The sequence below is a fragment of the Apodemus sylvaticus genome, chromosome 2 (genome assembly GCF_947179515.1).
Source record: "Apodemus sylvaticus chromosome 2, mApoSyl1.1, whole genome shotgun sequence".
Lineage (NCBI taxonomy): Eukaryota > Metazoa > Chordata > Mammalia > Rodentia > Muridae > Apodemus > Apodemus sylvaticus.
The window spans coordinates 120,269,021-120,341,109 of NC_067473.1; the positions used below are offsets into that span (position 1 = coordinate 120,269,021).

At 40.1% G+C, this 72,089-nt stretch overlaps 1 protein-coding gene and 2 pseudogenes across 2 annotated transcripts; 2 read left to right on the top strand and 1 right to left on the bottom strand.

The window, feature by feature from the left end:
• The first annotated feature begins 16,120 nt into the window (after positions 1 to 16,120).
• On the top strand, positions 16,121 to 16,996 carry LOC127677537 (vomeronasal type-1 receptor 41-like; annotated as a pseudogene).
• A 9,233-nt stretch (positions 16,997 to 26,229) lies between these two features.
• On the bottom strand, positions 26,230 to 33,714 carry LOC127677536 (vomeronasal type-1 receptor 45-like). Of its 2 annotated transcripts, XM_052172603.1 has the most exons (2): position 33,714; positions 26,230 to 27,194 (listed from the first exon to the last, which is right to left on the bottom strand). In XM_052172603.1, coding segments are annotated over exons 1-2 (966 nt in total). The 2 variants fall into 2 exon arrangements, with proteins under 2 accessions (XP_052028563.1, XP_052028564.1); XM_052172604.1 differs by lacking the exon at position 33,714 and having other exon boundaries at positions 26,230 to 27,217.
• Positions 33,715 to 47,742: 14,028 nt separating this feature from the next.
• Positions 47,743 to 48,399, top strand: LOC127678049 (PRELI domain containing protein 3B-like; annotated as a pseudogene).
• The last annotated feature ends 23,690 nt before the right edge of the window (positions 48,400 to 72,089 follow it).

Sequence of the window (72,089 nt, forward strand, 5' to 3'; positions counted from 1 at the left end):
GGCTGTTATGACATCTGACCAGGATCTTCTGGCTTTTATAGACTCTGGCAAGAAATCTGGTGTAATTTTGATAGGTCTGCTTTTATATGTTATTGAACTTTTGTTCTTACTGCTTTTAGTATTCTTTCTTTGTTTAGTGCATTTGGTGTTTTGATTATTATGTGATGGGAAGAATTTCTTTTCTGGTCCAATCTATTTGGAGTTCTGTAGGCTTCTTGTATGTTCATGGGCACCTCTTTAGGTTAGGAAGGTTTTCTTCTATAATTTTGTTTACTGGCCATTTAAGCTGGAAATCTTCACTCTCTTTTATACCTATAATCCTTAGGTGTGGTCTTTTCATTGTGTCCTATATTTCGGGAATGTTTTGGGTTAGGAGCCTTTTGCATTTTGCGTTTTCTTTGACTTTTGTGTCAATGTTTTCTATGCTGTCTTCTGCATCTGAGATTCTTTATTCTATCTCTTCTATTAAATTGGTGATGCTTGTGTCTATGACTTCTGATCTCTTTTCTAGGTTTTCTATCTCCATGGTTTTCTCCCTTTGTGATTTCTTTATTGATTTTAGTTCCAGTTTTATATCCTGGATGGTTTTGTTCAATTTCTTCACCTGTTTGCTTTGTTTTTCTGTAATTTTTAAAGGGATTTTTGTGTTTGCTTTTTAAGGGCTTCTACCTGGTTACCTGTGTTTGCCTGTATTTCCTTAAGGGAGTTATATATGTCCTTCTTGAAGTCCTTTATCAGCACCATGAGATATGATTTAAATCTAAATCATGCTTTTCCCATGTGTTTGGGTATTCAGGACTTACTGTAGTGGCAGAACTGAGTTTGGATGATGCCATGTCACTTTGATTTCTTTTAGTAATGTTCTTGCATTTGCCTTTCGCCATCTGGTTATCTCTGGTGTTAGTTGGTACTGCTTTCTCTTGCTGGAGCTTGTCCCTACTATGGGCCTGCAAGTCTGTCTCAGCACCCCTGGGAAACCAGCTCTCCCCCGGTTCAGAGGGCTGTAGAACAAACCATCTCCTTTGTGCAGATGGTGACCAGAAGGACACTGTCCCAGCTGCTCTTCCACTCTTGTGTCCCATGTACTCCTGACTGAACCCACCTTGGACCGTCTCTAGAGAAAAAATTGGCAATGGGCTCCTTTATTGCCTTTATCCTTTATTGGTGATACTTAGAAGTAGCTCTCATTACAAAACTACATTTAGATGATTTAAAAGTAGACAAAATATGTGATAAATAAAAATATTCATAACAATAAAAATTACAGTTGTGAAGTAGCAACAAAATAATTTTATGAAAATAATTTATGGGTCTGGGTACCAAAACTTGAGGAAGTATATTAAAGAATTGCATTGTTAAGAGGGTGAGGATTACTGCTCTAGAACATCTTGCTGTTTCACCTCTTTTTAAGCATCCAATCCTAAAATATCCTGGTATTTCACTTTCAATCTATGACTAAGGAAATTTCCATCCAACCGGGAAGACTCGGGAGGAAACTGCTACATAACACGTATAACAATAGATTTTCAGCATCCCATTTCCTAGTTGTTTGAGTTGTCCAAGTTGTTCAAACTGCTCTAGTTTAGTCATCAGTAAAATGTGTCTTATAATAGAGCTTAATTCAATATGAATAAGGATCAAATGAATAAATATGGGTAAAGCAGAGGTGATTGTAACTGACTGTAATTAATTCACTGATAAGTGGATATTAGCCTAGAAGCTTGGAATACCCAAGACACAATTCACATATCAAATGATGCCCAAGAGGTATAGATCCTTGTGTCCTTTGTAGAAAGGGAAAAATACCCACAGAAGGAGATACAAAGACAAAAGTTTGTGCAGAGTCTGAGGGAAAAACCATCCAGAGACTATCCCACCCAGGAATGCATCCTATATACAGTTACAAAACCCAGACACTTTTGTGGATGCCTACAAGTGCTGGCTGACCAGAGTGGGATATAGTTATTACCTAGGAAGCTCTCCTAGTGCATGACAAATACAGAGGAGGACACTCTCAGCCAGCCATTGAAGTGAGCACAGGGTCCCCAATGGGGAAACTCGAGAAAGGATCCAAGGAGCTGAAGGGGTTTGCAGCACCACAGGAGGAACAACAGTATGAGTCACCCAGTACTTCCAGAGCTCCCAGGAACAAAACCATCGTCAAAGAGTACACATGGAGTTACCAATGGCTCCAGAAACATCAGCAGCAGAGGATGGTCTTATTAGACACCAAAAGGAGGAGAGGCCCTTGGTCCTGGAAAGACTTGATGCTGTAGTGTAGAGGAATACCAGGACAGAGAAGCTGGGGAGGGGAAAAACAGGAAAGGGGACAACATTTGAAATGTAAATAAAAATGTACCTAATTAAAAGAAAGAAAAAAAGGAAAAAAATCTTAAAGTAGACGCAAGCATGAATCTTAACTCTTTTCTCATTGTTCTCAGTAAAACCTTTATCTAATATCATTAACGAAACTTCTATATGTAGATTTAGTACATTTATAGTATCTTCTGAGTAAAAATATCTAAGTTCTAAGACTGTGGTTTAAAAAAGAATGAGGCTCATGCATAACTCAGATTTTGAGGATCAAGGACCTATATTGTTGTTGAAAGCATCATAGTACATTGACACTCATCAGAAATAGTCACAGAATGTTGCATGATGGGATTGAAGGGGAGGCAACAAGTTTGCTCTGTGAAACAAGTCAGCACTGAGACCTTACTTGGATTTCACTAGAAATGAATCAGTTTTCTGAGCTCAGCACCTTCAACTCATCACTGTACTTTGGGCATCAACATAACTTCTCCTGCAATCTCCATGAAGACCAATCTTTGACAATAGCATTTCTGTATAGAAGTCAAATCATGATTTTTGTCAAGATCCTTTTCCAGCTTCTGATGCAAATTTTTCATGCTTTCATGTTAACCCTCAATGTCCTGCTTCAACTAAAAGTCTAATTTCAGCCTCCAGAGAAATTTCATTCTGATAAGGGCTCCTCTTAATGAGAACTCCCATCTTGAACCCATACATAGAGCACAGAGTAAACAGGGGGTGGTAGTGGGATTTTAGGTTAAATTGCCCTAAGCTGCTTTCATGTGCCCATGGCTGCCTCACCAAAGGCCTCTAGATATGCTTCTCTCCCTCTGCAGATTCCTAGCATTTCTTTTTAAATTTACTTGTCAATGTCACTCAGAGCTGAAATCTTGAAGCTGAGCATATGGAAAGTAAGGCACATAGAACCAATACTACATAGAATCCAGATAACCCACATGAGGACTGACTAAGCAAAAGGTCTATTAACACTGGAGGACAAAAGCTCAGTGGGAAGTCATGGGAGGCCTAGGAGTTTCTTATCCCAGAGCAGACACATCTCAAAGTATAAAATTGTTTGGGACCGCGTATACCTGAGGTTCAAAATGAGCAAAGTTAAAGTTTTCTAGTTGATGTAAACTTTCTGATCCCTCCCGCAGGTGTTGTAACATAACTCAGATAAAGTTTGTGCCCAGCCCTCCCCAGATGGCTGTTATCCAGATCACAGGGAGTCAGATCAAAGGTGGGAAGATGCTCCAGTGGAATGCCAGGTGTCCCTGCTCTCCAGTGGGAACACATCACCTTCTACAGACACTAAAATTACAAATTGCTGATATGCATTAAAAACTCCTTTAATTCTCAGCTTCTCCTGCACTATGCCTGCCTGCATGCTGCTATGTTCCCACCTTGATGATCATGAACTGAACCTCTGAACCATAAGCTAGTGCCAATTAAGTGTTGTTCTTATAAGAGTTGCTCTGCTCATAGTGTCTCTCACATTAGTAAAACCATAACTAAGACAGAAGTTGGTACCAGGGACTGGGGTAGTGCTGTGATATGCCTTACCATGCTTTTGTTTGGAAGAATGAACTCTGAGACTTTGCACTTAGAGTGCAGTGGGATGCTGTTTTAAGTGGCGATTAGTTGGGCATTCTAATAGGCATATGAAAGACTTTGTTGCTGGGGGTGATTTGAAATTTGGAAGTCTAGATCTAGAGGTTTCAAAGTAGAAGGATATTAATATATGACCCAAGCCTTGGAGGAGCCTAGAATATCAAGTGAGGATCCCGGAACTGGAACAAGAATCTGTAATGTTGAAGTTGCCTTGGGGACCCCAAGATGTTCGAGCTGCCAGGGCTGTGGTGTATCTGCTGAGGAAAGCTGCTAAAGGGGGGTGGAAGTCACCCAGGAAAAGGATTTTGTTGCAGTCAACAAAGAAAAAGGAGTTGGAGACATGAAAACCACTTTGATATCAGACATGGAGATGCCGTTTGAATATTGCCCAGCTGGTTTCTTTTCTTTTTTGGAAATTGCAGTTAAGTGATTGGGCTTGAACTTGGGATCCTTTACATGTTTCATACTGCTATAGAATATTAGGAGAATAGAAATTGGCCTAAATGTATTTTTTATTATACAATATCTAGGTGTGGCCCACATAGACTCATGTGTTTTTACAAACTTATGGGGGCCATAAGTAGTCGTTTGAATATGGTTGGCCCAGGGAGTAGCACTATTAGGAGGTGTGGCCTTATTGGAGTAGGTGTTTCCATTTTTTGAAAAAGTGGGTCACTTTCAGTGGGAGCTTTGAGACCTTCCTACTAGCTTCCTAGAAGATAGTCTTCACCTGTTTGTCTTTGGAACATGATGTAGAACTCTTACCTCCTCCAGCACTATGCCTGCCAGCATGCCTCCATTCTCCCACCTTGATGATAATGGACTGAATCTCTGAGTCTTTTGCCCGCCCCAATTAAAGAGTTGCCCTCAAAGAGTTGCCTTGTTCATGGTGTCTGTCCACAGCAGTAAAACCTTAAGTAAGCAGAAGAAGCTTTCCAAGGAAATGAAGCTGCAGGTTGGAAGCTGCACAGTGAACATCCTCTCAGTGTACTGCTTCTCACTCCTAGTTCATCTAGAGCTACGAGGTCTGAGGCTATCTTTAACATGGGCTCTGACTCATGGGATGTCTCAGCTAAGGAACATGATTGCCAGTCATGAAATATCAAGTCTAGGGTAAACTTACTGGTGGTTTTCCCAGGTCCTTGGAAGAGGAGTTTATGACTCTTGTTTCTTTGGAGAAACAATTGCATTGCACTCAAATAATGGAAATGCCTGGATTTTGTTCTTTTCTCTGAGTCTGGTCTCTCTTACTAGCTCTGACAATTTCCCAAACTGTATCTTCTCATAGGGTTGGAACAGATAAGTAGAATTTATCACCCTTTTTGTTACAAAGAGACCATCAAAACTCCTGGGAAGGAGGCCTGTAATCCCTTGTTCCCTCATGGGATCCATCACATCTCATGTGCTGTAAGAAGTTTCTTCTGAAGAATGGTTGAGTCTCTGTACTTTGAGCAAGAATATGTGACAAACTCCTTTTGGGTGTGTGAACAAGGCTTCTGCGGGACTTTTAGTCCTTTCACCAAAAGAGCACACTGTCTTCTCTGGAGTTTCTGAAGATGTATTTTCAAATACTGCAACAGTCTTTCTGCAACAGTGAGCCTGGAGGACAATACAGGGTTTCAGTCACTTCTTAGCCAAAGTACTCTTCATGGTTTCCCTGATCACACGCCTGCAGTCCCTTTTCATCATTTCCTCTCTGGACACAGTGCTGACATCTGCTTACTGATTCTTTCCTTGTATGAGGCAGCAGTGGTCTCTTCCCCATTGTCTTCCAAGTAGTTGTTCAAGTAAAATTGTTAGATAAATCTGCCTGTTGCAATTCCATTCTAAATAGAACCTACTTTCATGAAGCTGAGCCAGGCCCACCTTCCCAAGCCTTCGTTCACTGTTTAGGGAGGCCCAGCAGGGATGAGAGCGATGTTAGCATGGAAAGGTTGAGCTGTGGGACAAGGGAAAACATACTGTTTCATAAACACAAGGATAAACAGGTATTGCCCAGACCTACCTTCAAGCATTCTCTAAATAGCCTCTCAGCACCAAGGTGCAGGTAGGCTTCATCCATGTTATAGAGGAGGACACACACACTCTGCCTTTCTCCTCTCTGGATGTAGTGCATCCACAGGGCCATAAGCATCCAGCATGCAGTGGCTTCTGCAGACAGGTTTCCCTCTTCTATTCTGCTCTCTATTTCTCCCAAGGTGACCAGGTCATGTCATCGTTGTGATAAAAACTGGTCACTTGTTTGAGGCCTATTGATGATGCCATGGATCTCAGGGTATCTAAGATTTCTGTCACTGAAAGATGCCACAGTTTGTACAGTCATGGGTTCTTGCTCCATGCAGAACATGGGGCTATCTCTGTTTTCCTGATCATTTGAAACCTTTATAGTTGCTCTATCAAAGAATACTCTGGATTCTACTGGACATTTCCAGCTCCAGGTTCATTTTGTTCTCCTATTCTGCCCTGTAAGCCTTTCCTTTTTTTCTCCCCAAACAATTTTACAAAGCCAAATTATTAAATATTTTCACCAACTATCCACCTCTGAAAATTCTTACCCAGTGTTGATGAATTCTTTTTTTTTCTTTTTTTATGGTTCTTTTATTTTTATTCGATATATTTTTTATTTACATTTCAAATGATTTCCCCTTTTCTAGCCCCAACTCCCCAAAAGTCCCGCAAGCCCCCTTCTCTCCCCATGTCCTCCCACCCACCCCTTCCCACTTCCCCGTTCAGGTTTTGCTGAATACTGCTTCACTGAGTCTTTCCAGAACAGGGGGCCACTCTTCCTATCTTCTTGTACCTCATTTGATGTGTGGATTATGTACTGGGTATTTCAGTTTTCTAGCTTAATATCCACTTATTAGTGAGTGCATACCATGATTCACCTTTTGAGTCAGGGTTACCTCACTTAGTATGATGTTCTCTAGCTCCATCCATTTGCCTAAGAATTTTATGAATCCATTGTTTCTAATGGCTGAATAGTACTCCATTGTGTAGATATACCACATTTTTTGCATCTACTCTTCTGTTGAGGGATACCTGGGTTCTTTCCAGCATCTGGCAATTATAAATAGGGCTGCTATGAACATAGTAGAGCATGTATCCTTATTACATGGTGGAGAATCCTCTGGGTATATGCCCAGGAGTGGTATAGCAGGATCTTCTGGAAGTGAGGTGCCCAGTTTTCGGAGGAACCACCAGATTGATTTCTAGAGTGGTTGTACCAATTTGCAACCCCACCAGCAGTGGAGGAGTGTTCCTCTTTCTCCACACTCTCTCCAACACCTGCTGTCTCCTGAATTTTTAATCTTAGCCATTCTGACTGGTGTAAGGTGAAATCTCAGGGTTGTTTTGATTTGCATTTCCCTAATGACTAATGAAGTTGAGCATTTTTAAGATGCTTCTCCGCCACCCAAAGTTCTTCAGTTGAGAATTCTTTGTTTAACTCTGCACCCCATTTTTAATAGGGTTGTTTGGTTTTCTGGAGTCTAACTTCTTGAGTTCTTTATATATATTGGATATTAGCCCTCTATCTGATGTAGGATTGGTGAAGATCCTTTCCCAATTTGTTGGTTGCTGATTTGTCCTCTTGATGGTGTCCTTTGCCTTACAGAAACTTTGTAATTTTATGAGGTCCCATTTGTCAATTCTTGATCTTAGAGCATATGCTATTGGTGTTCGGTTCAGAAACTTTCTCCCTGTACCGATGTCCTCAAGGGTCTTCCCCAGTTTCTTTTCTATTAGCTTCAGAGTGTCTGGCTTTATGTGGAGGCCCTTGATCCATTTGGATTTGAGCTTAGTACAAGGAGACAAGGATGGATCAATTCGCATAGGTGTGTGGGTTCATTTCTGGATCTTCAATCCTGTTCCATTGATCCTCCTGCCTGTCACTGTACCAATACCATGCAGTTTTTAACACTATTACTCTGTAGTATTGCTTGAGTTCAGGGATACTGATTCCCCCAGAACTTCTTTTGTTGCTGAGAATAGTTTTAGCTATCCTGGGTTTTTTGTTATTCCAGATGAATTTGATAATTGATCTTTCTAACCCTGTGAAGAATTGAGTTGGGATTTTGATGGGTATTGCATTGAATCTGTATATTGCTTCTGGCAAAATGGCCATTTTAGGTATATTGATTCTGCCGATCCATGAGCATGGGAGGTTTTCCCATTTTTTGAGGTCTTCTTCCATTTCCTTCTTCAGAGTCTTGAAGTTCTTGTCATAAAGATCTTTCACCTGTTTGGTAAGAGTCACCCTAAGATACTTTATACTGTTTGTGGCTATTGTGAAGGGGCTCATTTCCCTAATTTCTTTCTCAGCCTGCTTATCCTTTGAGTATTGGAAGGACACTGATTTGCTTGAGTTGATTTTATAACCTGCCACTTTGCTGAAGTTGTTTATCAGCTGTAGGAGTTCTCTAGTGGAGATTTTTTGGTCACTTAGGTAAACTATCATGTCTTCTGCAAATAATGATAGTTTGACTTCTTCTTTTCCAATTTATATCCCTTTGACCTCCTTATGTTGTCCAATTCCCCGAGCTAGTACCTCAAGTACAATATTGAAAAGATAAGGAGAAAGGGGGCAGCCCTGTCTAGTCCCTGATTTTAGTGGGATTGCTTCAAGTTTCTCTTCATTTAGCTTGATGCTGGCTACCGGTTTGCTGTATATTGCTTTTACTATGTTTAGGTATGGGCCTTGAATTCCTGTTCTTTCCAAGACTTTAGGAATGAAAGGATGCTGAATTTTGTCAAATGCTTTTTCAGCATCCAATGAAATGACCATGTGGTTTTTTTTTTCTTTGAGTTGGTTTATGTAGTGTATTGCATTGATGGATTTCCGTATATTGAACCAACCATGCATTCCCAGGATAAAGCCTACTTGATCATGGTGGATGATCGTTTTGATGTGTTCTTGGATTTGGTTGGCAAGAATTTTATTGAGTATTTTTGCATCGATGTTCATAAGGGTAATTGGTCTGAAGTTCTCTTTCTTTGTTGGATTTTTGTGTGGTTTTGGTATCAGCATAATTGTGGCTTAATAGAAGGAATTGGGTAGGGTTCCTTCTGTTTCTGTTTTGTGGAATAGTTTGAAGAGTATTGGTGTTAACTCTTCTTTGAAGGTCTGATAGAATTCTGCACTGAAACCATCTGGCCCTGTGCTTTTTTTGGTTGGAAGACTTTCTATGACTCCTTCTATTTCTTTAGGCATTATGGGACTGTTTAGATGATTGATTTGGTCCTGATTTAATTTTGGTATTTGGTATCTGTCAAGGAAATTATCCATTTCCTCATGATTCTCCAGTTGTGTTGAGTACAGGCTCTTGTAGTAGGATCTGATGATTTTTTGGATTTCCTCAGTTTCCGTTGTTATATCTCCCTTTTCATTTCTAAGTTTGTTAATTTGGATACTTTCTCTGTGCCCTTTGGTCAGTCTGGCTAAGGGTTTATCTATCTTGTTGATTTTCTCAAAGAACCAGCTCCTGGTTTTGTTGATTTTTTTGTATGGTTCTCTTTGTTTCTACTTGATTGATTTCGGCCCTGAGTTTGATGATTTCCTGCCTTCTACTCCTCCTGGGTGAAATAACTTCTTTTTGTTCCAGGGCTTTCAGGTGTGTCATTAAGCTGGTAATGTATGCTCTCTCCATTTTCTTTTTGGAGGCACTCAGAGCTATGAATTTTCCTCTTAGCACTGCTTTCATTGTGTCCCATAGATTTGGGTATGTTGTGTCTTCATTTTCATTGTGTTCTATAAAATCTTTAATTTCTTTCTTTATTTCTTCCTTGACCAAGGTATCATTGAGTAGAATATTGTTCAGTTTCCACGTGTATGTGGGTTTTCTGTTGTTTTTGTTGCTATTGAAGACCACTTTTACTCCATAGTGATCTGATAGGAGGCATGGTATTAGTTTGATCTTCTTATATTTGTTGAGGTCTGTCTTGTGACCAATTATATGGTCAATTTTGGAGAAGGTACCATGAGGTGCTGAGAAAAAGGTATATTCTTTTGCTTTAGGATAGAATGTTCTTTATATATATATCTGTTAAATCTAATTGGTCCAAAGCTTCAATTAGTTTCATTGTGTCCCTGTTTAGTTTCTGTTTTCCTGATCGGTCCATTGAGGAAAGTGCAGTGTTGAAGTCACCCACAATTATTATTTTAGGTGCAATGTGTGCTTTGAGCTTTAATAAAGTTTCTTTTACAAAAGAGGGTGCCCTTGCATTTGGAGCATAGATGTTCAGGATTGAGATTTATTCTTGTTGTGTTTTTCCTTTGCCCAGCAAGAAGTGTCCCTCAGAGTGTCTTTTGATGACTTTGGGTTGAAAGTCAATTTTATCTGATATTAAAATGGCTACTCCAGCTTGTTTCCTGAGACCATTGCTTGTAAAATTGTCTTCCAGCCTTTTACTCTAAGGTAGTGTTTGTCTTTGACCCTTAGGTGTGTTTCCTGTAAGCAGCAAAATGTAGGGTCCTGTTTACGTATCCAGTCAGTTAGTCTATGTCTTTTTATTGGGGCATTGAGTCCATTGATGTTAAGAGATATTAAGGAATAGTGATTGTTACTTCCTGTCCTTTTTGACGTTATTTTTTAAATTTGATTGGTTAACTTCTTTGGGTTTGATGAAAGGTTACTATCTTGCTTTTTCCAGAGTGAAGTTTCCCTCCTTGTATTTGTGTTTTCCTCCTATTTCCTTTGTAGGGCTGGGTTTGTGGATAGATATTGGGTAAACTTGGTTTTGTCATGGAATATCTTAGTTTCTCCATCTACGGTGATTGAGAGTTTTGCTGGATATAGTAGTTTTGGCTGGCATTTGTGTTCTCTTAAATCTGCCCAGGATCTTCTAGCCTTCATAGTCTCAGGTGAAAAGTCTGCTGTGATTCTGATAGGTCTTCCTATATATGTTACTTGGCCTTTTTCTCTTACTGCCTTTAATATTCTTTCTTTGTTTAGTACATTTGGTGTTTTGATTATTATGTGACGGGAAGTATTTCTGTTCTGGTCCAGTCTGTTTGGAGTTCTGTAGGCTTCTTGTATATTCATGGGCATCTCTCTCTTTAGGTTAGGGAAGTTTTCTTCCATAATTTTATTGAAGATATTTGCTGGCCCTTTAATTTGTAAATCTTCACTCTCATCTATGCCTATAATCCTTAGGTTTGGTCTTCTCATTGTGTCCTGGATTTCCTGGATATTTTGGATTACAAGCTTTTTGCATTTTGCAATTTCTTTAACTGTTGAGTCCATGGTTTCTATGGTATCTTCAGCATCTGAGATTCTTTCTTCTATCTCTTGTATTCTGTTGTTGATATTTGCATCTATGTCCCCTGATTTCTTCCCAAGGCCTTCTATCTCCAAGTTTGTCTCCCATTGAGTTTTCCTAGTTGTTTCTACTTCTGATTTTAGATCCTGGATGGTTTTCCTTCGCTCCTTCACTTGATTGTTTGTGCTTTCCTGTAATTCTTTAAGAGATTTTTGTGTTTCCTCTTTCATGACCTCAGCCTGTTGACCAAAGTTCTCCTGTATTTCTTTAAGTGTTTTTTGTGTTTCCTCATTATTGGCTTTTGTATTCTCCTGGATTTCTTTCAATGATTTTTGTGTTTCCCTTGCAAGGGCTTCTAACTTTTGATCCATTTTCTCCTGAATTTCTTTAAGTATGTCCTTCATGTGTTCCTGTACCAGCATCATGACCAGTGATTTTCAATCCAAATCTTGTTTTACTCGTGTGATGGGGTATCCAGGACATGCTGGTAAAGGAGAATTGGGTTCAGATGTTGCCATATTGCCTTGATTTCTGTTAGTGAAGTTCCTGCGTTTGCCTTTTGCCATCTAGTTCTCACTGGTGTTAGTTGGTCTTGTCAATGCTGGACTCACCAGTGCAAGCTGCCCCTTCCCAGTTGGCCTCTGGTGCACAGCTTACCTCCTGCACTGCCTGGAGACAGGGTGCTGTTGCCCAGGCTGTTCAGATCCCGAAGCGGGCACCTGAAGGCTCCTGCTGGGGTCCGCTGGATTCACCGGAGCACACCGACTTCTCCCCGCTGGCCGCCCAGAAGCCCCTCTTGCCTCTTGCAGGACCTGGAGATGTGGTGTTGCCGCCCAGGCTGATCTGGATCCAGAAGTGGAAAGGTCTGAGGTCTACTGCCAGAAGCCTCTGGACCGGAGCCTATGCTCTGTGCCACAGAAGCAAGCTGTGCTGTGAGCTCCCAGACTGCCTCTGGGTGCACACCAGGTCTCCCGCACTTCCTGGAGACAGAGTGCTGTGGCCCAGGCTGTTCAGATCCCAAAGCAGGCACCTGGAGGCTCCTTCTGGGGCCTTCTGGACTCACTGGAGCACACCAACTTCTCCCCGCTGGCCGCCTGGAAGCCGTGTTGATGAATTCTAACATTTCCCCTATTGCTTCATTTAATAATTCAATTTTTTATGAAATATAGTAGAATTACATGATTTATCCGTTCCCCTATCTCCCTTAAGGCACTTCCAAATAATCCCCTTGCTGTCCTTATCTTTCATGGCCTTTCTTGATTACATAATCCATATTCTTAAATACATAGTCTGTGTAATTTTACCTGTATGTGCGTTTTCCATGCTGACATTTGGTTTTGACACCTAATTGGTGTGCTCTCCCCTGGAGAAGATGATTCCTCCTGTTCTTAGCTTTCCTTAGTTGTCTGTAGTTCTTTGTGTATGCTGAATAGTGGGCTTTACTGTGCCTTGGCATGTCTAATGTTGTCCTTGGTTAGCTCATGTTTAGGCAGCCACATCTCAACATGACCAGGACACACAAGCTCACAGAAAATTTCCTGCTCACCCAGCTCTTCAATCTTTCCACGCATCTTCTTCTGTGTTCTCTGAACCTTGGCTGCAGGAGTCCTTGGTGTGTGGATCCACTGAGACTGGAATCCACAACTCTGCACACTGATTGATTGTGGTTTTCTGTGGTACAGTGGCCCATGTCAGGAAGCTTGGTAAGGTAGAGAAGTTCTGACACCCTGGAAATTAAGTGTTTTCACTAGAGACAGTATATACCTTGCTGCTCTCTTACTGAATCCTGGCCTGGAATATGTGCTAAACTCTTCATGCCGATCATATAGTCAAAAAAAGTTTGCCATGCTGATGAAATACTTTGAGGCCCTGAGGGTTTAGCCAATAAGCTTCCTTTCACAGACATTCCTTCCCAGAAAAGCATTTAATCTCTGGACCACCATAAGAAGAAGGTACACATCTATTTTTCTTGATGAACAACAAATAAACTTGTCAGAAGTAAGGACTGTCTCTTTCATCTACCACCACCATGGGGGAGCATGGAGATGGTCTTCGCCTACAGAGCCTTGCTGACTAAGTCTCCTATAGAAGGCCTGTTTGTGGTCTTCCAGACAAATATTGCCACCTTCCCAGTTTAGCTAAGCCAGAGCTCCCATCCCATGCCTGGACCTAGATGTTGTCCACAGCCTGTGGGGCCCCAAAGGTTCTGGTCTTGTCTAGGTCCAGTGGCTGCCCAACATTTCATTCCTGACATCTCTGTATGGTTTTCTAGCAGTGACTAGATGTTTGTCATTCAGGAATTATCAGCTTCCACCTGCCCATATCTTAGATTGCATTTTCCTGTGCCCAGAGCAGTGTCTTAGAGCTTTATCTAAGCCCAAGAAGCACAGAACCAAGAGTGGTGGCATTGGGGAAACACTATCAAACTCCTTGCATTGTCAGTTAGAAATCAGACCCACAGATATCTGTACTGGTCTTCTGTTGCAAAGAGAAGTTTTCTTGATAAGTATTAGAATACTTTAAACAAATTTGCTTCTTGCTTATATACTATATTGAAGTACAACATGAACTAAAGAACTATGAAATTACCCTTGATTTTCAGTTGAGAATCCTTTACTATGTATCTGGGAAGTTTTTTCTTTTTTACAACAGTATAGGACACATATGTAATAAAGTAAATGATGAGTTCTGCATTAAATACCCATTTCATTTCTCATGTCCTTTAGGATGGCTTCACTGAAGTCTGGAGAAGCCTCCTACACCTAAATGGAGATGGAAGACTCCTGTGGAGCCTATCCTTCAATATGTGTAGATACTTTTCATTTAATCATGACCTTAGAATGGGATGGCCCTAAGTCTATTATAACTTTAGTTTATTTACCACCCTGATTTTACATGCCAAAAGAGGGAACAGTAAGAGTATGTTCACACTGATATTTGATTTTCAGGGTCTTTTCACAGAAACATAATGGCAGAAGTTTAAAGCCATTGGTTGGAAGCAGAGTCATTACAAATTTAAAGAAAGACCACAATTATAATCTACTTGGAAATGAGCATGGCTCCCTCATTCTACTGTTTTGGTCATGTTTGTCTTCTATTTCATTCAGGGAAAGAGGTGATGAGTCATTAACACCACTGAATTGACACTCCCAGGCCACATGACAAGGCACTGCATGAGAAAATATGCATGTCATGTCTATAGAGGTCATTCTGTGCCAAAACAGTTCTATACTTTGTGGGTATGTACACAGCATGTTCTTTCACACTTTGGGTCCTCTAACACAGGTACAGGACTAACTGTCCATATGTTCTAGAGGAGGTGACTGGATCTCTGAGTGCTTAAGGTCACACTCTGAGGGAATGGCAGGATGCAGAGTTTGATTCAGAGTTCATTTGTTCTGGAGATTTTTTTAAAGAATATTAGGCCTTGCCATGCAGTGTTGGTACATGTCTTTAATCCAACCTCTTGGGAGGTAGAGACTGGAAGATCTCTGTGTCAGAGGCCAGCCTGGTCTATAGAATGAGCTCTAGGAGAGCCAGGGCTACAAAGAGAAATGTTGTTTGAAAAACAGAGAGCAAGGAGAGGGAAGAGAGGAGAGGGAAGAGGAAAAATGGAGTATGTATGGGGAGGGGAACACACACACAGGGAGAGAGGGGGGGAATGGAGAATGAATATTTGGCCCATTGGTAAAGGAGCAGAATAAAGCAGATACTGAAATAAAATATTTCTGTGCACTGGAACACAAGGCACACAATCCTCTAGGAGAGCATAGTTCTAATTATATGCTTCTTCATCATTCAAATTTATCAGGTAAGTAAAGCTATTGTGTGTCTTACAATCAGGTGAAAGACAGCTCTTGCCCCAGAATAAACCAAACCATGAGCCATGAGAGGGAATAATTCTTAGAACCCCTGGATTTGTTTAATGTACATGAAAGTTTATACTCAGAGGTAGCCCCACAATAGTATATATAATTAGTCCTTGATTGGAAAGCATTAGGAGAGTGGGGACCATAGGAATGGCTTTGAGGTGGTGTGAGCTGGAGCTGAGTTTGGTGACACTGAATCAGGATGAGGCAACCTCTTATTGCCAGCTTGGTGTTGGTTGACATTTCTGAAAAAGGCCATTTGTCATAATGAAGAGTTTTCTCTTTTCTTGTCAGGTTTTTCTTTTTTTTTTTAAATTCGATATATTTTTTATTTACATTTCAAATGATTTCCCCTTTTCTAGACCCCCACTCCATGAAAGTCCCATCAGCCCCCTTCCCTCCCCCTGTTTTCCACCTAACCCTTCCCACTTTCCTGTTCTGGTTTTGCCCTATACTGCTACACTGAGTCTTTCCAGAACAAGGGGCCACTCCTCCTAGTGGAAACAAAGAGAACCATACAAAGAATCAATGAATCCAGGAGCTGGTTCTTTGAGAAAATCAACAAGATAGATAAACCCTTAGCCAGACTGACCAAAGGGCACAGAAAAAGTATCCAAATTAACAAAATTAGAAATGAAAAGGGGGATATAACAACAGAAACTGAGGAAATCCAAAAAATCATCAGATCCTACTACAAAAGCCTATACTTAACACAACTGGAGAATCTGGAGGAAAAGGACAATTTCCTTGACAGGTACCAAATACCCAAATTAAATCAGGACCAAATAGATCATCTAAACAGTCCCATAACCCCTAAAGAAATAGATGGGGTCATAGAAAGTCTTCCAACCAAAAAAAGCACAGGACCAGATGGTTTCAGTGCAGAATTCTATCAGACCTACAAAGAAGACCTAACACCAATACTCTTTAAACTATTCCACAAAATAGAAACAGAAGGAACACTACCCAATTCCTTCTATGAAACCACAATTATGCTGATACCAAAACCACACAAAGATCTAACGAAGAAAGAGAACTTCAGGTTTTTTTTATTTGGTTCCTACACACATATAATGAATAAAGCCAACTTAATCTGCACTGACACAAATGTGAAAATCATCTTGTTCTCTGAAGTGAGTGTTGGGATCTCAGCTAACAGTATCCTTTTTTCTGTTCACATATGCATGCTCCTTGGTGGGAATAGGCCTAAACCCATTGATCTCTACATTTCTTTCTTGTCCCTAACCTAATTAATGCTGCTAATAATTATGGGACTCATAGTCACGGACATGTTTTTATCTGGGGGGAGATGGGATTCTATCACTTATCTATTTGCACAGGCTTCTGAGGGGCCTCACTCTGTGCAACCTGTCTGCTGAATATCCTTTGGACCATCACCCTTAGTCCTAGAAGCTCCCGTTTAACAAAGTTTAAACATAAATCTCCCCATCCCATCTCAAGTTCCTTTCTTTTCCTCTGTGTTCTCTATATGTCTTTCAGCAGTCACTTCTTCATATCAATTATTGCTACCTCCAACTTGACCTCAGAGAATTTTCTGTATGTTACTTAGTCCTGCTCACTTCTACCCATGAGTTACTCCAGAACAAGCATGTTTTCAACAATGCTGGTCATCAGGGAAGCCTTTCTTATGGGTCTCATGGCCTTGTCCAGTGGGTACATGTTGGCTCTCCTATGGAGGCACAAGAAGCAGGCCTGGCATCTTCACAGCACCAGCCTTTTTTCAAAAGCCTCCCCAGAACAAAGGGCCACCAGGATCATCATGCTACTCAGTTGCTTCTTCATGGTTCTCTACATTTTGTATACTGTTATCTTCTACCCAAGGATGACATTCAAGGATGGCTCAATATTATTCTGAATCCAAATTATTGTGTCCCATAGCCATGCCACAGCCAGTCTGTTTGTGTTTATTTGCAATGAAAAAAATATAATTAACTTTGAGGTCAATGTGTGGCAACATAGTATATATTTGATTTTTCAGGAATGGGCATGGTCCTGTAATATAATCCAATATTTTGTCATCAAAGCTATGTATGATGACATATTGGGAATATGCTCTTTCTTAAATTGATATACAAAATAATTTTTTCTTTTAAATCTGTTTGCATTGTGTATACAAAAGTATATGAAAGAAAATTAAACCACAAACTACACTGTTTTTTGAAATCTATGGTTTATTTTTAAGATTTATTCATTTATTCACTTCACATCCCAATATCAGCACCCCTTTTCTCCCAGTACCCTTTCACACAAGTACTCCATCAATTACCATTTACCCCTCTTTTCTGAAAAGGGGAGCCCTCTCTGAGTATCATCCTCTCCGAGCTTGTACTAGTTCCTGCAGGAATAGGCATATCCTTTCCCACTGTGGCCAGACAAAGAAGTACAGTTAGGGGAACAGGACCCATAGGCAAGCATCAGATTCAGGGACATCTGGCTCCTGGGGGACCTGCATGAAGACCAAGCTGCATATCTATTACATATTTGTAGGGGCCCTAGGTCCAGCCTGTGCTTGCTCTTTAGTTGGTGTTTGCGTCTTTGGGAGCACTGAAGTGTCCAGGTTAGTTCACTCTGTTTTTCTCTCTGTGGTGCCCTGTCCTCTTTTCTGTTCCATCAATCCTCCATACTACTCTTCCATAAGACTCCACAAGCTCTATCCAATGTCTGGATGTGGGTCTCTGCACCTCTTTCCATTGGCTGCTCAAAGGTCCAAACTGTGCTTGCTCTTTTATAGGTGGTTAATCTCTGGGAGTCCCAAGGGTCCAGGTTGCAGTAAGCCACCTTTGATCATTTGCCATTACAAGATGGCACCAACCGGATGCAGCTCCCTGGTGGTAAACAACTTTAGTACATGCACAGTATGCTGTATATGTTATCGCACTTATATGCTAATGAAGAATTCACTTAGTTCACCTATTAGGAAGCGGCACACTATCTTCTGCAGACGAGGCTGAAAGGCTATATAAGGGTGGCCGGGAGAGGGTTCGGGGCCCCAGTAAGAAGAAGAAAGAAAAAGTCCTGAATAAAGTGTTGCAGAGAAGAACCTGGTCCTGTTGTGTCTTTCCTTGCTGGTTAGGGTTGGGCGTAATAACTGGTGGCCCATAAGGGGACCTCTTTCGGTTCAGAACTCTCAATGTCAGGAGCGGTACTGGTAAGTTCCCTGGGGGAACGGGGACAATAAAAATTCCAGAAAAAGGAAACAATAAAGTTCGCCTGTAGGGCGACGATAAGGCTTTCAGCTGGGAACAATAAAGCTCACTGGCAAGGTGACAATTGTGTATTAATGGATCATTACTTGCTGCTTGTGCTGCTGATTCCTATCTTTACAACTGAAGCCTTGATCATCTTCCTCGCCTGTGGGTGCCATAAAACCCCAGTCGATTGTGTGGTTGTTTAGTTAAAATGCAACCTGAAGTGCCTGTGGTAACCTGCGTGTAAATAAATGCGGCCACAAGATGGAAAATTCTGCCATTCATCCTGTGTTCATAGCCCTGAAGGACTTGCTGAACACAAGAGGGATAAAACTTAGCTCGAAAAACATACAATGCTTTATAGACTCCTGTGAGTCAGCTGCTCCGTGGTTTGCGGTCTCTGGGAGCCTGTCTACTGCTTCTTGGGATAGACTAGGCAAGGACTTAGATAGGGCATGGGAAAAGAAAGATCTTAAACCAGGCATGAGGCCCATTTGGAGGCTAATAAGAGCTTGTCTGGAGGACAAGAACTGTGAGGAAGCAAAGAAGCGAGGGAATAAAGCTCTACAAGAGCATAGAGAAAGCCAGTCTGAAAAGGAAAGTGAAACTGGCCACACTATGAAGAAAGGAAAGAAATTAAGTGACACTGAGAGGCTATATCCTACCCTAGAAGAGTTTCAGTTAGAGAGAAACACAAGAACAAAGAACAGACGCCCTCTAAGGTGCCAGACAGCCACTCCGCTCTGCCAGCCCCACCTTATCAGGAGGGTGCTTCTTCAGTGTGCCCCCCCCCCGCCCCGTACTTTCTGGGCGTTCCTTTTGCCCAGAAGTCTGGGGGCGGGTGCGCACAGAGCTCTCTTTGGCTTATCCAGTGCTCCAGGATTCCCAGGGCCAGAGGATTTATGAAGCCCTAGATTTTGAATTTATTAAATCTTTAGCTGAATCCGTCCCTCTTACAAAGCATCCATCAGGATGTGAGTTAGCTTCAGCTGTTGTGCTCTCACTTTCTAGATTTCTATAAGATATAAATCTTAGTTTTTCCATTTCAAAACAGGATAATAACAGATGTTAAAGCCACTTTGCATACAGAGTTCTTGTCAATACAAAATGAAAACATATGTATATAAACATTAAAAATGATATTATTAACATTTATGAAAACTATTTTTATCCCAATGACCACATGGTGGCTCACAACCACCTGTGATGAGATCGAACGCCCTCTTCTGGTATGTCTGAAGACAGCTACAATATACTTATTTATAATTTAATCTTTAAAAAGGTGCCTGGACAGGACCCTTTGGGACAAGGCACATGAAGTTAGTATCCCAAAGAGGGTATATAGAAACATTCAGATATACAAGCACATTTATAATTTATATCATCAAAAAGGTAATGGCTTAAAAAATAATTTTATATTTTTATGTACATCAAATTATAAAGATTAGTTCTTGATGTCCTCAATTTCTACTTCTACCACATAATGATGTTGATTCTAGAGGACTTAATTAACTTTTACAGATAATTGATACTCATATTTCTAATTTATAAAAATCAAAATATGTACATATAACTATGATTCATTTTGGGGCATTCTAGTTGCAACCGCTCTAGCAAAGGGCAACTGAAAATGCTATGCTTATTTTCTATAGTTACATAGTTATTGCATATGTTATGATATATACTTGGTGTTCCAACTTAGATTGGAACAAACAATAAAACTGGCTATTTAATGAATAAAGGCTATTCATTTGAGATATCTTTAACAATTTGATTCCTTGTTATCCTCAAAGATGAGGTAATATAAAACATTTTTACAAAACAAAACAATATCTTCTTAAAAAGAAAAATTGAGGGGAAATGATATCCCTGTGCATCTAATTTAAATTATGCATATATATTTCTAAGGCATATATATTTTTACGAAAATTTTAAAATTTAGATGCCAAGGAAAGCCTTGCTAAATATATATGGCTTCCTATCACTAGGCATGCCAATGCCTAGATAAGATGGAAGAATTCACTTATTTGCATTGCTGTTGTCCTCAAGATAGATTAATAATGTTTCTTAGATATGCTTGAGGTTGTATTTCCTAATATGATCTTTATAGCCTCTGCATAAAAATACTCTTGATTTTCATAGTTGGCTCTTCTGAAGGAAGAGCTAGATATCTTATTTATAATCAACAAATGGCTATAAAAACACCTGGGCTCAGCTCAGTTAGCAGAGCTGACAATTATATTAAATGTTTTTCAACTTATAAATTATACTTTTAATCCTTTTACAATTTGCTTGTATGTTACAAAATTTGTCCTTTATTAGAAACCCATGGCATGTTTAATTTTAATACGCCATCAGGATCTTTGTTTTCACTATTGTAAAACAATGTCCTAACTGCCTTTCCTTATCTCCAGCTCCCCATTTAGGGGTTTATCTATATGGCCTTATGCCTCATCCCTGGAAGCTGCCCAAAAATTCCATCAGCAATTTCATGTTTCAGCTAAGACATTACAACAAAAATTCCATCTTTTCCATGCAGATGCACGCCAGATCGTGCTGGAGTGCCAACAAGGTGTAGTTTTTCACCATCCCCCAGGTCTAGGAGTTAATCCAAAAGGCTCATGCCCTGAGTAATCTGTCATCTAGCGTTGCTCATGCAATTGATGTGCAATCGAGCCTTAATGTTCAACTGAAAGGAGGCTTAATGGTTATAAACCAAAGAATTGATTTAGTACAACAACAAATGAGACCTTGTGGCAGCTAGCCCAATTGGGATGTCAGTAGAAGTATTCTAGTTTATGTATTACCAGCATTCAGTATGAGAATTTTACAAGAGCTGCGAATTTTTCTAAACAAATGTCTAAGTATCTTTTAGGAAATTAGACTGGTGAATTTGAAGCCCTGATGGACCAACTCCGTATGGCCATTGTGACCGTGAATTCCACTCAAGTGGATGTATCTTTGGCTGAAGGACTGCCATCATGGATCAGCTCGGCGATGAATCATCTAAAGGAGTGAGTGGGACTTGGAGTCCTTGCTGTTCTCATTATTAATAGCATTTGCTTGCCTGTGGTGTATCTGTAGGATGAGGTTTGTCCAACAGAGACAGGGTGCGATGATGGTGCAGGTACTCACAGCTATTGAAGCTGGACAGCCTCCCCAGGCCTGGCTGGCAACCTTAAAGGCCTAATAAGATGATTTCCATGCTCAGGATGTGAGGCTAAGCACTGCACTCAGGGGACCATGATTGATGAGCCCTTGAGGGGAGCACGTTTGACTGCATAAGGGTTGGTACCCCAGAACCCGTACCTGAGCAAAAGGTACCAGACGGGTTTGACGAAATCCATTGGGCCGATGGCTCAAAAGGACGTCGAAACAAAGTCCATGAGTCCACTTAATGGGCTGAGAACATCAGGGGTCAGACCTCTACTCTCACCTGATAGAGTGTTTAAAAATAAAAAAGGGGGAACAAATGGGAGCGGAGGATGCTTGGCCATGGTATGATTGGATTCTGTCGAATCATCAGAATGCTTTTATCTCACTAGCTCCTCTTGCTCACATTAAGGGAGAAGAATTTTTTCTTTATAATATAACTGCTGTTAGAAATGTTAACAAAAGGGCAGTCAGACTTCTTAATATAACCATAAGCTCACTTTTGCAAAACATGAATTATTCCTCTGCCCCAGTTTGCCTCAAACCACCCTTTTTCTTCCTTGTTAGTATAAATATGTCTGATGATCACCTAGATTGTAACAGTACCCATACACAATGTTATCTATTGGAATGTTGGGATGGCGGCAATGATACTGCCTTGGTAGTTCACCTGCCCATGTTTGTGCCCATTCCAGTAATAGAAGACCCAGACACTTTTCCTGTGGGACAATTGTTCTGGGCCAAGAGAGATTTTGGTATTACTGCTGCCATTATTACAGCCATTACTATATCTTCAGCAGCCGCTGTTACCACCGCAGTTGCCATGGCATCTCAAGTGCAGACTGCAGAGGTAGTGAATAGTATAGTTGAGCAGTCTGCACGAGCCTTACAGACCCCAAATCAATATAATTCCCATTTAGAGGCTGGAATACGGCTTTTGAATCAGAGAGTAGATATTCTACAGGAAGAAATTGATGCACTTGTAACAATGGTGCAGGTATCCTGCGTTAAATATACCCCAGTATTATGTATTACCCCCCTTCAGGTGAATATGACAGCTCTAAAAGAAAGTCAGTACAATATCAGAGAATTCCTTAAAGGAAATTGGTCTCTTGAGGGAGAATTATTAACCAAACAGCTTTTGTTTCAGATAGCTTCACTTAATGCTACTAGACTGAAGCCAATCACCATGGAGGACCTGACCTCATGGATCTCCAGTGCCTTTTCTTGGATCAAAGAGTGAGCTGGAATGTTAGCTATAGCCGCCCTTATGTGCTTAGCAGCTTTCGTCTGCCTTTGGTGCTTCTGCCACATCAGACGAGACCATGCAGTTCATAGAGCCATAGTTTATGAGGCTCTTGTAGCTATGGAAACTCAGGAAGACGTCTCTATTTGGCTGGCCTCCCTAAAATCTTAGAAGCTTTCCTTCCAGGGTACACTGAGCATAAAGTATTGTTTTGAACCCAATGATACCCAAAGACGGGCAACTTCTCAGCACTTGGATCAACCTAAGACATGAGGCCTGGTGAGCGATAGGGTAACCCTTTGACTGGTAAGACCAAGTTGCGACAGAGATGACCTAAGACAGGGGTCACTGGTTGACAGATTGCCAGTGACACGATTAGCCCTGACCTGGGACGGCTTCTATAAAACAAAAAAGGAGGAATTGTAGTAAGCCACCTTTGATCATTTGACATTACAAGATGGCGCTGACCGGATGCAGCTCCCTGGTGGTAAACAAATTTAGTACATGCACAGTATGCTGTATATGTTATCGCACTTATATGCTAATGAAGAATTCACTTAGTTCACCTATTAGGAAGTGGCGCACTATCTATATTCTGCAGAGGAGGCGGAAAGGCTATATAAGGGTGGCCGGAAGAGGGTTTGGGGCCCCAGTAAGAAGAAGAAAGAAAAAGTCCTGAATAAAGTGTTGCAGAGAAGAACCTGGTCCTGTTGCGTCTTTCCTTGCTGGTCAGGGTTGGGCGTAATACCAGACTACTTGATTCTGTTGGTCTTCAGGCTCATTGGACCCTCTCAGAGAACAGTTACACTATCTATGCTCCTGGCTTCAAACATAACAGAGTATCATCAGTAAATCAAGGATTGCTTCTTGCTCATAGGGTCATTGTCATTAGTTGGCCTTTCCCTCTTTTCTGTTCTATCTTTGTCCCTGCACATCTTCTAGGTAGGATGCATTATGGGCAGAAGGTTTTGAGGGTGGGTTGGTGTTGTTAGTCCTCCACTGGGAGTTCTTCCTGGCAATAGGAAGTAGCCACTTTTGGATCCATATTTCTTTCCTCTAAAATTTCAGCTAGAGTTGCCCCAGAGATGCCTTGGGTCCTCCCCAATCACAGGACTCTGGCATGTCCTCGAAATATCCCCTTGTTGATTTCTATTCTCTCTCTCTCGTTCTTCCTATACCTGATTCCACTCCGTCTTCCAGACAGTTCACTCCCTCCATCCTCCTCTAATATCTATTTTATTCTCTCTTTTGAGTAAGGTTCAACCATTCTCTCTTGGGCCCTCTTTGTTATTTGGCTTCATTGGGTCTGTTGGTTATAGTGAGGTTATCTTGTTCTTTATGGCTAATAAGTATAAGGAATAAGTACATGCAATATATGTGCTTTTTTAGTCTATGTTACCTCATTCATGATGATAATTTCTAATTCTGTTCATTTGCCTGCAAAACTCATGGTGTCCTGTTTTCAATAGCTGAGCAAATTTTAAATAGCTGTCCAGCTTTTACAGATGAAGCTGCTTTGAATTTAATTGATCGTGTGTATTTGTGGGATGCTGGAGCATCTTTTGACTATATGCCCAGGATTGCAATAGTTGGGTCTTGAGGTAGAACTATTACCAGTTATCTGAGAAACCACCAAATTCATTTCCAAAGAGGTTGTCCAAGTGTATACTATCTTCAGTAATGAAGTACTCCCCCTGCTTCACATCCTGCCAGTATGAGTTGTCTTTGAAATTTTGATTTTAGCCTTTATGATCGGTGTACAATGGAACCTCAGAAATGTTTTGATTTGCATTTCCCTGGTGACTAAGGTATATAAACATTTAATTAATTTCTTCTCACCCTCACGTGATTCCTCTGTTGAAAATACTATTTAAATCTGTACTCGATTTTAAAAACTGGGTTATTTAGGTTGTTTGTGTCTAACTTCTTCAGTTCTTGTAAAGTTTGGATATTAGCCCTTTGTCAGATGTAGGGTTGGTCAAGATCCTTCCCTATCTGAAGGCTACTGATTTGTCCATTTGACAGTCTTTTGACTTACAGAAACTTTTCAGTTCCATGAGGTTCCATTTATTATTTATTGCCTAATCCATTGTGTTCTGTTCAGGTAGTTGTTTCCTATACCAGTGAGTTCAAAGCTATTCCCCACTTTCTGATCTGATAGGTTTAATATATCTGTTTTTTTTTTCATGAAGTCTTTGATCCACTTAGACTTGAGTTTTATGCAAGGTGATGAATATGGATCTATTTTTAGTCTTCTACATGTAGACATTTAGTTATACCAGCACAATTTTTTGAAGATACTCCCCACCCCACATTGTATGGTTTTGGATCTTTATCAAAACCTAATTGTACATAGGTCTGTGGGTTTATTTCTGGGTCTTTGTTTCAATTCCATTGACCAACCAGTCTGTGTCTGTACTATTACAATGCAGGTTTTTTTTTTATCATTATTGTTCTGTAGTACACCTTGAAGTCTGGGATGGTGATTTCTCCTGAAGTTCTTTTATAGTTCTAGATTGTTTTGGCTATCCTGGATTTTTTTTTTTTCCATATGAAATTGAGAATTGCTCTTTCCATATCTGTGAAAAATTTTGTTGGAATTTTGGCTGGGATTGCACTGAATCTGTAGAAACTTGCTTTTGGTAAGTTGGCCATTTTCACTATGTTAATCCTATTGATCCATGAGCATGGGGGATATTTCCATCTTCTGATATATTTTTCAATTTCTGTCTTCAAGGAGTTGAAGTTCTTGTCATACGTACCTTTGACTTCTTTGGTTAGAGTGACCCCAAGATATTTTTTATTATTCATGGGTATTTTGAAGGATGTTGTTCCCTAATTTCTTTCTCAGCCCAATTATCATTTGTATAATGGAACACTACAGATTTTTCTTTGTAAATTTTGATTCCAGTCACTTTGATGAAGGTGTTTGTCAGCTCTAGGATTTCTCAGTAGAATAATTTGGGACACACACACACACACACACACATATATATATATATATATATATATATATATATATGTATATATATATATATATATATATATATATATATATATATATATATGTGTGTGTGTGTGTCATATCATCCACCAATAGCAATACTTTGACTTCTTCCTTTCCAATTTGTATCCCCTTGAACTCCTCTTTTGTCTTATTGCTCTTGATAGAACTTCAATTGATAGGGGTGAGGTGGGAGTGGGTCAGGGGAGGGACATATACTTGGAGGCAGGGGGTATGAGAGGCGATAAAGGTTTAGGGGAGGGGGAAAGCAGGAATGGTTTTAGCATTTGAAGTGTAAATGAAAATTATATTAAAAAAGAAATAAAATAATAAATGAAATGAATTTAAAAACACACTTGTCATATATCAAAGTGGATGTTGTTAAATCTTCTGTTACATGTTTATTATCATGTTGTTTAAAATAAATCATTTTAACAGAAAAACAAGTTTGTATTTCACATATGGCAAAGCACATAGACAGCATTCTATTACTGACAGTTCTGATGCCACTATATTGGTTCTTCTTAAAGGATCTTGCCTATCAAAGAAGATTCGAACATTTATCACCCTCTAATATTTGGACTTCAAAAAATTCACTATTTGTCTTTCAGTGCTCATAAAGACAAAAGGGCTGACTATGGAATAGATGTGCATCACAAAGATTTGGATAGAGTAAGATGTTGGATCATTCAGGAACATAGTTCTTGAGCAGGAGACAATGCTGTCGAATATGCACATCAGCACAAAGAAACACATGAGCATTAGGATGGTCTGGGTGGCCCTTTGCTCTGGGGATGTTTTTGGGGAAAGGCTGGTATCTTGAAGATGCTGGGCCTGTTTCCTGTGCCTGTACAAGAGAGTCACCATGTACCAAGTCGAGAGGACCATGAGACTAATAAGAAAAATTTCCCTGATGGCCAGCAGTGTAGAAAACATGCTCTGCATGAGGTAACTCAAGGGTAGAATAGAGCAGGATTGAGTAACATAAATAAAGTTATTTGTGGTCAAATTTGGGCTGGCAATGATGGATAACAAGAGGTGACTGCTAATTAACATATAGAGGACACCCAGGAAGATAATGGCACATGAGATCTGACAGGGAGATTTGTTCTTGAACTTTGCTAAGCAGGAGCTTCTGGGACTGAGGATGATGGCCTGGAGGACACTCAACAGGCTGGTGATACAAAGGGAGAGACCTCTAAAAACTCTATACAGGTAGACAAGAAATTTACATATGATGTCATCCCATCCTCTCCAAGAAATAAAAATGTCTGTGGCTATGAATCCTACAACAAGTAGCATCAGTAGGTGGATTAGGGACAAGAGACCAATGGGCAGGTCAGTGAGTCTGGACCTGTGCCCTCGAATTAACTTGAGGACGTGGAAGAGGAGAAGAAAGCTGTTGCCCGAGATTCCAATGCCAATTCCAAAGAAAAAGGTGTTTCTTATTTTCGAATTTGTGTGGAGTATACTGTTCTTATTCATCATATGTGAGAACAGTGGCTGAGGAGAAAAGAACAGAACCTCACTCACCACTCTATGGTAACTCTGCTCCCCTTATTATAATCCACTGAAGATCTCAACTCCATTTCACACCCCACAGACCCTCTCATCTGTCCTAAGCTGAGCCATGGCTAGATCCTATGTCTTATGGTGGCTGCATCAGTGTGTGAGCTCCTTTAATATTAAATTCTGGACACATCATAGAATATGTCTTTTCTTATTTAGCATGTGTGGGTTTTCCTGGAACAGGAACAGCATCTTATTTGTTTTTCATCCACAATATCTTTGTTGCCAGCAATATTACATTCAGAGTTTTATTATTTTGGGTCATTTACATGAAGAGGATTGAGTGAAAGAAACAAGTCCTTCCCAATGAAAGAGGCCCTGTGCATTGGGTACACACTTATTCTATTTGGGGATATCTTTACTCTATTTATTGTAAAATGAAATTTCTTAATATATTTATATAGCAAATGTTGGGAATTCTGATCTGTGAAAACAGATGTTTCTCCTTCCACCCACAATCTTCCATTTTAACCAAGTGTGACCTATAATACCATGAGACTGAGCTCCAGTCATCTCCTCCTGAACATAAACACAGTCATGTGCCTGTGTCAGGTGGGTACTATGTATATAAGAACGTCTTGATTACATACCAAGAGTGGTAGTGTTCCAGCCCAAGATGGTCTCTGTAGATATTTCACCTGACTGTTTACTTGTGCATTGCCTTATATTTGTGCTCTGGGAGAGATACTGCAATACATAGTGACTGGTCTGCTCCATCCCTGCTTGAAACAGAAGATAAAAGATAAAATAAATATTGGAGTGGAATACTTTCTAGAGATCTCAGGTGGACAATTCAGTCTTTGAGAGATACTCTATATCTTCATCTTTCATGTTTCTAATCTCAATCTAGAACTACCTCCAAGAGAATAGTAAAGTGAGAAAATGTCTGCAGTGCTTACTCCATGTCTTCCTTCAGGATGTGAAGTCTGAGGGAAATAGAACTACAATGAAAAGATTTTGGGTTATCCCTTATTACAGAATTAAAGGAAAATGGTACAACTCAGTCTTGAAAGACAGGCTCTATAAGAGTCTGCATTCTCTCTTTGTATAATTGAGGGTTGATACTTTTCCAGATTCCTAATATGCCAACTACAACTTTATATTCATCTATGTGCTGTATATGCTGTAAAATTATTATAGATTCTTGATTAGACACTGACTTACTCAAACAGCATAACAAAAGCCATGTTAAGTAGGAAAGCCTTTGTTGCATGTTACTGCTAATAATTCATCATTCAGGTTCTTGGTGGAAGAACTTATGGCAGAGACCCATAGGCAGGAACTGATGCACAATCATGGGAGAGTGTTAGTTCCTGGCTTTTTGCTTCATGGCTTTCCTGGTCTGTATTCATAAGTAAGTACCAGCCAAGAGCCTATACTCACACTGAGCTGGGCCCTTTCACATAGATTTCCAATCAAGAACACTCACCACAAATGTGGCTACATGTCAATCTGGTGGGGGAATTATCTGACTGACATTACCTTCCCTATTTCTAAATGACTCACCTTGTGACAAAACAAACAAAGGGACAAACAAACCAAAATAGTTGGAACAGCTGACCCTTTGTCAGTTCGACAGAAAAATACATCACTGTTACACTATAACCTTGTCTCCTTTTTTGTTCCCAAGATATCATACTAGTATCAACATTTCAATATAGAAACTCCATATACTTTAAAAGTACACTGACATATAAGTCTTCTAATTTTGTTCAACATGAAAAGCCTCTCCAAAATTTTCAGTCTCAAAAATATCCAGTTTCTCTTACGTTTTTAGTCTTTGTAAAATACACATCGTCTCTCCTAAACTCCAAAATCCTTTTAAAAGTTCAAAGTCTCTTAATTCTAGGTCTCTGTAACATAAATAATAACTTAAATATTTTTCTCGTTCCCAAATGGAAGAACCAGGGCACAGTCACAATCAAATTCAATAAAGTCCAACAGTGTAAAACAGTGTCACATTTTTGGGACTCACTAACAATCCTCTGGGCTCCTCCACAGTTCTGGGAAAGCCTTCCATAGCCCAAACAGATTGTCTGCTAGACTCAAAGTGGCCTCACCCCACAGCAGCTGCTGTGCTCCTTGGTAGATGTCCTGTGATGCTGACCTCTCAGATTGCCTGCATCTGTACTTCAGTGGGCTGAAGTTACATTGATAGTCTTTATTGAAGTCTACATTGAGAGTCCTTGATTCTCTTTAGGGACTCTAACCCTGCCATAAGATGACAAGTGTCATTCCATGATCCCTTCCTGTCTATAGAACAAGTAAAACCTGCAAGACTCTTAAGTTATCAACTGAGAAAATGCAACCATAACCTACCAGCTTTGACACAAGCAGGATATGCAGCCTCAACCATATCTGAACTAGCAAGTCTGTGTGCTAAGCACAGGAAAACACTTTTCAGGAGATTTTCAAATGTTACATCAAGGATTCACTTCAGTGGTTCTTAACTTAAAATAGGAGTGACCATCATAGAATTTTTAAGGGACTCTAAAACCTCCCAGTAGAACTTCATAAGACAAGCCTCCATCATCTGCACTGGGCTCAGCATTATATTGTAAGACCACACAGAATAATCCACTAAGATAGCATAATTCTACGTGTCATACAGAAAAATTTTTCCAAATCCTTCCACAATCTACAAAAATTACATGTTTCGGTTTGTCAGGGTAAACCCTATATCCTAGTACCTTTTTCTGTCTTGGTTAGGCCTGCTGTTGCTGTGATAAAATACCATGATGAAAAGCAAGTTTTGGAGGAAAGAGATTATTTCACCATACAGCTTGTAGTTCATCATTCACAGAAGTTGGGTTAAAAACTCAAGACAGGGGCCTAGAGGCAGGAACTGATGAGTAGTGTGGAGAAGCTGTGTAGCTCTAACTACATTCTCATGGTTCCTAGGACCACCAGGACAGGGATAGAAATGTCCTCAGTGAGCTGACTCTTCCATATCAAATCCATCATCAATGAATAAAATGTTCCAGGAGCTTGCCCCGGGGCCAGTCTGATGGTTGCATTTTTTCAGTTGAGATTCCCTCTTCTATTATAACTCTAGCTTTTATCAAGTTAACATGAAACTATGTAGCACAGACACTAAACATATGGGGCATGTAATTTTGTAAACAAATTCCTGTTACAGAATAAAACTTTATCACTGGAAGTCAAGCATATGGATGAAATTGTTTTATGCTTATTTAGAGCATGAGATATTGTAATGGAAGATATTAGGTAAATGGGATCAAATTCACAAGTACAAGACACTGGTTAAGACATTAATCCTGAGGCAGGGAGTTTGTTAAAACATTGAACAGAGCAGACATCCTGAAATAAAAATTCTGTGGCATCTTTAGAAAATGTTAATCCTTTATAAAATAATTGATTATATATTCTAGATAGTTCATTGTAATTCATACATATATGCACATATATAAACACATACAAATCTCTATCTCTGTCTCTCTATCTATACAATGTATGATGCTTAATTTTTCCCATTTTATTGTGAAGTTCTTTATAAAACTTATTGGTTTGTTTTCCAAATTCCAGTCACAAGAATTAGAACATAGTAGGGTGCAGAAAGATATACTTCTGTTTGCCAGTGATCAAGGAAAATGGCAGCTGCTTTATGGGACAAATGCCACCAGGAGCACACACTCTGGATATCATTTGTGGTCTGTGTGCACTGAGTGACAGGTGAATGCTTTATACACTTCATTTCATGGAAGGAAAACACACCTGCAGAGTTTCAAGTAGTGGCTGGCATCATATGCATGCTGGAAGTAGCTGAATAAATACAAGAATTCTAAAATTTCTCTCATATTCTGTAGGCTGTGCTAGTCTCGGGGTCATTTCAGAAACCTCAGCCCTGCACACCTGAAGCTCTTAGAAAAGTCAGGCATGTGCAGAGCTGGGACTCCTCAATGATATTCTCAATAGCATGTCTTTAGGGAATCTGGCTTTGAAAGCACTGGGAAACCTTATCTTTCTGGATGTGGAATTCTGCAGGAGCAAAGTAAGAATGTACACTTACACCAATATGATTGACTGCCATCACCAACACCTGTTTACAAGGAAAGACACTGACATCATTTCTCTAGTTATCCTATTACCACCAGATTTCACCAACCATAGAATTCTATACAATTTTATAGTATAAAATTGAGGGCTGAGCAGTGCTGGCACATATGTTAATTCTAGCACTTCAGAAGGAGAGGCTGTGGATGTTTGAATTCAAGGCCAAACTGGTCTAAAGAGTGAGTTCCAGGATATCCAGGGCTACACAGGGAAACCCTGTCTTGAAAAACCAAACAACATAAAGAGTCAGTAAGTCATGAAGATTCTAAACAGATATATACTTTCTATTAAAAAAATAACCTCTGGAGAGTTTGAACTCTCCTCAGATAAAAGCAATTCTCTTGCCTTTCCCCTCCCAGCTGAGCCTCATCAGCTCACACATTCCTGGTTGAGCATGGGTTAGGAGACCAGCAGAGAGGACCCACACTCTCAGATCTGCAGAATTTAGGGACTCTCATCCAACAGAGAGGGCAGGAGAGAGAAAGCTGTGACAGGCCTTGGACAATCTGTTGTACCATGCACTGAAATTTCATTTTGCACAATGTATCAAAACAGGCTACTTTCAAGAGTCACACAGTTCAGTATATAGTGTAGACAGCACCAGGAAATGTCACTGATTTCTGAAACAGATCCTATTAGAAGAGGCTACACTGGGCACATGAGCAGATTAGAGAAGGAATCACGTGTGAACAAGGAATGACAAAGAGGAACCTGAGCAGTCTTCAGTTAAAATCAATTGTGATGGCTGTGGTTGCTCATGGTAAAAAAATGGAAACTCCTTGTACAGCATGAATCATAGAGGCCCTGGCTTTAGCATTAGCCTTTGTGTCATTCTACAGTTACCCAAATCATGGACACCCATGACCCATAAGAGTATCAACTATAGGGGTTTGGTAGGTGACACTGGTCAACAGCTTGAGGGTGAGGTTACTCGGTCAGGATGTCTACCTTGGGCCCAATCCTAACTAAAACCTAGAAAGACACTAGGGAGAAAATGCTGGTACACTTGGGAAGGCAAACAGCACCCAGGTTCTGATGCTGTTTGCAGAGTGTTAGAAATGAATGACCTGCAGGAATGTGATGGGCAAATGATTAAGAGTCCTTGAGCTCAGGGAGGGCAGCTGTTTTTGAAAAACTGTGTTAAGAATTGTATTTTTAAATCTTAAAACATTTATCGCTGTGTTTTTTGCTCAGAATGGCAATGGGAATGTTACCTTGTGTTTCTAAATAAGCCTCCAGAAGCAGAAGAAACAGATACCACAGGGAGTCAGCATGGCACAGACTCCAACCATCAGCATGAGACCTGCACAGTGCTACAGCACAACCTGCTTCCCTCATCACCTAGTGATGCTTCCTGAGTGGCTCTGATTTGCTGCAAAGCAGCTATGAAATCTCTTGAAGTGCATTTGTATAATCAGAAAATTATAAAGCATGTTTAGTCAATGACTATAACATAGAAATGATTAATGAACACAAATATATTAAGACCATATTCACTATTTATTAACAATCTGTGTCCTGTAGCCTCATCACCACAGTGAAGAAGGTGACTATTCCTACCAGGCAGAATGAGGCTAAGCTCTGACATAATTTCTGAAGTTAAACAGGGAATGAAAAGGCTCTTAAGATACTTCCAGTGTATAAAGCACAACAAGGAGCACTCTGTCTGGCGAGGTTTGAACATGCCACTCATTTCTTTTTCAAAGGCTTTTAGAGCTTCTAAGTATTCATCCTATAGATGCCAGTATATCAACACTATCCATTTTATGGTACATAATCAAGAGAAGCTAAATTAAGTGTATTTGTTTAAATTTGAAATTAAAACATCAGTTACCTTTCAAGATGCACACAAAGGATCAGTTCTGAAAGTCTCTAGTAATCACACCATACAACTTGTGAATGATAAAGTAAATATGGTAATTAGCTCAGAAAAATAAATTGAAATTAGAATTAACTGACATCTTATAAATATCAGTAATTTTAGGACCTTAAGGAAATGAATATACTGGAAAAAATGCACTTTATGTAGAACACATTCCTCTGTGCTGAGTGTCCTTCAGATTCAGCTTCCCCATGGCAGATTCTGAGCCCCCTGCAGTTCCAGAGCTCCTTCTCCCACAGTCTGCCTGCATCCCAACAACCTTCTGATTCTGCACTTACTCAGGGCACTTCCTCAGTTGGAAGTGACAGGGCAGGTGGAATCTGAGTCTGAGGAGATCCTGCACAGGCTTAGGTGAAGGGAGTTTTAAAGCATCTTTGCAGTGTGTAATTTTAGTGACTGTCAGTGACAAGTTCTCACTGGTGAGCAGGGACATGTGGGATCCCACTGGAACATTTTATATGTTGAACTGCCTCTGTTCTGTTGGATAACTGCCATCCTGGGAGAGCTGGGTCCAATCTTTTCACTGAGCTTCCTTGGCACACCTGCAAGTTAGGTCCGGACCCAATGGAGTCAACCTGAACTTGCTAAATTACCCCTCAGTCAAAATTAGTACAAACTAAACTTCTATGGCACAATTCACCTGCTAACAGTGAGACTCCTGGTGCTTTCCTTGAGCTTCCATGTTTCTGATTAAATCTACACAGTGAATGACAGGGTGTCTGATCCAGGGTCCTTCAACACATGGAGAACCTCTTTACAAGAATTCTTTGCTCTGTGCCCTTGAGGGTGCCCATGCCTTTGGAGCATAGATATTTAGAATTGAGAGTTCTTCTTGGTGGATTTTTCCTTTGACCAGCAAGAAGTGTCCTTCCGTGTCTCTTTTGATGACTTTAGGTAGAAAGTGAATTTTACCTGATATTAGAATGGCTACTCCGGCTTCTTTCCTGAGACCATTGGCTTGTAAAATTGGCTTGTAAAATTCCAGCCTTTTACTCTTGGGTAGTTTTTGTCTTTGACACTGAGGTGTGTTTCCTGTATGCAGCCAAATGTAGGGTCATGTTTACGTATTCAGTCTGTTAGTCTATGTATTTTTATTTGGAATTGAATCCATTGATGTTAAGAGATATTAAGGAATAGTAATTATTGCTTCCTGTCATTTTTGATGTTAATTTTATATTTGAGTTTTATCTTGTTTTGGGTTTGATGAAAGAAGGTTACTATCTTGTTTTTTTTTTTCCTAGAGTATAGTTTCCCTCCTTGTATTGGTGGTTTCCCCCTATTATCCTTTGTAGGGCTGGGTTTGTGAAAAGATATTGTATAAATTTGGTTTTGTCATGGTGTATCTTGGTTTCTCCATCTATAGTGATTGAGTTTTGCTTGGTATAGTAGTCTTCACTGGCATTTGTGTTCTCTTAGAGTCTGAATGAGGTCTGGCCAGGATCTTCTAGCTTTCATGGTCTCTGGTGAGAAATCAGGTGTAATTCTGATAGGTCTTCCTTTATATGTTACTTGACCTTTTTCTCTTACTGCCTTTAATATTCTTTCTTTGTTTAGTATATTTGGGGTTTTGATTATTATGTGGCAGGAGGTATTTCTGTTCTGGTCCAGTCGGTTTGGAGTTCTGTAGGCTTCTTGTATATGCATGGGCATCTCTCTGTTTAGGTTGGGAAAGTTTTCTTCCATCATTTTGTTGAAGGTATTTGCTGGCCCCTTAAGTTGTGAATCTTCACTCTAATCTATGCCTATAATCCTTAGGTTTGGTCTTCTCATTGTGTCCTGGATTTCCTGGATATTTTGGGCTACAAGTTTTTTGCATTTTGCATTTCCTTTGACTGTTGAATTCATGGTTTCTATGGCATCTTCGGCATCTGAGATTCTTTCTTCTATCTCTTGTATTCTGTTGTTGATATTTGCATCTATGGCCCCTGGTTTCTCCCAAGGTTTTCTATCTCCAAAGTTGTCTCCCTTTGCGATTTCTTAGTTGTTTCTACTTCTGTTTTTAGATCCTGGATGGTTTTGCTTAGCTCCTTCACTTGCTTGTCTGTGTTTTCCTGTAATTCTTTAAGAGATTTTTGTGTTTTCCCTTTCATGACTTCTGCCTGTTGACCAAAGTTCTCCTGTATTTCTTTAAGTGATTTTTGTGTTTCCTCTTTATTGGCTTCTATCTTTTCACCCATATTTTTCTGAATTTCTTTAAATTATTTTTGTGTTTCTCTTGTAAGAGCTTCTAACTTTCGGTCAGTTTTCTCCTGAATTTCTTTAAAAGATTTATTTATGTCCTTCATGTGTTCTTCTAACAGCATAATGACGAATGATTTTAAATCCAAATCTTGTTTTTCTCGTGTGTTGGGGTATCCAGGACTTGCTGCTGTTTGAGAATTGGGTTCAGATGCTGCCATATTGCCTTGATTTCTGTTAGTAATGTTCCTACGTTTGCCTTTTGCCATATAGTTCTCACTGGTTTAGTTGGTCTTGTCACTGGCTGGTGCTTCAACCTCCTGTGAGCCTGTAAGGCTATTTCCATAACACTGGATGACTGGGTTTCCCCTGGCACAGATTGCTGATGTGCTGCCCTCCTCTTGTGTGCCATTGGAGTCCTTCTGTGTTTTGCCCCAAGCAATGTTATTCTTGGGCTGTCTCAGTGAACCTGGTGCTCATCATCTCTGTTATGGAGCAAAGATGGTGGCAGGGAGTCACTCCAAGTGCTGATCACTACACAGGGCACAGGACCCACAACCAGCTGGCACACAGATGAACTGCTGATCTGCCCAGGTCCTGGGCGTAGGCAGACCCCTGGCAGTTTGTGTCCCCAGAGATCTTAAATTCGGAATATCTCAGTATGTGGTGCTGCCCCTCTGCTCCATGAAGGAGAGAAAATGGCAGCAGGGAGTCACTCCAAATGCTGATCACCTCATAGGGCACAGGACTCATGACAGACTGGCACACAGGTAAACCACTGATCTTCCCAGGTCCTGGGTGCAGGCAGACCCCTGGCAGTTTGAATCCTCAGAGATCTTAAACTTGGGATATCTCATTACCTGGTGATGCCCATCTGCTCTGTCATGGAGCAAAGATGGCTGCAGGGAGTCATTCCAAGTTCTGATCACCACGTAGGGCACAGAACCTATGACCAGCTGGCACACAGATGAACTGCTGATCTGCCCAGGTCCTGGGTGCAGGCAGACCCCCAGTGGTTTGCACCCCCAGAGATCTTAAACTCCTAATATCTCAGTACCTAGTGCTGCCCCTCTGTTCTGTCAAGGAGAGAAGATGGTGGCGGGGAGTCACTCCAAATGCTGATTCCCAACTCAATTCTTAATAGAGTAAGAAGAGCAATTTCCAAGTTTATCTGGACTAACAAAAAACCAAGAATAGTAAATCCCATTCTAAACAATGAAAGAACAACTGGTGGAATCACTATCCCATCCCTGACTTTAAGCTATACTACAGAGAAATAGTGATAAAAAAACCTGCATGGTATTGGTACAATGAAAGGCAGTTAGATCAATGGAATAGAATTGACCCAGAAATCAACCCACACACCTATGTTCACTTGATCTTTTACGAAGGTGCTAAAACCATCTAGTGGAAAATATACAGAATTTTCAATAAATGTTGTTGGTTCAACTGACAATCAAAATGTAGAAGAATGCAAATTGATCCTTTCTTATCTCCCTGTACAAAGCTCAAGTCCAAGTGGATCAAGGTTCTCCACATAAAACCAGATACACTGATTCTAATAGAAGAGAAAGTTGGGAATAGCCTTGAGCACATGGGCACAGGTGAAATTTTCCTGAATAGAACTCAAATAGTTTATGCTCTAAAATTAAGAAGTAACAAATGGGACCTCATAAAATTGCAAAGCTTCTATAAGGCAAAGAACACTGTCAATAGGACAAAATGGCACCCAACAGATTGGGAAAAGAACTTTACCAATGCTACATCCAGTAGAGTGCTAATATACAATATATACAAAGAACTCAAGTAGTTAGAATCCACAGAAGCAAATAACCCTATTAAAATGGGGTACAGAGCTAAACAAAGAATTCTCAATTGGGGAATACAGGACATGTAAAGAAAAGTTCTACATCCTTAATCATCAGGGAAATGCGAATCAAAACATTTATACCACTGAGATTCCACCTCACACAAGTCAGAATCGCCAAGATCAAAATCTCAGTGGACAGAAGATGCTGGAGCAGATCTGGAGAAAAAGGAGCACTCCTCTATTGCTGGTGGGATTGCAAGCTGGTAAAACCACTCTGGAAATCAGTTTGGCGTTTCCTCAGAAAATTGAACATAGCACTACCTGAGGACCCAGCTGTATCATTCCTGGGCATATACCCAGAAGATGCTCCAACATGTAATAAGGACACATGCTGTATTATGTTCATGACAGCCTTATCTATAATACCCAGAAGCTGGAAAGAATCCAGATGTCCCTCAACAGAGGCATGGATACAGAAAATGTGGTATTTTCACACAGTGGAGTACTACTCAGCTATTACAAACAGTGAATTCACGAAATTCTTAGGCAAATGGATGGAGCCAGAAAATATCTTCCTGAGTGAGGTAACCCAATCACAAAAAACACACATGGCTTTATAACCAGCAACTTTGCTGAAGTTGTTTATCAGCTGTAGTAGTTCTCTGGTGGAGTTTTTGTTTGGGGTGGGGTCACTTAAGTATGCTATCATATCATCTCCAAATAGTGATAGTTTGACTTCTTCCTTTCCAATTTGTATCCCTTTGACCTCCATGTGTTGTCTAATTTTTCTGGCTAGAACTTCAAGTACTATATTGAAAAAATATGGAGAGGGGGGACAGCCTTGTCTAGTCCCTGATTTTAGTGGTATTGCTTCAAGTTTCCATTTAGTTTGATGTTGGCTACTGGTTTGCTGTATATTGCTTTTACTATGTTTAGGAATGGGCCTTGAATTCCTGTTCTTTCCAAGACTTTTAGCATGAAAGGATGCTGAATTTTGTCAAATGCTTTTTAAGCATCTAATGAAATGACCATGTGGTTTTTTTCTGTGAGTTTGTTTATGTAGTGGATAGCATTGATGGATTTCCATATATTGAACCATCGCATCCCTGAGATGAAGCCTACTTGATCATGGTGACTGATTGCTTTGATGTGTTCTTGTAATCTGTTGGCAATAATTTTATTGACTATTTTTGCATCGATATTCTTTAGGGAAATTAGTCTGAAGTTCTCTTTCTTTTATGGATCTTTGTGTGGTTTTGGTATTAGCACAAGCAGATCAGCAGCCTTCCTATACTCAAAGGATAAGCAGACTGAGAAAGAAATTAGAGAAATGACACCTTTCACAATAGCTACAAATAAAAAGGATCTTAGTGTGGCTCTAACAAGTGAAATATCTGTATGACAAGAACTTCAGGTCTCTGAAGAAGGAAATCAAAGAAGACCTCAGAAAATGGAAAAATCATCCTTGCTTATTCATTGGCAGGATTAATATAGTAAAAATGGCCATCTTGCCAATAGCAATATACAGATTCAATGCATTCCCCATCAAACTCCCAACTCCCAGTTCTTTATAGAGTTAGAAAGAACAATTCTCAAATTCATCTGGAATAACAAAAAACTCAGGATAGCTAAAACTATTTGCAACAGTAAAAGAACTTCTGGTGGAATCAGTATCCCAGACCTCAAGCAGTACTCTAGAGCAATGGTGTTAAAAACTGCATGGTATTGGTACAGTGACAAGCAGGTAGATCAATGGAATAGAAATGAAGACCCAGAAGTGAACCCACACTCCTATGGTCACTTGATCTTTGACAAAGGATCCATCCAGTGGAAAAAAGATAGCCTTTTCAACAAATGGTGCTGGTTCAACTGGAGGTCAGCATGCCAAAGAATGCAAATTGATCTATTCTTTTCTTCTTGTACTAAGCTCAACTCCAAGTGGATCAAGGACCTCCCCATAACACCGGACACACTGAAACTAATAGAAAATAAACTGGGGATGACCTTTGAGGACATGGGCACAGGGGAAAAGTTCTTGAACAGAACACCAATAGCTTATGCTTTAAGAGCAATAATTGACAAATGTGATCTCATAAAATTACAAAGTTTCTGTAAGGCAAAGGACATTGTCAAATGGACAAAATGGCAACCAAGAAATTGGGAAAAAAATCTTCACCAACCCTAAATCCGACAGAGGGCTAATATCCAATATATCCAATGAACTCAAGAAGTTATACTCCAGAGAGCCAAATAACCCTATTAAAAATGGGGTACAGAGCAAAACAAAGAATTTTCACCTGAAGAACTTTGAATGGTTGAGAAGCTCCTTAAGAAATGTTCAACATCATTAGTCATCAAGGAAATGCAAATCAAAACAACCCTGAGATTTCACCTCACACCAGTCAGAATGGCTAAGATTAAAAACTCAAAAGACACTAGGTGCTGGCAAGGATGTGGAGAAAGTGGAACACTCCTCCACTGCTGGTGGGATTGCAGGCTGGTACAACCACTCTGGAAATCAGTCTGGTAGTTTCTCAGAAAAATGGGGAGGACCCTGTTATACCACTTCTGGGCATATACCCAGAGGATTTCCCAGCAGGCAATAAGGACACATGCTCCACTATGTACATAGCAGCTTTTTTTTTCTGAGACAGTGTTTCTCTGTGTAGCCCTGGCTGTCCTGGAACTCACTCTGTAGACCAGGCTGGCCTTGAACTCAGAAATCTGGCTGCCTCTGCGTCCCAAGTGCTGGGATTACAGGCCCAGCAGCAGCCTTATTTATAGAAGCCAGAATCTGAATGGACCCAGATGTCCCTCAATGGAGGAATGGATACAGAAAATGTGGTACATTTACAGAATGGAATACTACTCAGCAATTAAAAACAATGAATCTATGAAATTTTTAAGCAAATGGTTGGAACTGGAAAATATCATCCTAAGTGAGGTAACCCAATCACAAAAGAATATACATGGAATGCAGTCACTGATAACTGGATATTAATTAACCCAGAAGCTCTGAATACTCAAGACAAAATTAACATATTAAGTGATTCCCAAGAAGAAGGAAAGAGAGGTCCTTGGTCCTGGAAAGGCTTTATCCAGCATTGTAGGAGAGTATCAGGACAGAAATGGGAGGGCGGTGATTGGGGAATGGGCAGAAGGAAGAAGGCTTATGGGACTTATGGGGAGGGGGAAACTGGGAAGGGGGAAAGCATTTGGAATGTAAACAAAGAATATAGAAAATTAAAAAAAAGAGCACACATGATATGCACTCAGTGGTAAGTGGGTATTAGCCCAACAGCTCAGAATACCCAAAATACAACTCACAGACCACATGAACCTCAAGAAAAAAGAAGACCAAAGTGAGGATACGTTGATACTTATTGAAAAGTGAATGAAAATACCCATGGCTTACAGCCAATCAATACACTGTGTATAGGGTACCCAATGGAGCAGCTAGAGAAAGGACCGAAGAAGCTGAAGAAGTTTATAGCCCTACAGAAAGAACAATAATATGTACCAACCAGTAGCCCCAGAGTTCCCAGGAAATAAACCACCAAAGTGTATACACATGGAGGTACCCATGGCTCCTGCTACATAAGGTGACTATTTCAGACATCAGTGAGAGGAGAGGCCATTGGTCCTGTGAAAGTTTGATTACCCGGAGTAGGAGAATGCCAGTAAGGAAAGAGGGGGTGGGGGCAGAGTTATGGGGGTGGGGGATGGGTTAGGTGGTTTTCAGAGCAGTATTCAGGAAATGGGATACCATTTAAATTGTAAATAAAGCAAATGTCTAATAAAAAAGAATTCCTGTAGGAGAATGAGTAGATGGTGACTAAAATGCAGACCATCTTTGGACACAAATTGTATGCTGCAATTTCCTTTGTACAAAAGCTAACTCCTTCTCAGCCTCACCTGATAGTGTCCTTGGGCGGTTTAAATCTTTATCACCTTGTAAGACATAAATTGCTTAGCTCTTGAGTGGGCAATTCAAGCACAGGACACAGCCAGTTAATATGTCCCAGTAGCTTCTGAAAATTATTAAGTGTACTTAGTACGTTTCTTCTAATTTTCACTTTTTGTGAACTAGTCCTTTGCTGACTTATTTTATACCCTAAACAATTAATAGAATCCCCTCTTTGTATTTTTTTCCGGGGCAATTTGCAATCCCCAGCAAGTCAAGGTTTTTTTTTTTTTTTTTTTTTTTTTTTTTTTTAATTCATAATTCTTCCCCAGATATTTATATCTGGATCAGCCAATAGGATGTCATCCATGTAATGATAAATAATGGATTGGGAAAATTTTTTGTGAATCATCTCCAATGGCTGTTGTACAAAATATAGACACACAGTAGGGCTATTCAATGTAGCAGGACTTTCCGATAGTATCTGCTTATTGGGCAACCTCTATTGAAGGTAGGTGCTGAGAAAGCAAACCTTTCCTTATCGCATTCATGTAGAGGAATTTGAAAAAGCAGTCTTTCAGATTGATTACTATGATAGGCCATTCCTTAGGCAAGAGAAAGGCAATGGGATGCTGAGCTGCCGAAAACACATTGGCTGAATGATCTTATTTATCACTCTGAGATCTGTTAACATTCTCCATTTCCAGATTTTTTTAAATGACAAATACTGGAGGATTCCAAGGGCTGATAGACTCCTCTATATGCTGAGAGTCCATCTGCTCATGGACTAGCTGCTCTAATGCTTGTAGTTTTTGTTTTGTCATAGACCACTGATCCATCCAAATGGGTTGGTCAGTTAACCATCTTAGTGGTAAGGCTGTTGTTGTCTTAGGAGTAGCAGCTCCTTGGGGTAGAGCTAAATTGTCAGCCACTTTTGCACCTTGTTTATGGATAGTTTGGACAGTCTATAACTGTCTTTGATTACATCCTTTAACTAATTTAAATTTTTATTAGGAGCCTTGTGGGCTTTATACCCAGACTCTGAAACTGAAGGGATAATAATTTGAGTTTCTTACTGCTTTAATAGACCTGTTACCCATAAATTAATGTTATATTACCCATGTGTGGCCTCAATTTTCTGATCTGAACTTCTGGTCCTATACATTTAAGCCATCTAGTACTTCACTTTATTTGGGATAAAGTCCCAACTCCTTGAAATTGGATGTCTACTTCTTGAAGTGGCCAACTTGAAGGCCAAGATTTTGGAGAGATAATGGTGACATCTGCTCCAGTGTCAACCATTCCTTCAATTTCAAAATTGTTTACTAGTATGCTTAGTTTTGGCTTTTGATCCTCTATAGAAGCTTGCCAAAATATTTGTTTTTGGCTTCCTTTGAGGATTTTTTAATTGTCTACAGAACTTGTCTTAGCTTTGCTTGGTCCCAGAACATGTTTCTGAAGCAGGAACATCTAATTGTTTTGAGGAAGAGAACTCTCCCTGCCTGACAGTGGGGCCTGCAAGAGGTCCCCTGTGAGGTATTTAGTAGGATGTTGCCTCATTTGTTTTTGGTTTCTCTACATTCCCTAGTCAAACATTGGTCTTTGCAACATCTTTGACATATTCTAGAAGGTATAGACCCCATTTAAGTAGTACTTCACTTTTCCTTGCAGTTATTTCTGAGATGACCCTGCTCACAAAAATTAAAACATTTAAATCTTGGGTGATCTCTAGGTGTCTAGTGCCAGTTTCTCCTATTACAATCATATCAGGCTAGCAAGATTCAAACCATCTGTTGATGCTGACCTTCCCCTCAGTGGTTTGATTATTTCCTTGCATTCAGCATTTGCATTTTCAAATGCTAAAGACACAATTATTGAATTTCTTGCAGCTAAAACTGATACACTCTTTTTCACAGCTGAGGTTATCCTTTGACAAAAGTCAGGAACGATTTCTTTTAGGACTTGTATGACTTGAGTAAATGGTTCAAGTCTTTTTCCTAATTCTGAGACTTTGTTCCAGGCCTTTAAGACTGACAATCAATGTAATGCCAAAGTTTCTTTTTCATATACAGCTTGCACCTCTAGTTCAGCAAAGGTACCTTCAACAAGCAGTTGATCAGTGGAAATCTCTCTACCATTGGCTATATTTTTTCATGCTATCTCCCTGGCCTCATCTCTCTTTTTTAAGAACCAGTTATATTTGCAGCAGGTTCTAGTATTGCTCTTGCGATATCTGCATTCTTTGGGAATTACTCTATTTTTAACAGCCCAAGAAGTCAGGATTTATTTTACAAATGGCAAATGCATTCCAAAATTAGTGACACTTTCCTGAAATTTCCTCAGTTCTAACATACCCACAGGTTGCCAAATTCCTGATAACCCTGTGGATGTTCATTTTTCTGGAGGTCTGTGTTGTATGTTAGCCAGATAGACTAAAGTTTGTTTTCTAATAACCTTTGGTTGGCTTTCTCTAATTTTAACTTCTGTCTCTACCAGTGTATTTTCCTTAACTGAAATTTTAAATTCCTCCCTTAAGGTTTGTGTCCAAGCTTCATGTCTCTCTTTTTGCCACTCCTCCTGTTCCTTGAGTTCCTGTATTCTTTGTTAAAAGTTCTGTGCCTAAATTTTGATTTTTTTCTTTATATTACAATTATGATAGACTACTGTCTCTTTTATTTTGATTGATCAATTTTAAAAGATTATTCTCCAACTCTTGCTGCCAATCCTCATTATTTTCTCTTTGCTGTTCAGTCTGATCTATGAGCTGTTGTATCTTTTATTCTAGCATCTTTCCCAGCTCCTGTCTGCCACCTTCATTTTCATCTTCCTGTCCCTTATTCTGATCTATAATTTTCTATGTCTTCAATTCTACTATTTCCTCTAGACCATGTTGCCAAGTCTTAAATTTCTCTTTCAGTTGTTCATGCTGGTCTATAATTTCCTGTATCTTCTGTTATAAGCCTTGCTCCTATAATTTTAGCTTCTCTTTATGTTGTAATTCTGATATTGCAGTATCTGCCTTATTTTGATTTGGTAGCTTTAATAAATCATCTTCTAGACTTTGCTTCCAAATTTTATCTCTAACTCCTTGTTCTTCAGTCTCATCTGTCAATTGACAAATTCTTTTTCTAGGGTCTCTTCCAGCTCCTATCTCCAACCTTCATTCTTCTCTTCCTTTTGCTTATTTTGAGCTGTGAAATCATGTTCCTTAAGTTCTAATGTTACTTGCAATCTCTTTTCTAGAGCAAGAAACATTTTCATCTAGGGCCCTGTCTTTTTAGAAGACAGTAAACCAAAAGAATAAATATTGCAATACCAGTAAATGATAAGGGGTCTATTTTCTTAAAACCATCCCTGTCAAACCACTCAAAATATCATCACATAAAACCCAAAAATATTTATTTTATTTTTCCTCTTCAAGTATCAAAAGGCTGTATTTCTCTCTTAATATCACTGTATTACCTGATCCAGAGCCCTTTGTATCTTTGTCTCCCTCTGCTGTTAGATTCAGAACAATGCAGTCTTCTCTGATTCTTTTATTCACAGGGAGGGGTGGGTGTGGAAAGAATCACATCTTCTGTGTTCCTGTTTGGGTTGCAGCTGGCAGCATGTGCTTGTGTGATGATCTCAGGCAACCTGTATCACAGGCAAGCAGTCCAGATATCCAGTCTGGCTGTCTTTTCCTGTGCAGATATGGTGGGGGGGTAGGTGGGGATACTGGGAAGGGAACACAGAAAGGCACCCCAATCATAGATGGCCAGATCTGTGTCTGCCCATATACTAAGGGTTTCTAACTTTTGATCTGTTTTCTCCTGAATTTATTTAAGAGATTTATTTATGTCTTTATTGTGTTCCTTTAACAATATCATGACCAGTAATTTTAAATCCAAATCTTGTTTTTTTCTGGTGTGTTGGGATATCCAGGACTTGCTGTTGTTGGGTTCAGATGCTGCCATATTACCTTGATTTCTGTTAGTAACATTCCTGCATTTGCCTTTTGCCATCTGGTTATCTCTGGTGTTAGTCCTGTTGTCACTGGCTTGTGCTTGAACCTCCTGTAGGCCTGGTCTAACTATGGGGCTTCCTGCAGGTCAGACACTCCCACAAGGTTAAGTGCCCAGGAAGCTGTAGAGCTGTCAGGCACTTCCATGGCTGAGCCGGTTGAGCTGCCTGTGCAGGAATGGTGGCTGCCGACCTTGGACCACAGGATTCCCTTTAACTGCGTGACTCCCTGCTGGTCAGGTGGTTTCCTGGCCGAGCTCTTGGAGCCAAGATGGTGGTTGGTGACCTCGGACTGTGGGACTCAGTTTAACCACGGGGCTTCCTGAAGGTCAGACGCTCCTTGCAGGATAAGTGCCCAGGCAGCTGTAGAGCTTCCCAGCTCCCTGGTGGGGAAGGAACCCAGGCAGGCTGTGTCCTGGGCAATCCTCCACTCTGGTGCCGTCTGCGTACCTGGCTGAGCTGCCTGTGCAAGATGGTGGCTGGCGACCTCGGACTTGGGGCTCTGTCTAACCGCAGGACTCCCTGCTAGTCAGGCAGTTTCCTGGCCAAGCTCCTGGAGCCAAGATGGGGGCTGGTGACCTCAGACCATGGGGGCTCCTTCTGAATTAATGAAATTTTTAGGCGAATGGTCGGAACTGGAAAATATCATCCTAAGTGAGGTAACACAATCACAAAAGAAAACACATGGAATGCAATCACTGATAAGTGGATATTAATTAGCCCAGAAGCTCTGAATACTCAAGACACACTTATCATATCAAATGATTCTCATGAAGAAGGAAGGAGAGGGCCCTGATCCTGGAAAGGCTTGATCCAGCATTGTAGGGGAGTACCAGGCCAGAGAAAAGGGAGGGGATAATTGTAGAAGGGGTGGAAAGAAGAGGGTTTATGGGACATATGGGAAGGGAGGAACTGGGAAAGGGGAAAGTATTTGGAATGTAAACAAAGAATATAGAAAATAAAAAAAAATATGGCCTTGTTCACAAATGGCAACCAACAGAGCTGGCAACAAGATGTTGCCTCATCCTGATTCCATGTTACCAAAGTCAGCTCTAGCTCATACCATCTCAAAGCCATCCCCACTGTCTCTACTGTCCTAATGCTATCCAATCAGGGCTGAATTGGGTGAATCATTGTGGAGCTAACTCTGAATATAAATAATATAAATATAAATATTTCCATGAGTTCTAAGAATCATTCCATCTCCTGGTCCATGGATTCTGGGGCAAGAGCTGCATCTCACTTGATTGTCAGACTCAAAATAGCTTTACTCATCTGGTGCATTTGAATGGAGAAGATTGCACAAAACTAGAAATGTGCCTTCCTGGAGGACTGTGTACCCCTGGATTCTACTGCAAAGGGTCATCTTACTTCAGTGTCTGCTTTATTCTTCTCCTTACCTTCAGGCCAAATATTCATTACCCATTTTTCATTTTCCATTCTCTGTCTCTCTCCGTCTCTCTCTGTCTCTCTCTGTGTGTATGTGTTTATGTTTTTGTGTGTTTGTGTGTGTTTCCCTCCCCCCATACACCATTTTTCCTCTTCCCTCTCCTCACTCACTATTTCTCAAACAGGGTTTCTCTGCATTGACCTGGCTGTCCTAGAACTCATACTGTAGACCAGCCTGGCCTCTGACCCAGAGATCCTTCTTCCTTCCAAGTGGTTGGATTAAAGATGTGTAGCAACACTGCCTGGTCAGCCAAATATTCTCAATAAATCTCCCGAACAAATGATTATTAATTTGTACTCTCAATAAAATTCCACCCACTGCCATTTCCTCAGAGTGTGACCTTATGCATGTAGCACTCCAGTAATCTCCTCTAGAACATATGGACAATCAGTCTTGTACCTGTGTCAGAGAACTCTATGTGTGAAAGAACATGCTGTATACATTACCATCAAACATGAACCTGATTCATGTATAACATGATCTCTATAAACATGTCAGCTGATGGTTTTCTAATGCAGTACCTTGTCTTGTGTCCTGGGAGAGACAATTCAGTTCTGTTAATGACTGATCAGCTTTTTCCCTACCTGAAACCGAAACAACAAAAATGGTCAAACTGTAGAATGTTGGAGCCAGGTTCCCTTTCCAAAGAATATGAAATACTCTTCTTTCTCTGAATTCTAAATGACTGAGTATACAACCTATGATTTTAATCTCCTGCCAGGATGCCTCTCTGAAAAGACCCTGAGAATCAAATTTCATTCCTCTCTGAAAAGAGCCATGAGAATCTTTTGTCATGTAAAATCAGGATTATATATAAACTACAGTGATAATAGACTGAGGGTCATCCCATTCTAAGGACATGATTAAATGAAAAGTATCCACCCATCTTGAAGGTTAGGCTCCACAGGAATCTTCCATCTCCTTCTGGGTGCAGGAGCTATCTCCAAACTTCAGAGAAGTAAACCAAAGTCATGAGAAATGCAATGGGTATTTTCCATAGAACTCATCATTTCCTTTAATAAATATTTAGTACACATGAGGCCTATAATGCTATTTTTTTTTTAAAAAATTCCCAGATATATGGTAAAGAACTATCAAGGCCTGTTGGTGCCTGTGCACTGCCAGGTGGACTGGCTGGGCCAGGGAGGGGCCAATGAAATTTTGTGCCTCGCTGTCCCCAGACACTGAGGGACACCAGGTAGGTAATTGGCACCATGAAGATCTGGACTTTGGAGTACATCTTTGACCATCCACTGAAGATAGTTACTACAGCTGCAATTCAGAAATACCCAAACCCCATGAACCCAAGTGTGGTTGGAGTTGATGTGCTGGACAGACATATTGATCCCTCTAGAAAGTAGCACAGTCACAGACTGCTCAGCACAGAGTGGGGTCTGTTTTCTATCGTGAAGCCTTTTATTGGTGCAGCAAGAAAGAAAACATACATGTCGGAGTGTTTTGTAGTCGACCCAGAAAGGAGGACAATGGAATTCAAGTCCACCAACATCTCATTTACAAAAATGTTCTCAGTATGTGAGAGGCTCACATACAAGCCACACCCCCACGACCCAGAGAAAACTTTCCTGAGCCAGGAAGTCCTCATTACTGTGAAAGGGGTCAGCCTCAGCAGCTACCTGGAAGGACTCATGGCAAGAACCATATCTTCCAATGCTAGCAAAGGTGAAGAAGCAATGGAGTGAGTGATATATAAATTGAACACTGAGATTGAAGAATTGGCAGCATCAGCAAGAGGAAGCATAAGGACACCAATGGTGGCAGTGGCAGCACTGGAGAAAAATGTCAATAGAAATTGGTATGCGGCATCAGGGGCCCATGACTCTCAAGCTGGCATCCTATTATTTGTTATTTAAATGACACAATTATTTTAGGTATTTTTTTTTTAAAGAACTGGGGTAAGGCTGTGACTTTTGAAGGGCCATCAGCAGTGGAACCAAGGCGACACAGGGTCCATTTAGTCCCTGCGCCCACGACCACTGACCTTCACTGACCAGCCGGGTGGCAAGCAGCTGCGGTTGTGCGGCACCTTTCGCTGCACAGAAGCCACTTCAGAACTCGGCCTCCCACCAGTCAGGAGAGGCTCATCTCCATCTTGGTTTTGGACTCCAGAGACATCGGACAGACTGAGGTACATAAACATAATCCGAGGCCAACACCGCGGGGGGTCTGAGCCCAACGGGCGTTGGCCTGCACCCAGGCCCTGGGCTGTTCGGGGGGCCGTCCGGGTGCCAACCCAGCCAGGAGGTTTTTTGCTTGGGCCTGCCCGCACGCCGCCATTTTGCCTCCAGGACGACAGAGAGCTCTGGCGGGCAGAGCCGTAACAGGCATAGCCTGAGGCTAACAAAGCGGGGGTCTAGGCCCCAAAAGGCACAGGACTGATCCCAAGAACTGGGCGGCTTCTTGGGCCATCTGTGAGTCAACCCACCCAGGAGGTTGTTAGCACAGCAGACTCTCCCAGCGCTTTCGGGGAATACGGGCGCGCACGCCCGCCATCCGGGTCACCTGGCAGACCCAATTAACAGTCATAGCCCTAGGGGAACTTTGCTCGGACCTTGGCCTTTGCTTTTGCCTGGACTCAGGGCCTGGGCAGCCAGGCTAACCTTGTGTGTGCCAGCCCGGTTGGGGAATCGGCTGCCCAGCGGAGTGAGCAGAACACAGGGGAGGTCACAGCAGCATATACCATCAGCGCTCCCTGGGGGTGCACACGGGCTCCATCTGGTCCACAGACACAATCTGGGGCAAGGCCTCAGGCAGAAGCCCTCAGCTCAACTCTCTCTGCTTCCAGATCCAGATCAGCCTGGGCAGCCGCACCACATCTCCAGGTCCTGCAAGAGGCTAACGGGGCTTCCGGGTGGCCAGCTGGGAGAAGTCGGTGTGCTCCAGTGAATCCAGTGGGCCCCAGCGGGAGCCTTTGGGTGGCTGCTTCGGGATCTGAACAGCCTGGGCAGCAGCACCCTGTCTACAGGCAGTGCAGGGGGTAAGCTGTGCCCCAGAGGCCAACGGGGAAGGGGCAGCTTGCACTGGTGAGTCCAGCACTGACAAGACCAACTAACACCAGTGAGAACTAGATGGCAAAAGGCAAACTCAGGAACGTCACTAACAGAAATCAAGGCAACATGGCAACATCTGAACCCAATTCTCCTCAACCAGCATGTCCTGGATACCCCATCACACCAGTAAAACAAGATTTGGATTTAAAATCACTGGTCATGATGCTGGTACAGGAACACATGAAGGACATACTTAAAGAAATTCAGGAGAAAATGGATCAAAAGTTAGAAGCCCTTGCAAGGGAAACACAAAAATCATTGAAAGAAATCCAGGAGAATACAAAAGCCAACAAGGAGGAAACGCAAAAAACACTTAAAGAAATACAGGAGAACTTTGGTCAACAGGCTGAGGTGATGAAAGAGGAAACAAAAATCTCTTAAAGAATTACAGGAAAGCACAAACAAGCAAGTGAAGGAGCTAAGCAAAACCATCCAGGATCTAAAATCAGAAGTAGAAACAACTAAGAAAACTCAAAGGGAGACAACTTTGGAGATAGAAAGCCTTGGGAAGAAATCAGGGGACAGAGATGCAAATATCAACAACAGAATACAAGAGATAGAAGAAAGAATCTCAGATGCTGAAGATTCCATAGAAACCATGGGCTCAACAGTTAAAGAAAATGCAAAATGCAAAAAGCTTGTAACCCAAAATATCCAGAAAATCCAGGACACAATGAGAAGACCAAACCTAAGGATTATAGGCATAGATGAGAGTGAAGATTTACAACTTAAAGGGCCAGCAAATATCTTCAATAAAATTATGGAAGAAAACTTCCCTAACCTAAAGAGAGAGATGCTCATGAATATACAAGAAGCCTACAGAACTCCAAACAGACTGGACCAGAACAGAAATACTTCCCGTCACATAATAATCAAAACACCAAATGTTCTAAACAAAGAAAGAATATTAAAGGCAGTAAGAGAAAAAGGCCAAGTAACATATAAAGGAAGACCTATCAGAATCATAGCAGACTTTTCACCTGAGACTATGAAGGCTAGAAGGTCCTGGGCAGATCTCATGTAGACTTTAAGAGAACACAAATGCCAACCAAAACTACTATATCCAGCAAAACTCTCAATCACCATAGATGGAGAAACTAAGATATTTCATGACAAGTTTACCCAATATATATCCACAAACCCAGCCCTACAAAGGATAATAGGAGGACAACATCAATACAAGGAGGGAAACTTCACCCTAGAAAAAGCAAGATAGTAACCTTTCATCAAACCCAAAAGAAGTTAAGCAATCAAATTTAAAAAATAACGTCAAAATGATAGGAAGTAACAATCACTATTCCTTAATATCTAACATCAATGGACTTAATGCCCCAATAAAAAGACATAGACTAACTGACTGGATACATAAACAGGACCCTACATTTTGCTGCTTACAGGAAACACACCTCAGCGTCAAAGACAATCACTACCTTAGAGTAAAAGGCTGGAAGTCAATTTTACAAGCAAATGGTCTCAGGAAACAAGCTGGAGTAGCCATTTTAATATCAGATAAAATTGACTTTCAACCCAAAGTCATCAAAAGAGACTCTGAGGGACACTTCTTGCTGGTCAAAGGAAAAATACAACAAGAAGAACTCTCAATCCTGAACATCTATGCTCCAAATGCAAGGGCACCCTCTTTCGTAAAAGAAACTTTATTAAAACTAAAAGCACACATTGCACCTAACACAATAATTGTGGGTGACTTCAACACTGCACTTTCCTCAATGGACCGATCAGGAAAACAGAAACTAAACAGGGACACAATGAAACTAATTGAAGCTTTGGACCAATTAGATTTAACAGATATATATAGAACATTCTATCCTAAAACAAAAGAATATACCTTTTTCTCAGCACCTCATGGTACCTTCTCCAAAATCGACCATATAATTGGTCACAAGACAGACCTCAACAAATATAAGAAGATAGAACTAATCCCATGCCTCCTATCTGATCACTATGGAGTAAAAGTGGTCTTCAATAGCAACAGAAACAACAGAAAACCCACATACACGTGGAAACTGAACAATACTCTACTCAATGATACCTTGGTCAAGGAAGAAATAAAGAAAGAAATTAAAGACTTTTTAGAACACAACGAAAATGAAAACACAACATACCCAAATCTATGGGACACAATGAAAGCAGTGCTAAGAGGAAAACTCATAGCCCTGAGTGCCTCCAAAAAGAAAATGGAGAGAGCATACATTACCACCTTAATGATCAAAACAAAAGATCCAGAACTTTTACATCAAAGGGAACATCAGAGGTTAGGATGTAAGACTGGGAGAGTCTGTCTTCATGAGGACAATTAATGTGTTGTTTGTTTGTTTGTTAAGTACTTAGAAGAAATTAGAGTTAATCTGGAGTATCTTAAAGCTCCAGGTACTAGAACACTGCCTGACTGTGGCCCAACCAGAGCAGAGCCCAGCCGCTCCTGTCCATGGCTCTTAGCTTAGATGGGAAAGAAGCAGTTGTCTGCAAGCACAAAGAGGCTTTCTATAGGAGCCTTAGGCAGAAAGTCTCTGTAGGCTAAGGTCCATCTCCATGCTCCCTGTGATGGTGGGAGATGAAAGAGGTAGTCCTTACTTCCAAACTGTTTACTGGTTGTTCATTGAGGAAAATGGATGTGTATCTACTCAGGCTGGCACAGAGAGTAAATACCTTTTGTGGGAAGGAATGTCTGGGAAGGGGAGCTTATTGGCTAAATCCTCAAGGCCTCTAAGTAACTCTTTAGCTTGGAGAACTCTGCTTTTGGATACATTACTGATGAAGGGAGCTTGGTCCTTGTTCCAGGCCAGGAATCTGCCAGGGAGAAGAGAGGAGGCTCCTGTCTCAGGTGTGAGTACTTGATTTCTAGGGTCTCAGACCTGCTCTACCTTGCTGTTTCCTGACATGGCACACTGTGACACAGAAAACCACAATCAATCAATCAATCAATCAATCAATCAATCAATGTATAGAGAAGTGGATCCTGGTCTCAGTGGATCCATCTACCAAGAACTCCAGCAGCCAAATCTCAGAGAACATTGCAGAAGATGGAAGGAAAGATTAAAGAGCTGGGCAATCAGGGACTTTGCTGAGAACTTGTGTCTCCTGGTACTGTTAAGGAGATGTGGCTGCTTAATCATGAGCTAACCAAGGACAACAGTTAGATATGCCAAGGCACAGGAAATGCCGCTACTCAGCCTACACACAGAACTACATGCAACTGAGGAAAGCTAAGAGCAGGAGGAATCATCTTCTCAAGGGGTGAGCACACCAATTATGTGTCCAAAACCAAATGTTGGCATGGAAGATACAAGTAAACTTACACAGAGTGAGTATGTTGAAGTTATACATTTAAGAATATGTATTACATAATAAAGAGAGTCTATGAAAGCAAAGGACTGCATGGGGCATTATTTGGAAGGGTTTGAGGGACATACAGAAAAGGATAACTCATATAAGTTTACTATAATCTTTTAAAAAATTAAAGAAATATGAAATGAAGGAATATGGAAAATGTTAGAATTCATCAACACTGAGTAAGAATTTATAATTCAGAGCTGAGGTGGATAGGTGGTGAAAACATCTAATAATTTAACTTTGTGAAATTGGTTGGGAAGAAAGAAAGAAAGAAAGAAAGAAAGAAAGAAAGAAAGAAAGAAAGAAAGAAACAAAGAAACAAAGAAACAAAGAAACAAACAAAGAAAGAAAGAATAAAAGAAATAAAGAAAGAAAGAATAAAAGAAACAAAGAAGAAACAAAGAAAGAAACAAAGAAAGAAAGAAAGAAAGAAATGCTTACAGGACAGAACAAGAGAACTAAATGCACCTGGGGCAGGAAATGTCCAGAAGAATCCTGAGCATTCCTTGATAGAGCAACTGTAAAGGCTTCAACTACACAGGAACACAGAGATGGGGCCCTGTTCTGCATGGAGCCAGGAACCCATGATTGTATACATTGTGTCATCTTTCACTGACACAAATCATGGACAGCCTGAGATCCATGGCATCATCAATAGGCCTCAAACGAGTGACCAGTATTTTTTTCTTTTTTTTATTCGATATATTTTTTACTTACATTTCAAATGATTTCCCCTTTTCTAGACCCCCACTCTCCGAAAGTCCCATCAGCCCCCTTCCCTCCCTCTGTTTTCCCATCCAACCCTTCCCACTTCCCTGTTCTGGTTTTGCCCTATACTGCTTCACTGAGTCTTTCCAGAACAAGGGGCCACTCCTCCGTTATTCTTGTACCTCATTTGATGTGTGGATTATGTTTTGGGTATTCCAGTTTTCTAGGTTAATATCCACTTATTAGTGAGTGCATACCATGATTCATCTTTTGAGTCTGGGTTACCTCACTTAGTATGATGTTCTCCAGCTCTATCCATTTGCCTAAAAATTTCATTAATTCATTATTTCTAATGGCTGAATAGTACTCGATTGTGTACATATACCACATTTTTTGCATCCACTCTTCTGTTGAGGGATACCTGGGTTCTTTCCAGCTTCTGGCAATTTTAAATAGGGCTGCTATGAGCATAGTGGAACCTGTATCCTTATTACATGCTGGGGAATCTTCTGGGTATATGCCCAGGAGTGGTATAGCAGGATTTTCTGGAAGTGAGGTGCCCAGTTTTCTGAGGAACCTCCAGACTGATTTCCAGAGTGGTTGTACCAATTTGCAACCCCACCAGCAGTGGAGGAGTGTTCCTCTTTCTCCACATCCTCCCCAACATCTGCTGTCTCCCGAGTTTTTAATCTCACCCATTCTGACTGGTGTAAGGTGAAATCTCAGAGTTGTTTTGATTTGCATTTCCCTAATGACTAATGAAGTTGAGCATTTTTCTGTAAGGCAAAGGACACCATCAAAAGGGCAAATCGGCAACCAACAAATTGGGAAAAGATCTTCACCAACCCTACATCAGATAGAGGGCTAATATCCAATATATATAAAGAACTCAAGAAGTTAGACTCCAGAAAATCAAATAACCCTATTAAAAAATGGAGTACAGAGTTAAACAAAGAATTTTCACCTGAAGAACTTCAGATGGTGGAGAAGCATCTTAAAAAGTGCTCAACTTCATTAGTCATTAGAGTGACCAGTATTTAGCACAACAATGACATGACCTTGTCATCTGCAGTGACATACAGCACAGAATAGAAGGAAACCTCTCTGCAAAAGCCACAGTGTGGTGGGTGATTATGGCTCTGTTGGTGCACTGCATCCCAGGAGGAGAAAGGCAGTGTGTGTGTGTTCTCATCCATTACATGGATGCAGCCTACCTACACTTTGGTGTTGAGTATATGTGTATAAAGAAGGGTTGAAGTCATGTCTGAGCAACACCTTTCCATTTTTATGTTTATGAAATTGTGTGCTTGTTTTTGTCACTGTCATACAGCTAACACTTTGCATTTTTCTCACCCCTGTTGTGCCTCCCTGTACAACAGACTGAGGCTTTGTAAGGTGGTACTGACTCTACTTCATTTAGAATGGAGTTACATGGAGCAGTATTCTTTATCTAACAATTCTATTTGGACAAGGACTTGGAAGACAGTGGGGGAGAAACCATCAGCTCCTCAGAAAAGGAAAATCATCACTAAGCTGATTGCAACAGTGTCCAGAGAGGAAATGAAGAAAAGGGATTGTGTGGGTGTGATAGGGAAAACATGAAGAATATGAAGACTAAAAATTGTCCTCAAGGTTTACCCTTGCAGCTAGACTGTTGCAGATTCCAAACAAATCTTCAGAAACTCAGAGAAGACAGTATGCTTTTATGGTGAATGCACAGGAACTCTGAGAGAAGCCTTGTCCCAACACTGATAGGAGGCTTGTCACAGGTGCCTGCTGTTACTACAATGGATCCCATGATGGAACAAGGGATTACAGGCCTCCTTGCCAAGCAGCTTTGATGGACACTCTCTAACAAAAAGGGTGATATATTTATGTTTATCTGTTCATAACCCCATGAGAAAACAGTTTGGGTAATTGTTGGAACTAGTAAGAGACACCAGACCTAGAGAAAGCAACAAAAATCCAGGTTTTCCCTTTATTTTAGTGCTTTGTGATTGTTTCTCCTAAAGAAACCTATAGTCATAAAATCCTGTTCTTAGGCTTGAAGAAACCACAAGGAACAACTACCACCAAGTTTACCACAGACTTGATATTTCATAACTGGCAACCATGTTTCATAGCTGAGACATCCCATGGATCAGAGCTCAGGCAAATGACAGCCTCTGAGATCTAGTAGCTCTAGGTAAACTAGGAGTGAAACCCAGCACAGTGCGAGGCTGTCCAATGTGCATCTTTGAACATACAGCTGTTTCTAGGAAAGTTTCTTCTGATTTATTTAGTGTTTTAGTGCTGTGAAAAGACACCATAAACAAGGTAACTTTAAGATAGGCAACATTTAATTGGAGCTAGCTAAAAAAACTAAGATGTTCAATCTATTATCATCAAGGTAGGAACATGGCAGCATCCAGGTAGGCATAGTGCATGAGAAGCTGAGAGGTCTACATTTTGTGACAAAGGCAAACAGGAAGAGACTGACTTCCAGGTAGCTAGGACAAGGGTCTTAAAGCCCATGCCCACAGTCATACACTTCTTCCAACATGTCCATATCTACTGCAACAAGGTCATGTCTCCTAATAGTGCCACTCCATGGGACAAGCATATTCAAACCACCACAGCTTCAAATCTCTGAATTATTCAAAGCAAAGCAGTCAAATCCAGTAACAATTCTAGACAAGCACAGAGCTGAAGATATTACATCAAGATGTGGGTTTAAGGCTTCCTTGATAACGTGAGAAGATCTGTAGGAAAGAATAAGCCAGGAAATTCACTGTGTGACTTAAGTGCTGACACAGAGAGTCATTTACTTTAGAGAAATGAATGAATATCAAAAATCTATATATATTCTAGAAGTATGAAAAGTTGATGAATTTAAGGAGTTACAGAAATCCTCAGAAGTTATGAAATCCTCAGAAGAAAACATTCATTATCCATGCAGAGCACATTCCCCTGTGCTGAATAGCTATCAGAGCTCAGCATTTCCATTGCAGATGATGCAACCCTCCTTGTAGCCTGGGAATTCCTCTTCCCTCAGGTACTGAGGACTAAACTACCTTGTGATTCTGCACTTGGGTGCAAGGCACTTACTCAGATGGATGTGGCAGGGAAAAATCCTGTGCCTACACAGGCTTGAATTAAGGGAGTTTTAAATGCATGTCAGTAATTTGTAATTTTAGTGGTTGAAAAACCTGACAAGTTCTCATTGGAGAACAAGTAGACCTGGCATCCCAGTAGAGCATCTTCCTCACATTTGATCTTATTCCCTATGATCTGGAAAATAGCCATCTGGGGAGGGCTGAGCACAAACACTATCTGAGTTATGTTGCAGTACCTGAGTTATGTTGCAGTGGGAGGGATCAGAAAGTTTGCACCAAGTAGACAACTCTAACTTTGTTCATTTTGAATTTCAGGTATAATCAATCCCAAAACACTGTGATATTTGTGTGCGATAAACATTCCCACATACATTGTGATATGTCTACTCTGGAGTGAGAGATAGCTGGGCCTCCCATGTCTTCCCATTAGGTCTAAGTCTCCCAGAGGAGTGAGGGTTTGTGGCAAAAGAGATAACCAGATGGAGGCAGGCAAGTGTAAGAACATAAGCAACAGAAACCAAGAGTATTTGGTATCATTGGAACCCAATTCTTCCACCATATAAAGTCCTAGATACCACAACATCAGAAAAGCAAGACTCTTATTTAAAAGCACACCTCATTATGATAAAAGAGGACTTTAAGAAAGACATAAATAACTCCCAGAAAGAAATGCAGAAGAACACTGAAACAAAGGTAGAAGACCTTAAAGAGGAAACATAAAAATCCCTTAAAGAATTACAGGAAAACACATCAAACAGGCAAAGGAAATGAACAAAACCACCCAGGACCTAAAAATGGAATTAGAAACAATAAAGAAATCACAAAGTGAGACAAACCTGGAGTTAGAAAACCTAGGAAAGAGATCAGGAGTCATAGATGCAAACATCATAACAAAATACAATAGATAGAAAAGAGTATATCAGGTGCAGAACATACCATAGAAAACATTGAAACAACAATCAAAGAAAATGCAAAAAGCAAAAAGCTCCTAACTCAAAACATCAAGGAAATCCAAGACACAGTGAGAAGGCCAAATCTAAGGATAATAGGTATAGAAGAGATTGAGATTCCCAACTTAAAGGTCCAATAAATTCCTTCAATAAAATTATGAAAGAAAACTTCTCTATCCTAAAAAAATAGATGCCCATGAACATACAAGAGGCTTTCAGAACTCCAAGCAGACTTGACAAGAAAAGAAATTCCTCCTGTCACATAATAATCAAAACACCAAATACACTAAACAAAGAAAGAACATTAAAAGCAGTAAGGGAAAAAGGTTAAGTAACATACAAAGGCAGACCTGTTTACACCAGACTTCTCACCAGAGACTGCGAAAGCTAGAAGAACCTGGCCAGATGTCATATAGACCCTAAGAGAACACAAATTCTGACCAAGGCTACTATACCCAGAAAACTCTCAATTACTATAGATGGTGGAAACAAGATATTTCATGACAAAACCAAATTTACACAATATCTTTCCACAAACCCAGCCCTACAGTGGATAATAGATGGAAAACACCAACACAAGGAGGGAAACTACACCCTAGAAAAGGCAAGAATGTAATATTTCAACAATCCCACACAAAACATAATTTTGCCTCTAACAACAAAAATGACAGGAAGTAACAATTACTTTTCCGTAATATCTCTTAAGATGAAAACTAATATTACCAGCATATCCTAATCAACTGAAATTCAAAAATATGAGGAATTAGAAATTTGTTGGCTGTCACCCAGTGATCTCTCTAATTTGGTAATGGAGAAACATGTCCAATGTTGTACAATCCATATATACCTTCTGCTTGTTTGTACTTAACAGTGTCTTGCTGGGTACCATATAAGGGTCTTGAAATCATACATTTCTTATTTCAGCCTCTCTATTAGTTGGATGGTTTATTTTATGTTTTTACATTATACTATGGTTTTCAGAATAGCTTACATATTTCAAACTTATTTATACAGCAAAAAGAAACATAGACAATGAATTTGGGTGTTGGCTTGTAAGAAGAACAACAGAGAATGAGACTCTATATTTTGCTTGATATTTATAAGTATTGTTTCAATTTTGAAGAAGATGACCTTATAAGTTACTGTTTCTGAGATGGATGCTTTTCAAAATCATCACAATGAACAAGAATCTTATCCTCATCTAATGTCTGTACTACCCTCTGAGCAGAACCATTGTCCATTGAAACAGTTAGTGAATGACTTCATGGACATCATAATACACACACCATTTCTAAAATGAATGTAATCTATTTCATGTGGGCTGAGAATGATTACAATCACTCAAGTCAAATAGTTTTGACGATAGCAGGAAATCTGTACCCAAATATTTATGCCTACAATTCATTCCTTGGTGCAGCAGAACTGTCAACAGTTAGCTTAGTTACTATGCAGGTAAAATCCCTTGGTGATGTGAGGGACACTGAAATACAGCCTTATTACAATGAACTCCAATGTCTAAAAATTGTTCTTATTTTGGGTTTGTACCACAGTAAGAACCAAGATTTTAAGCTCTACTAAAAACAAAACAAAGGAACAAACAAGATGTTATCTTTTTATGTACATTCAATAACATGTCCATAATTTTTATGAATGGTTAAAATATATATATATATTGTGTTGAATATATTAAAAATACAAATAATTTTTTAAAAATGAAAAAAGCACATGCTAGCATACATGTAAATACTTATGAAATAAAAACTAACCAAAACTTTTTTGTAATTTTTGAGATCACACTAGAATAATTTTTAATAGCAAGATAAAATAGAAAATTCCATACATACTTGGAAATTGAACAATATGTTTGTGGCTGTCCAGTGTTGCAGAAACAAATCAGGAGAATTTTTTAATTTGTAATATCACAATAAAATGAAAAGATAACCTGCCGGAATGCTTCAAACACAACTAAAATGCTCTAAGAGGAAAGACTGTCTCTATGAGTGCACACATTAAAAAAATCAAAAGCATCTCAAATAAATTACTTAATTATTTACATCAAAATCTACAAACACATAAACAAGTGAAACTGAAAAGCAATATGAAGCAGAAAGTAATAAAGGTCATGTCAGAAATTTAAAAACAAATAAAAATTAAATCTTAAAATAAAACTGTCATTAGTAATCCCACAAACAATTTAGTGCTTAACTAGGGACTTAAAAGGCAATGTAAGATTTATTACAATTTCAGGCCCTGTAGAGATCGTTCATGTCTTTAATCCCAGCACTCATGAGGTTGGCACAGGTAGCTGAGTCCAAGGCCAGCCTGGTCTACAGAGTTCAGGACTGCCAGGGCTATACAGAGAAACAATGTTTTGGAAACCATAAAAATGGTTTAATAAAACTCCCACAGTCAATATTTTTTCAAATGGCTTAGAAATCATCTAATTCCACCACTACCCCTTTTAAGAGTAAGAAATGGAGTTGAAGAGATATCTCGGAGGTCAAGAGTAATTTTGAAAGTATGGTTATGTGTTTCTCATATTAGGTCTACATGTGCTTGTAATGATTGTGTGGTTGCATGAGTCTTTTCAACGATTTCAAAATCTAAACATTTATGAATTGTTTAGACCTTCTAAAATGTAACCTTTTTCCACAGCACCTAAAGTACATCCGCTGAATAACAACTGTTGTGAGATCAAATGGGAGTTTTTGGAGTCAATTAAAGGTGATCACATGGTTTACTGTCTTCAAGTCACCACTGGAAAAAGGCTAATCAGGTATATTCTCTTAAATTTAGTCTTTGCCATTTTGCCAGGAATTTTAGAACATATCTGTAGTCTCAGCACTTGTGGGGTAAAGGCAGGAGGATACAGGTTCTCTTTAACTACATAGCAAGCTTGGAGGTAGAGACCTTACTTTAAAAAATGCCAGGTTGTGGTAGAGTATGCCTTTGATTCCAGTACTTTTGAGGCAGAGGTAGGTGGATCTTTGAGTTTTAGTTCAGCCTGGTCTAAAGAGAGAGGAGTTATAGGACAGTCAGGACTAAAAAACAATAAAATTAAGCTTCTATGTCCAGCTGAGGGTTGCCATTTTGACAGGGAGTAAGTTATTATTGAAGTTGTTTAGAGTAATTAAATCTTATCCCAAAGTTCCATCTCATCCATACGATTTATGTACATAATCTTTATTTGGATATAACTGGCTTATTCATTTAATTAAATCATTATCACTGGATTATATATTTCTTTTTAATTAGATATTTGCTTTATTTACATTTTAAATGGTATCCCCTTTCCTCATAATCCATCCAAAAATCCCTATCCTTTCCCCCTACCCCCTGCTCACCAATCCTCCCTTTCCTGAATGGCATTTCCCTACTCTGGGGCATCAAGCCTTCATAGGTCCAATGGCTTTTCCTCTAGTTGATGTATGAAATCAACAGGTTCAATGGCCATCTTCTGCTACATATGTAGCTGGAGCCCTGGGTCCTTCCATGTGTACTCTTTGGCTTTTGTTTTAGTCCCTGAGAACTCTGGGAGTACTGGCTGGTACATAGTATAGTTCCTTCCGCAGGGCTACAAACCTCTTCAGCTCCTTGAGTCTTTTCTCTAGCTGCTTCAGTGGGGACACTATGCTCAGTCTATTGGTTGGCTATGAGCCATGGGTATTTTGATCCACCTTTCTTTTTTTCTTTCTTTTTTTTTATTAGATATTTGTGTTGTTTACATTTCAAATTTCAACCCCTTTCCACATTACCCCACTGAAAACCCCCTATCTACTTCCCCCTCCCCATGCTCACCACCCCAATCTCCTTGAATTCTCCTATTGTGGGAATCAAGCCTTCACAAGACCAATGGCCTCTCCTCTCATTGATGTCTGAAATGGCCATCTTCTGCTGCATATGTAGCTGGAACTGTGGGAACTTCCAAGTGCACTCTTTGGCTGGTGATTTAGTCCCCTGGAGCTCTGGGATACTGGTTGATACATATTATTGTTTTACCTGTGGAGCTGCAAACCTCTTCAGTTCCTTGGGTCCTCTCTCTAGCTGCTCCACTGGGGACCCTATTCTCATTCTATTGATTGGCCAGGAGCCATGGGTGTTTTGATAGACTTTCCAATAAGGATCAAACTATCCACACTTTGGTCTTGCTTCATCTTGAGCTTCATGTGGTCTGTGAATTGTATTTTGGGTATTACGAGCTTATGGGCTAATATCCACTCATCAGTGATTGCATACCATGTGTGTCATTTTGTGATTGGGTTACCTTGCTCAGGATGATAGTTTCTAGTTCCATCCATTTGCCTAAGAATTTCATGAATTCATTGTTTTTAATAGTTGAGTAGTGCTCCACTGTGTAAATGTACCACAATTTCTGTATCCATTCTTCTGTTGAGGGACATCTTGGTTCTTTCCAGCCTCTGGAAAGAGACTACATTTAAGTTATAATTAAATAAGGCTGCTATGAACAGAGTTGAGCATGTGTCCTTATTACATGTTGGAGCATCTTCTGGGTATATGCCCAGGAGTGGTATAGTTGGGTCCTCAGATAGTGCTATGTCCAGTTTTCTGAGGGAACCACAAACTGATTTCCAGAGTGGTTTTACCAGTTTGAAATCCCACCAGCAATAGAGGAGAGTTCCTCTTTCTCCACATCTGCTCCAGGATTTGCTTTTCTCCTGAATTTTTTATCTTGGCCATTCTGACTGGTGTGAGGTGGTATTTCAGGGTTGTTTTGAATTGCATTTCCCTGGTGATTAAGGATGTTGAACATTTATTTATGTGTTTCTCAGCCGTCTGGTATTCCTCAGTTGAGAATTCCCTGTTTAGTTCTGTACCCCATTTTTAATATGGTTATTTGAATCTCTGGAGTCTAACCTCTTCAGATCTTTGTATATATTGGATACTAGCCCTCTATCGAATGAAGGATCCTGGGCAGATCTCATGCAGACTCTAAGAGAACACAAATGCCAACCAAAACTACTATATCCAGCAAAACTCTCAATCACCATAGATGGAGAAACTAAGATATTTCATGACAAAACCAAGTTTACCCAATATCTATCCACAAACCCAGCCCTACAAAGGATAATAGGAGGACAACACCAATACAAGGAGGGAAACTTCACCCTGGAAAAAGCAAGATAGTAACCTTTCATCAAACCCAAAAGAAGTTAAGCAATCAAATTTAAAAAATAACGTCAAAAATGATAGGAAGTAACAATCACTATTCCTTAATATCTCTTAACATCAATGGACTTAATGCCCCAATAAAAAGACACAGACTAACTGACTGGATACGTAAACAGGACTCTACATTTTGCTGCTTACAGGAAACACACCTCAGGGTCAAAGACAAAACTACCTTAGAGTAAAAGGCTGGAAGACAACTATACAAGCAAATGGTCTCAGGAAACAAGCTGGAGTAGCCATTTTAATATCAGATAAAATTGACTTTCAACCCAAAGTCATCAAAAGAGACCCTGAGGGACACTTCTTGCTGGTCAAAGGAAAAATACAAAAAGAAGAACTGTCAATCCTGAACATTTATGCCCCAAATGCAAGGGCACCCTCTTTCGTAAAAGAAACTTTATTAAAACTAAAAGCACACATTGCACCTAACACAATAATTGTGGGTGACTTCAACACTGCACTTTCCTCAATGGACCGATCAGGAAAACAGAAACTAAACAGGGACACAATGAAACTAATTGAAGCTTTGGACCAATTAGATTTAAAAGATATATATATAGAACATTCTATCCTAAAACAAAAGAATATACCTTTTTCTTAGCACCTCATGGTACCTTCTCCAAAATCGACCATATAATTGGTCACAAGACAGACCTCAACAAATATAAGAAGATAGAACTAATCCCATGCCTCCTATCTGATCACTATGGAGTAAAAGTGGTCTTCAATAGCAACAGAAACAACAGAAAACCCACATACACGTGGAAACTGAACAATACTCTACTCAATGATACCTTGGTCAAGGAAGAAATAAAGAAAGAAATTAAAGACTTTTTAGAACACAATGAAAATGAAAACACAACATACCCAAATCTATGGGACACAATGAAAGCAGTGCTAAGAGGAAAACTCATAGCCCTGAGTGCCTCCAAAAAGAAAACGGAGAGAGCATACATTACCAGCTTAATGACACACCTGAAAGCCCTAGAACAAAAAGAAGCTATTTCACCCAGGAGGAGTAGAAGGCAGGAAATTATCTAACTGCCTTTCATTGTACCAATACCATGCAGTTTTTATCACTATTGCTCTATAGTGTAGCTTGAAGTCAGGGACAGTGATTCAGCCAGCGATTCTTTAATGGTTCAGAATAGTTTTCACATTTCTGGGTTTTTTTGATAGTCCAGATAAATTTGGAAATTGTTCAAACTCTGTGAAGAATTGAGTTGGAGTTTTGATGGAGATTGTATTGAATCTGCAGATTGCTTTAGGCAAGATGGCTACTTTTACTGTATTAGCCCTGCCTATTCATGAACATGGGAGATTTTTCCATCGTCTTCAATTTCTTTCTTCAAAGACTTGAAGTTCTTGTCAGACAGATCTTTCACTTGCTTGGTTAGAGTCAAAATAAGGTATTTTATATTTTTTGTGGCTATTGTGAAGGGTGTCATTGAACTAAATTCTTTCTCAGCCTCTTTATCCTTTGAGTATAGGAAGGCTACCAATTCATTTGAGTTAATTTTATATCCAGCCACTTTGTTCAAGTTGTCTATCAGGTTTAGAATTTCACTGGTGGAATTTTTGGCATCACTTAAGTATACTATCATGTCATCTGAAAATAGTTATACTTTGACTTCTTTCTTTCCAATTTGTATCACTTTGACTTCCTTTCATTGTGTAATTGCTCTGGCCAGGACTTCAAAAACTATATTGAACAGGTAGAGAGAGAGTTGACAGCCTTGCATACTCCCTGATTTCAGTGTGATTACCTCAAGTTTCTGTCCATTTAGTTTGATGTTGGCTACTGGTTTGCTGTATATTGCTTTTATTAAATTTAGGCGATACCCAGCAGCTAGCAAGGAAAAGGCAGCCTGCACAGGCGAGTCCGGCCCTGAAGATCAGAGGATCCAGTTGGGAGGCCTCTGGCAAGAGCCTTCAGGTTTCTGCCTCTGGATCCGGAACACTCTCAGTCACCATGTGCCATCTCCAAGCAGTGCAGGAGGTCATCTATATACCCAGCAGCCATCGAGGGAGAGACAGCCTGCACAGGTAAGTATGGCCCTGCAGATCAGAGGCCTCTGGCAAGAACCTTCTAGTTTCCACCTGCAGATCGGGAACACCCTGGGCCACAGCACACCATCTTCAAGCAGCACAGGAAGCCAGCTATACACCCAGCAGCCAGCAAGGAGGAGGCATCCTGCACAGGTGAGACCAGCCCTGAAAATCTGAGGATCCAGTCTGGAGGCCTCTGGCAAGAGCCTTCTGGTTCCTGCCTATGGATCAGGAATACCCTCAGCAACAGTGAGACATCACCAAGCAGTTCAGGAAGCCAGCTATAACCCAACAGCCAGTGAGAAGGAGACAGCCAGCATAGCCTGCATCCAGAGCTGATCGGGGCCACAGAGGTACATACCCAAATACAATTACAAGAGAGTGGGTCTTGGCTACCATCTTTGTTTCTGTGACTGTGCAACAGATTGGTAGGCAGGTTTAACCAGAACAGAGCATCACTTGTGACACACCCCACCAGGACTCCACCTGCACCCAGGAACTCTGCAGCACCACAGCAATTTGTGCCAGTGGAAAGCAACTCACCCAAGGTTTCTGAGATAGGCCTACATGCACACACATAGGAGGGGCAAACTCCACGTAGTGACTGCAGACCCAACTAAAACCAGAGATAACCAGATGGCAAAAGGCAAACATGGGAACGATGCTAACAGAAATCAAGGCAATATGGCACCATCCAAACCTAATTCTCCCACAACAGCAAGTCCTGGATACCCCAAGACACCAGGAAAACAAGATTTGGATTTAAAATCACAGGTCATGATGCTGATGGAGGGCATCATGGAGGGCTTCAAGAAAGACATAAATAACTCCCTTAAAGAAATACAAGAGAACACAAGTAAACAGGGAGAAGCCCTTGAAGAACTAAGGGGAAAACACAACAAAATAGATACTAGGTGCCAAATTTTAATCGGGATCAGATAAATGATCTAAACAGTCCCATAACTCCTAAAGAAATAGAAGCATTCATTAATAGTGTTCCAACAACAACAACAACAACAACAACAAAAAGCCCAGGACCAGATGGGATTAATGCACAGTTCTATCAGACCTTCAAGGAAGATCTAATACCAATACTCTTCAAACTATTCCACAAAACAGAAACAGAAGGACCACTACCAAATTCATTCTATGAAGCCATAATCACGCTGATACTTAAACCACACAAAGATCCAACAAAGAAAGAGAACATTAGACCAATTTTCCTTATGAACAAAAATACTCAATAAAATTCTTGCCAAATGAATCCAAGAACACATCAATATGATCACACACCATGATCAAGTAAGCTTCATCCAAGAGATGCAGGGATGGTTCAATATATGTAATTCCATCAATGTAGTCCACTACACAAACAAACTCAAAGAATAAAAAACACACTATCATTTCATTAGATACTGAGAAAGTCTTTGACAAAATCCAACACAACTTCATGATAAAAGTCGTGGAAAGATCAGGAATTCAAGACCCATACATAACATGGTAAAAGCAGTATATGGAAAACCAGCAGCTACCATCAAACTAAATGGTGGGAAACTTGAAGCAATCCCACTGAAATCAGGGATTAGACAAGGCTGTCAACTTTCTTCCTACCTGCTCATTATAGTACTAGATGTCCTAGCCAGAGCAATTATACAACAAAATGAGGTCAAAGGGATACAAATGGGAAAGGAAGAAATCAAAGTAACACCATTTGCAGTTGATATGATAGTATACTTAAGTGACCCCAAAAATTCCACTTCAACAACTTCAGCCAAGTGGCTGAATATAAAATTAGCTCAAAACAATCAATAGCTTTCCTATACTCAAAGGATAAAGAGGCTAATAAAGAAATTATGGAGATGACACCCTTCACAATAGTCACAAATAATGTAAAATACATTGGTGTGATTCTAACCAAGCAAGTGAAAGATTTGTATGATAAGAACTTCAAGTCTATGAAGAAAGAAATCAAAGATGATCTTGGAAGATGGTAAGATCTCCCATGCTCATGAATTGGCAGGATTATTATAGTAAAAGTGGCCATCTTGCCTAAAGCAACCTACAGATTCAATGCAATCTCCATCACAATTCCAACTCAATTCTTCATAGAGTTAGAAAGAGCAATTTCAGCCCCCTTCCCTCCCCCTGTTTTCCCACCCAACCCTTCCAACTTCCCTGTTCTGGTTTTGCCCTATACTGCTTCACTGAGTCTTTTCAGAACAAGGGGCCACTCCTCCGTTATTCTTGTACCTCATTTGATGTGTGGATTATGTTTTGGGTATTCCAGTTTTCTAGGTTAACATCCACTTATTAGTGAGTGCATACCATGATTCATCTTTTGAGTCTGGTAGGGGTGTAGAAAAGGGGAAATCATTTGAAATGTAAATAAAAAATATATCGAATAAAAAAATCTAAGTATCAAAACTTTCAAATTTGTTACACACTATTAAAGTTTTTTAATTAAAAATAAACAAACCACACAATTTTTGTACAATGTAAAAGAAAAGAGCAATTTCCAAATTCATCTGGAGTACTGAAACCCCCAGGATTGTGAAAACTATTCTCAACAATAAAAGAACCTCTTGTGGAATCACCATCTCTGACCTCAAGCTGTACTACAGAACAATAGTGATAAATCTGCATGGCCTTGTTACAATGGCAGGCAGGTGGATTACTGGAATAGAATTGAAGATCCAGAAATTAATCCTCATAACTATGGTCACTTGATCTTTGACAAAGGAGCTGAAACCATCCAGTGGAAAAAAGATATCATTTTCAACAAATGATGCTGGGTCAACTGGCTGTCAACATGTAGAAGGATGCAAATTGATCCCTTCTTATCCCCCTGTACAAAGCTCAAGTCCAGGTGGATAAAGGATCTCCACATAAAATCAGACAAACTGAATCTAATAGACAAGAAAGTGGGGAAGAGCCTCAAATACATGGGAACGGGAAATTTTACTGAACAGAACATCAATAGTGTATGTTCTATGACCATGAATTGACAAATGGGACCTCATAAAATTGCAAAGCTTCTGTAACTCAAAGAACACTGTCAATTGGACATAACAGCAACCAACCAATTGAAAAAAGATCTTTGCCAATCCTACATCCAACAGAGGGCTAATATCCAATATATATAAAGAACTACAGAGAAGCAAATAATGCTATTAAAATGGGGTACAGAGCTAAACGAAGAACTCTTTTTTTTCTCTTTTTTTTCTTTTTTTTTCTTTTTTTTATTCGATATATTTTTTATTTACATTTCAAATGATTTCCCCTTTTCTAGCCCCCCACTCTCTGAAAGTCCCATAAGCCCCCTTCTCTCCCCCTGTCCTCCCACCCACCCCTTCCCACTTCCCCGTTCTGGTTTTGCCCTATACTGCTTCACTGAGTCTTTCCAGTACAAGGGGCCACTCCTCCTTTCTTCTTGTACCTCATTTGATGTATGGATTATGTTTGGGGTATTCCAGGCTTCTAGGTTAATATCCACTTATTAGTGAGTGCATACCATGAGTCACCTTTTGAGTCTGGGTTACCTCACTTAGTATGATGTTTTCTAGCTCCATCCATTTGCCTAAGAATTTCATGAATTCATTGTTTCTAATGGCTGAATAGTACTCCATTGTGTAGATATACCACATTTTTTGCATCCACTCTTTTGTTGAGGGATACCTGGGTTCTTTCCAGCATCTGGCAATTATAAATAGGGCTGCTATGAACATAGTAGAGCATGTATCCTTATTACATGGTGGGGAATCCTCTGGTTATATGCCCAGGAGTGGTATAGCAGGATCTTCTGGAAGTGAGGTGCCCAGTTTTCTGAGGAACCGCCAGACTGATTTCCAGAGTGGTTGTACCAATTTGCAACCCCACCAGCAGTGGAGGAGTGTTCCTTTTTCTCCACACCCTCTCCAACATCTGCTGTCTCCTGAATTTTTAATCTTAGCCATTCTGACTGGTGTAAGATAAAATCTCAGGGTTGTTTTGATTTGCATTTCCCTAATGACTAATGAAGTTGAGCATTTTTTAAGATGCTTCTCCACCATCCGAAGTTCTTCAGGTGAGAATTCTTTGTTTAACTCTGTACCCCATTTTTTAATAGGGTTGTTTGGTTTTCTGGAGTCTAACTTCTTGAGTTCTTTATATATATTGGATATTAGCCCTCTATCTGATGTAGGATTGGTGAAGATCTTTTCCCAATTTGTTGGTTGTCGATTTGTCCTTTTGATGGTGTCCTTTGCTGTACAGAAACTTTGTAATTTTATGAGGTCCCATTTGTCAATTATTGATCTTAGAGCATACGCTATTGGCGTTCTGTTCAGAAATTTTCTCCCTCTACCGATGTCCTCAAGGATCTTCCCCAGTTTCTTCTCTATTAGCTTCAGAGTGTCTGGCTTTATGTGGAGGTCCTTGATCCATTTGGATTTGAGCTTAGTACAAGGAGACAAGGATGGATCAATTCGCATTCTTCTGCATGCTGACCTCCAGTTGAACCAGCACCATTTGTTGAAAAGGCTATCTTTTTTCCATTGGATGTTTTTAGCCTCTTTGTCGAGGATCAAGTGGCCATAGGTGTGTGGGTTCATTTCTGGATCTTCAATCCTGTTCCATTGATCTGCCTGCCTGCCACTGTACCAATACCATGCAGTTTTTAACACTATTGCTTTGTAGTATTGCTTGAGGTCAGGGATACTGATTCCCCCAGAATTTCTTTTGTTGCTGAGAATAGTTTTAGCTATCCTGGGTTTTTTGTTGTTCCAGATGAATTTGATAATTGCTCTTTCTAACTCTGTGAAGAATTGAGTTGGGATTTTGATGGGTATTGCATTGAATATGTATATTGCTTTTGGCAAAATGGCCATTTTAACTATATTGATCCTGCCGATCCATGAGCATGGGAGATTTTCCCATTTTTTGAGGTCTTCTTCCATTTCCTTCTTCAGAGTCTTGAAGTTCTTGTCATAAAGATCTTTCACATGTTTGGTAAGAGTCACCCCAAGATACTTTATACTGTTTGTGGCTATTGTGAAGGGGGTCATTTCCCTAATTTCTTTCTCAGCCTGCTTATCCTTTGAGTATAGGAAGGCCACTGATTTGCTTGTGTTGATTTTATAACCTGCCACTTTGCTGAAGTTGTTTATCAGCTGTAGGAGTTCTCTAGTGGAGTTTTTTGGGTCACTTAGGTAGACTATCATGTCATCTGCAAATAATGATAGTTTGACTTCTTCCTTTCCAATTTGTATCCCTTTGACCTCCTTATGTTGTCGAATTGCCCGAGCTAGTACCTCAAGTACAATATTGAAAAGATAAGGAGAGAGGGGGCAGCCCTGTCTAGTCCCTGATTTTAGTGGGATTGCTTCAAGTTTTTCTCCATTTAGTTTGATGCTGGCTGCCGGTTTGCTGTATATTGCTTTTACTATGTTTAGGTATGGGCCTTGAATTCCTGTTCTTTCCAAGACTTTAAGCATGAAAGGATGCTGAATTTTGTCAAATGCTTTTTCAGCATCCAATGAAATGACCATGTGGTTTTTTTCTTTGAGTTGGTTTATGTAGTGGATTGCATTGATGGATTTCTGTATATTAAACCAACCCTGCATTCCCGGGATAAACCCTACTTGATCATGGTGGATGATCGTTTTGATGTGTTCTTGGGTTCGGTTGGCAAGAATTTTATTGTGTATTTTTGCATTGATGTTCATAAGGGAAACTGGTCTGAAGTTCTCTTTCTTTGTTGGATCTTTGTGTGGTTTTGGTATCAGCGTAATTGTGGCTTCATAGAAGGAATTGGGTAGTGTTCCTTCTGTTTCTATTTTGTGGAATAGTTTGAAGAGTATTGGTGTTAAGTCTTCTTTGAAGGTCTGATAAAATTCTGCACTGAAACCATCTGGTCCTGTGCTTTTTTTGGTTGGAAGACTTTCTATGACGCCTTCTATTTCTTTGGGCGTTATGGGACTGTTTAGATGATCTATTTGGTCCTGATTTAATTTTGGTATTTGGTATCTGTCAAGGAAATTGTCCATTTCCTCCAGATTCTCCAGTTGTGTTGAGTACAGTCTCTTGTAGTAGGATCTGATGATTTTTTTGGATTTCCTCAGTTTCCGTTGTTATATCTCCCTTTTCATTTCTAAGTTTGTTAATTTGGATACTTTCTCTGTGCCCTTTGCTCAGTCTGGCTAAGGGTTTATCTATCTTGTTGATTTTCTCAAAGAACCAGCTCCTGGGTTCGTTAATTCTTTGTACGATTCGCTTTGTTTCCAACTGATTGATTTCAGCCCTGAGTTTGATGATTTCCTGTCTTCTACTCCTCCTGGGTGAATTGGCTTCTTTTTGTTCCAGGACTTTCAGGTGTGTCATTAAGCTGCTAGTGTATGCTCTCTCCATTTTCTTTTTGGAGGCACTCAGGGCTATGAGTTTACCTCTTTGCCCTGCTTTCATTGTGTCCGAAAGATTTGGGTATGTTGTGCCTTGATTTTCATTAAATTCTAAAAAGTCTCTGATTTCTTTCTTTATTTCTTCTTTGGTCAAGGTGTCATTGAGTAGAGTACTATTCAGTCTCCATGTGTATGTGGGCTTTCTGTTGTTTTTGTTTGCTATTGAAAATCACTCTTACACCATAGTGATCTGATAGGAGGCATGGGATTAGTTCGATCATCTTATATTTGTTGAGCTCTGCCTTGTGTCCAATTATATGGTCGATTTTAGAGAAGGTACCATGAGGTGCTGAGAAAAAGGTATATTCTTTTGCTTTAGGGTGAAATGCTCTATAAATATCAGACAAATCCAATTGGTCCAAAGCTTCAATTAGTTTTACTGTGTCCCTGTTTAGTTTCTGTTTTCCCGATCGGTCCATTGAGGAGAGTGGAGTGTTGAAGTCCCCCACAATTATTGTGTTAGGTGCAATGTGTGCTTTGAGCTTTAGTAAAGTTTCTTTTATGAATGAGGGTGCCCTTGCATTTGGCGCATAGATGTTCAGAATTGAAAGTTCTTCTTGGTGGATTTTTCCTTTGACCAGCAAGAAATGTCCTTCTGTGTCTCTTTGGATGACTTTAGGTTGAAAGTCAATTTTATCTGATATTAGAATGGCTACTCCTGCTCATTTCCTGTGACCATTGGCTTGTAAGATTGTCTTCCAGCCTTTTACTCTAAG